Source organism: Tiliqua scincoides, chromosome 3 (assembly GCF_035046505.1).
Source record: "Tiliqua scincoides isolate rTilSci1 chromosome 3, rTilSci1.hap2, whole genome shotgun sequence".
Lineage (NCBI taxonomy): Eukaryota > Metazoa > Chordata > Lepidosauria > Squamata > Scincidae > Tiliqua > Tiliqua scincoides.
The window spans coordinates 69,889,928-69,962,016 of record NC_089823.1 but is presented as its reverse complement, the minus strand read 5'-3'; the positions used below and the strand labels follow the sequence as shown (position 1 = coordinate 69,962,016).

General features: G+C 43.8%; 2 protein-coding genes across 2 annotated transcripts; both read left to right on the top strand.

Annotated features, from left to right (window-relative positions):
- Nucleotides 1–13,983: 13,983 nt before the first annotated feature.
- On the top strand, nt 13,984–51,205 carry LANCL3 (LanC like family member 3). The gene is made up of 5 exons (XM_066620432.1): nt 13,984–14,854; nt 42,076–42,199; nt 44,329–44,526; nt 45,953–46,160; nt 49,263–51,205. The coding sequence occupies exons 1-5, from the start codon at nt 14,297–14,299 to the stop codon at nt 49,420–49,422; spliced, it is 1,248 nt and encodes a 415-aa protein (XP_066476529.1). The 5' UTR covers nt 13,984–14,296; the 3' UTR covers nt 49,423–51,205.
- A 7,677-nt stretch (nt 51,206–58,882) lies between these two features.
- XK (X-linked Kx blood group antigen, Kell and VPS13A binding protein) lies at nt 58,883–68,032 on the top strand. Its single transcript, XM_066622119.1, has 3 exons — nt 58,883–59,127; nt 62,156–62,418; nt 67,200–68,032. The coding sequence occupies exons 1-3, from the start codon at nt 58,883–58,885 to the stop codon at nt 68,030–68,032; spliced, it is 1,341 nt and encodes a 446-aa protein (XP_066478216.1).
- Nucleotides 68,033–72,089: the final 4,057 nt, after the last annotated feature.

Here is a 72,089-nt window from a genome sequence, read left to right as displayed (position 1 = left end):
TCCATTATCTTTTCTGTTGTCTTGTGGTGAAGGTCACAGAGTAATTATAAAACACATCAGGAATCTTGGGAATAGGCCTGGCCGATGTTAAGCAAGCTTACTGGCCTCTGTATAATTACCTTTTTTTCTTTTTTGGTCCCATGTGAAATCAGGCTGTGCTATGAAAAGAAGATATGAGTCTGAATTTCAAATAATGCGATACTCTTTTGTGTTAAAAAAAACAACAACTTGGCTGAACCTGATAGCCTGCCGAAAGATTTAAGGTTTGCAATAAGTAAATTCACATGGGCAGCCCAATCCTATGCTGGGGCAGTGCCTGCGGTCTGTGCGCTGCCCCAGCAATGGCCATAGCAAATGTGCTATAAGGCATGTTGGGACAACTGGGAGGCGAGAGGTGGCAGTGGAGAGGCCAGTACCAGTCAATGCTGGACTTCTGTGCCAGTGGGACAATCATCCAGACAACCTAGCAGTAAGTATCCCACCGACTAGCAGAAAGGCATTCTGGGGAGAGTGGAGGTGGGGAGGGGGTGAAACTGGATGAGGAAGGTTGGCCCATGAATAGTTCAGGCCTAGGAGGGGGGCAGGCAGAGCGGCAGAGGCTGCCGCCTTATCCTATCTCCCCTTCTGAGCTTTGAAACCCAACACGGGTCTCCTTGGTTCTGTAGCAGCTAAATAACTGGTGCAGCTCTGAGTAGAAGCACTGAGCTCTGAGTAGAAGCACTGAGACCACCAGAGCTATACACAATATTCCCTTACCCCTGAGGAGACCTCTGGCTGATGCGCTGGCATTGCAGGATACAGCCGTTTTGGTGACACTGTACAGCGTGGCACTGGCAGAGCAGAGAATTGGACCCTAAGTAAATCACTGAGTAGGGAGTACCTTTGGTCATAGTTCAGACTCTTGCCAGAAACAGGAAACCCTTCCTAAAATGATCCTGGTTAAAGAAGTGGGTAATGTCATATCAAATGAAGCTCCTTGGGTATAGGCTTATAAATTTCTCAAAGAAGTTATCTGGTTGATCTTCTGAGCTTAGGGATTGAGTCTGCCTAACCAATCTTCTCAGATGTTTGTCCAATCAATAACAATTCCACTGCAGCTGTGGAAAGTGTCTTCTAGTGTCTAAGTAAAAAGTTCTTCCAAAGGCCCAACCTCAAGGAGTTGTCCATGGTGGATGAGAAGAACACTCTTCAATGCACCTCTTTACATATTTGAAATAGAATTGTCACCTCAGTAACGAAATTGTGGTCAATTATATGGATTTTAGTAAATGTATTCATCATCTATCGGTAGGTTAAAACTCATATATTTGTGCGTGAGCCAGTGCATCAGCTCCCTACACTGCCGCAAAGCACTTTATAGCACTTTTGCAGCAGCTAGCACCTAGTTGTGTCTGACTCTAGGGGTGGCGCTCATCTCCGTTTCTAAGCCAAAGAGCCGGCATTTGTCCATAGACAGTTTCCGTGGTCATGTGGCTGGCATGACTAGATGCCTAAGCACACAGAATGCCATTACCTTCCCACCAAGGCAGCACCTATTTATCTACTCACATTTGTACATGCTTTTGAACTGCTAGGTTGACAGGAGCTGGAAAAGCAGAGAGAACTCACCCTGTCACACAGATTCAAACTGCCAACCTTGTGGGCAATAGGTTCGTCGGCTCAGTGGTTTAATCTACCATGCTACCGCATCCCTTGAACCAGTAGGTAGGATTGGGGACTTCCAAACCAGAGAGTACCAGTACATTCTATTTGCCAGAAAATTTCTAATATAGTGGTTATCTTCATTTATGTTAAATTGCAAAATGAAACAGCATCGCTTATTCAAGAAAGCAAAGAGGAACATACCCATAAGGCTTTCAAGACCCCTGGCATTCTCTCTTTCAATTAAGTGTTCACAAACCATTTTCCAATCATTGCATATTTCTGTGATGCAAAAATAAAAATGTCCACTTATAGTCTGCAATAAAGCATAGGATATTTTCCTACTATAGCAGACAAATAGCTTATGCTGATTTTAGGAAATGATTGGATGGCAGCTGGGGGAAAATGGGTACTCAAGTGCCTGTCAATGAAATATGTAATGCACCCATCCAAAATCTCTCTCAACATCAACAGCAGTAACTGGACTCAGAGAAGCCAATGAAGCAAACCTTTGCACTGTAGGAGCTCATCAGTGTTTCTGGTTTACATGAACAACATGCCACTTTAATATCGAGAGTCAAGTAATTTATTACATACTGAACATAGCAGCAGCTATTAAAATATTGTTCTGTTAGGCACTGTGAACTTCCAAACAGGACTTAAAAAAATTAAACCCAATCTATGCTTTGCTACAAAATGGTGACATGCATTAGTATCTCATGCATTAGTATCAGTAACCTGGCAGTATCTTGTCTCAGTAACTTGGCAGCCCAGCATGTATACACAACGGCTTGGATTCAGAGGTGCTTCTGCTCAGGATATGGGGGATGTCCCCAGTTTTGCAGACTGCCCTTTCTTGCTCTTACTTTCTGCACTACATCTCACATGGTTCTGGAGAGTTCCCAACCTTTGGAATGAAAGGTAGAGGCACAGGGGAATTTGGTGGAAAGGGAGAAGGAAACTATAGTGCATGAGCAGAAGACCACTCATGGGAAATACAATCCAAGTTCACGCATGCACAGAAGGAAATGTGTATATGATTGTCACACATGATTTACGTGCAGGTGGCACACATAGGAAACTTCCTGATGGACTCTGCAGCACGAATCAGTTGTTGCTTTGCTGCTTGCAGTCACATTTGGAACTGCAGTCTTCATTCTGCAGTGCAGTAGTTACTGGATGTTTAGGAAAACAATAGACTGACTCTCCCCCTTTACTCTTCCCATTTCTGTACGCTGTTGTATCTGAACATTTGTTGTTGTTCAGTCATTAGGTCATGTCTGATTCTTTGTGACCCCATGGACCACAGCATGCTAGGCACCCCTGTCTACCACTAACTTCCAGAGTTTGTCCATGATCATTGCCTCCGTGACACTAACCATCTCATCCTCTGCTGTCCTCTTTTTGCCTTCAATTTTTCCCAACATCAGGGTCTTTTCTAAAGAGTCCTCCCTTCTCATGAGATGACCAAAGTATTTAAACTTCAGCGTCAGTATCCATCTTTCTAATGAAGAGTCAGGGTTGATTTCCTGTAGGATCAATTGATTTGATCTCCTTGCAGTCCAGGGGACTCTCAAAAGTCATCTCCAATTCGAAAGCATCTATTCTTTGGTGCTCAGCCATCTTTATGGTCCAGCTCTCACAGCCATACATTACTGCTGGGAAAACCATAGCTTTGACTATATGAACCTTTGTCAACAAGGTGATGTCTCAGCTTTCTAGGCTTACCATTGCTTTCCTCCCAAGAAGCAAGCATCTTTTAATTTCATGGCTGCAATTTCCATCTGCACTGATCTTGGAGCCCAAGAAGATAAATTCTGTCATGGCTTCCATTTCTTCCCCTTCTATTTGCCATGAGGTGATGGGACCAGAGGCCATTTTAGTTTTTTTATGTTAAGTTTCAAGCCACATTTTGTGCTTTCTTCTTTCATCCTCATCAAGAGGTTCTTTAGATCCTCCTCACTTACCAAAAATTAGATTATGTTCTCTTCAGCCAAAGATAGAGAAGCTCTATACAGTCAGCAAAAACAAGGCCTGGAGCTGACTGTGGATCAGATTATGAGCTTCTTATTGCAAAATTCAGGTTTAAACTGAAGAAAGTAGGGAAAAACATTAGGCCATTGAGGTATGACCTAAATCATATTCCATCTGAACATAGGCCTCTGGAAATAAAAAGATGGTACAGTAGTTCTAACAACCATCCACACATTTGGTCACACTGCTCTACCTCAAATATATGTAACAGATTTTATCAGTTAATACATATGGTGATTTGAGCATTTGGAAAATGCAGGAAAACAGTAGATTGTTTAAATTATAGTTAGATAGATAGATAAAATTATGCAATAAACTCTCTGCAAAAAGCAGGAGAACAAGGAGTAACAATCCCAGATTAAACATCTTGTTTGCAACTTGGGGTGGTCCAAGTCCATCGGCTGCCAAAAACCCACTCCCAAATTGCATTGCTTACCCCCTAGTTCTTCCACCCACCCCCCACCCTATTAGCATGCATGCACCACCACCACCACTACCACCAATGCACCCCTCACCATCTCACTCTCCAGCATCAGTTCCATCATCACTTTTTGTAAAGTGGCTTGGCAGGGAGAATCCTGAAAACAGAACCTCTCTCACTGCAGCATTCAGGATCAAACCCCTTCTCCTGCCATGACTGTCTCATCCATACACTGAGACCCCACAGTTCTGCCTGTCTAGCCGGCCCTGTGTGTGGAACAAACAGCATTTTTGAAAATGCCACCACAGACATCCTGGCCTTCAGCATCCTACCATGAAACTAAATTTGACTTCCACGACTGCTCTATTACATTCACGCACATCATTGCTACCAACATGAACCCCAACCACTGTCTCTTCCTCAGGATAAAATGTGGCATGGAGTTAAAGTCTGTCACTCAAAGGAGGACAAGTCACAAGCTACCCCTTAGCCTTTGGGCATGCCTAAAGGGGTTATTTCGATGCTGGGTTCCATTTGGGTGTAAGAGTAAAGTTTTAATTTTAATTTTAAAAATGTATCCCAGGCATCAGATATTTGGGGGACGCTGTACTAGAGAATGTGATTATTCCTGAGCCAATGAATCGGACTGATTTACTTAAGTGCTTTATTGGACAGGAGCCTATCTGTACAAAGATTCCTTTTAGCATCATGTCCTAAACTTAAAGTCACAGTATGTGAACTCTGCCTTCATAATGAAGAACTGGATGTTTCCTTATATAATTCACAGGCTGTGTGAGTTATTTTTATTTTACCCTCTAACTTTGAGGTTTTTAAGAAACAGTGCAGTGCACTTACAAAACAAAGACATACAATATTTCTCTGCCATCTGAAGCCCAGATTCTTCTAGTTCTTCCACACTTGAATATATACTACTGATATGCAGCTCATTTCTGTAATATACATGCGTGGTGACTGAGTTAGAGGTAAAGAACCAGAAACAGTACTTGGAAACAGAAGAAAACATAGAGCTAAGAATTCTCTGATAAAAAGTACATGGGCACCATATATCTACATGGGCATCATATATATATATATATATATATATATATATATATATATATATATATATATACATATATGTGAATGAAATGTCAAACTAGTAAAATTGCAATTGCCATCACGAACTATGTTGCAGAACAAGGGTGGTTCTGTATTTTGTTTGAAAGTGGAACATGAAATGACATGAACTGTTATCATTATGGATTAATCTTTTGCCAGTCCTTGACAGTTTTCTACACCGTGTACTTGACTTGTAGCAATGAAATGGAGACAGGCACTAAGTGCAAGAGTCACAAATGAATGTGAACAAAAATTGATTTGGAAATGTTCTTGGCATTCACCCAGGTAAGGTCTTCAGTTCACCTAAGACAAACTCTCTTTGTAGATTCGTTCAGGCTGTGCTTAACTCAGGCAGACAAGTTTCATAGTTGATGAGACACTTCTGACTTGAATAGCTCTCCTATTTCACCATGGTTAACAAATGTGTGAGGTGATTCTCTTGCAGTGCAATGTTTTGCATGTTTACTTGAAAGTAAGCCCCAAGGTGGGTTCGGTGGTGCCTTTGCACAAGTGAATATGCTTAGGATTGCAGCCTAAAAGAGATTTCAAGTGATCAAAATGTTATGCATGTCAGAGTGGTACGAACTCACACTGTAGAAATGTATAACATTCATGCTAGACACCTTTAGTAACAGAATGGATAAACTCATGGAGAATTGGTCTATCGATGGTGTAGGGGTTCATGGTATATTTTGGGATAGTTTGTTATTAAACATTGTTTGGCAGTAAGATTGCACAGTGGCATACAGTACTACAGCAGAAATGTTGGGTAATAGCTGTGGCTTGACCTGACAACAATGAAAGGATGAACTGGATCACAGAAATACCAAGGACATCCCAGAAACTGGTAATGGGCAATATTCTTATCAGTATGGGCCATTTAAGAACAAAGAAATTTTTAGAACAAGCTTTAGAACTCAAATGGCAAACAGAGTAATGGCAGACAGAGTAATAGACATAAGAATTAACTTGATGTTCAAATGCTGAGTGGCCTGGCAGGCAGAGGTGCCAGCAGGGACCTTGAAAGATAGATAATGGAGAAAAAGGAATGTAACACAGGTGTGAGAGATCAGCTTGAAGAGAAGATGATGAAGTGGACGTGACATAAGTTCTGACTGGACAAGAACTTGGGGTGACATGACTCAGCATTTTTCCGATTGAGTGATTGGCCCTTGACACCTCGTGGGTGCCATGGAGATTTCCTATAACTATAAGCTAAGAAAGTCTATTTTTTGCTACTGAGCCTGGCATCTGCCACAAGAAGCGCTGCTGGAATGAGTATCCATCTGCCAAGGTAAAACTGTATATGGTAGTTAGTCCTTAGCATTCAAAGTTAGATCAAGTTAGCTTTATTATTTTCTGTTCTGAATGTGTACTGATCCCAGGAACCATTTTCCATCTCTTTCCTGCCCTAGGTAGGATGAGCACTGGTCAGCTGAGTAAAATGTAACTCAACTTTCTTTAATGAACTTTTCTGCTTTGAATGCATGTGTGTGTATCCTCATTCTGGCAAAAGGTTGCTCAAAAGGGGAAGCCCTGGGGTACTAAAGTACTAAAGTAAAGTACTAAAGTAATAACCCACTGCAAGCACTGGCAGTGGGTTATTGAGGCTGCATGTGAGCAGCCTGCCCAACAAGAGTACAGAAGCCCTTTAGGCATGAAGAGGCACTGACAGATGACAATTAGAGGATATATGAATACAAGTTGCTAGGGCAGCGGTTCTCAAACTCTCTGGGAGAGTTTGAGCCACAGTAAGTCCTTGCTGGGGCGGGGAGGCAGCGATGCAATCCCCAGGATCACATCGCTAAGGGGGCTTCAGAGAGTGGCATTTATTTACCAGTCGCTGCAGCAGCCTCCTGAGGGTGCAGGGAGCCCTCCACAACCATCCGCAGGGCACCCAGAAAGTGAAAGCAGAGCGATCACACTCCACCTCCGCAAAACCGGAAGTGGAATGCGATCACTCCACGTTCCCCTTTTAAGCTTTGGGAGCACTGTGGAGGGTTGCGCAGGTCTCCCCGCACCCCCAGCAGGCTGCTGCAGGTACTGGTAAGTAAATGCCAGTTCCTGTGCCTTCCTTAGTGATGCGATCCTGGGGATCACATTGCTGCCTTCCCCCTGCCCCCACCCCTTAAGGGGGCAGAGGCCAGGCCCCTCAGCTGGGGCATCAAGACGCCCTAGTTTGAGAAGCCCTGTGCTAGGGGATTAGGAAGAGGCTGTTATAGCTTGTGAGCTTCCTAAAAGCTTCTGGCTGGCCCCTAGGGGAAAAGAGATGCTGAACTAGATAGACCATTGATCTGATCCAACTGAGCTTTTCTGAGTAGTAGTAGTAGTAGTAGTAATAATAATAATAATAATAATATAGGTATTTCTATACCGCCTTTCTAGGTCCTCAGATTTCTCCTCGGACTTTATTCAAGGCGGTTTACATGGGCAGGCAATTTAAATCCCCGTAGGGATTTTTACAATTAGAAACGTTCTATCTTTCAAGAAACCACAACAATCAGATGTTTCGTTCTTGATCTGGCCGCAAATTCTGGCCTCCATCCTCCCACGTTCAGAGCAGATGGAATAGCAGATGGAGTATTATGCAAATAGTATCCTTTGGGGATGTATGTCACTTTTGAAACAAACTAAAACTGCACACCTATTCCACATAAGTTCTTCTATGCAGTAGTGGCTGTAAGAGATTCATCATAATCACCAGAACATTTTCACTCAGGGAGCGTAAATTATTTGTTTGCTAAAATTCTAAACCCTGCCTACAACTATTATAAGTTCCTCTCTTCTATGTTGTATTCCACATTAGTAATAATTGCACATACATGCACATTAAAAAGCATAAGAGAAGTTCTTCACATTAACTTACAGCACAATTGTTATTTAGAAGTAAAGCCTAGGAAAATGTGTTTAGGATTTCAGCCTTAAATGTCTTATTTGAAAATGACCCCCTCTGCCCACAAGTTGTCGCCATCCTGTCTTTTGGTCCTTCAGGGACACATAAGCTTTCTGCTAATTTTCTTCCTCCCTAGAAGTGCAATGTTCCTCCTTGCACAGCTGTGTATGGTGCTCACAGCCAGCAACATCCTCCTGTTTGTAAATGTGATGTGATTGAGTACACAATCTGTATTGAAAATCTGGAACAAGTTTCAAATTCAAGTGCCTAGCATGCATAAATTTAAACTGGTAGAAAAGTTAAAACTATTCTCCTGAAGTTGCAAAGAGATCAATGTATGATTGTCAACATATGGAGGATTAATCATTCATCGTGATATCTAATGTGTTCAGTATATGAGAAGATACTGACAACCTGACTTGCTTACCAGCTTCTACATTTAATAAGATGCTATTATAGTCCCATGGTTGTTTCTGTTTCATCCAATTATTTAGATAATAATGATACTTTATTTTAGGTGTTACTCACTTCAACTACTGTATGTAGTTCCTTGTTCTTCAAAATATCTCTAAATTTTTTTCCCAACCAGCTCCTTAAATTTGCTGCTTCCTACAGAGGAGCATTAACTTGTCAATTTTTTTCTGGTATGGAGAAGCTTCCACTGGACATTTCAAATGGTTTAAAGGCTCTGAATACCAGCCATGACTAGCACAAAGAGAGAGAGAGAGAGAGGGCAGTGTCTGATTTGTGACTGCAGAGAATGCCCAATGCGGAGCACAGCTGCCATTGAATTTTGATGTCAGGTGAAGCCTTCTGACTGCAGATCAGGTTTGGGAGAGCAGAATTCATAAATCCATTCTGATATATCTGTGCTTTTAAATAGAATTTGTTTCATTGCCAGAACAGTAAGCATAATTTAAGCATCTCTGATTAAAAAGCAGGCATATGCACAGACAACAGTACAGCATTAACAAGTTGTACATTCGTATATTCGACAAGTACGTACAAAGCCATATTTCTGTTCATTTTTTTTAGTACCAGAGTTTGTAAAAGGCACAGTTCTGAATCAGCTTGCTCAAGTGCTTGTGTCAGTTTAGTATTCCAGTACCCATTTTGCGAAATGGCACTTTTAAGATCACAGTTAAATAATGCCCAAGGACACCATGTACAAAATATACATTATTTTTAAAAGCTGACATTTCCTGTGCCAGGGACTGCTGGCTGAGATGCCAAAAGACAGGCAGAAAGTGCAGAGCAAAAAATCCAGGTAAACATTTGAGATAAAAATAGCCCTTCTTTCGTAATACTAATTACATTGAAATGTTCTCAAAGGTAATGAAAAGTAAATAGTTTTGTTTTAAAATAAGTAAACCTAAATCAGGTAACACTTAGAGTTTTGTACAGAAGGAAGCTTTCACTGCATGCATATTAGTGAGAGTATTACCTGTAACTAGTGAGATTATTGCTGTAAAAAAGATATAAAGTGACAAATAAATCTGCATAGCAACATTTACATAGATATTCACACCATTTTCTAATACTTTTATTTCAAATAAAATAACGTCTGGAATGTACATTTTTGCATTTTACATGAATATGCATATTGTCTAAATTTAATTTCACTGAAAAGATGCAACAAAAAGGCATGGATCAAGAGATTAAATGTGCATTATGAAAGAGGTCTCCTTTGAGTAAGGGAATGTATTTACCCTTACCCCAAGTAATGCCCCAACCACCCCATGGGGCTTCTCAGATCTTTGTGAGCTATTTAGCTGGCATGAATCCAGGAAGCTCCTTGTAAGGCTGCCTGGCCTGGGATGGGGTTAGGATATGACAGAGACACCTCTGCCATTGCTGGGCCCTCCCGGTCAGATCCACCCCTCCTCGCTCAGAAATACCCCCTCTGCAAACCCCTGTGCTGATTGGCGTGACCTTACCTGTGCTGGCCGGCTCTGCTCCTGGATGCCACGCTGGCAGGCTGGCACAGGCCGTTGAGCCAACACTGCTGACTCATGAGTAGTCACAAATATGCTTTAAGCACATTTGCAACACTCTGAGCTGGCTCAGGCAGGAGACAGGATTACAGCCTAAAAGTTCAATCCTATCTAACTCACTGGAAACAAACACCTCTAATGATTGTATTCAGGAGACTTTTGTGATTTGGTTTTATCTCTTTTGAAACAGAGAGTTCAAATCTTTACTTCCTTCTTGAAAAGAGTTGTTTTGAAATCATGGAATTATTGTACTCCTCTTGCTCCCTTCTCCTTATTGTACTCCTCTTGCTTTTCTTTTCCCCATCTATTTCCCTTAAGGAAAACCTCAACATAAGATTCAACTGGAAAGATGCTTCCCAGGCAGCCCAATCCTGAACTGCCTGGGGCGCACGGCAACAGCAGCGTCGAAAATGGCTGCCACCACATCCTGCACACTTTGGCCAGCTGCTGGCAGCTCCTCGGGAGAAAGGGGCTTTTGTCCCCTTCCCACGGGTAAAGTCCCACAATGGGGCTACTTGGTTCACTGCCAACAAAAAGGTCGGCGGTGAATCAAAAACCTCCGTGTTGGGCGGTGAGCCCAACATGGAGGCTCTGGATCCGGTGGAATGTTGTGCCACCAGTCCCGCCTCCCTCCCTCCCCCTGGCACACCTCCCCCTGCACTCTGCCCGCCTCTCCTCTCCCTGGAACGCCTCCTCCCACCCGTATATAGAGCAGTGCTTCACAAATCCCTACAAGGGAGTTGGGAGCACTGTAAGTTATTGAAGGGAGGGGGAAGGCTGAAGGGAGGTTTACTTACCTGCAGCCAGTGCTACAGGCCAGGGAGGTCCGGAGGGCTCCCTGTGCCTGCAAAACTCTAAAAAGAAAAAAAAATGGGCACTTCAGTTTTCACAATGGAACCCGAGCAGGGACAAGTGCTTCTCTGGCTGTTAGGTTGTGACCCACCAGTTTGGGAACCAGTGTATAGAGTGTATGGTGATGATGCCGTGGGCCAAGAGCTCTCACTAAACTCTAACCAAAGTAACGCCATTTTAACATCAGTTCTGACTCTGGTCCTAAAATGCTTGTTAGCAAGAAACTGTGAGCCACCCCTGGCCCACTGCCTGGCTGTCTAGTGCCCTAGTCCTTGAAGATCAGACAGAGCTGGTCTGCGTTATCTTGCCAAAACAACAACTAATAGGAGGGGTAAAGGGGGTGATTGAGTGTGGCAGGGATGGAATTTTACAGGACCCTTTGACTATGTTTGAAATGAGTAGAAAAAGCTAGCTTCGTCTAGCTACACTTGCGCATGATCTGAGGCAACTGGCCTCCTTGCTGCCTTGCTTTGGTACCAGCAGTAAACAAGCTGTTTTCTGCTATGCCTTCCCTCAGAGTGTAAATTTGGGATGCAGCACTCTGGGTAACAAACCTCATGCTGCCTTTAGGCGAGTCTAAGGCAACAGTGAGGAGGATCCTCTAGGACCTAACCCCATTTCTCCCACAGGCTCAATGATTCAGTACCCACTAATTTGGTATCCATTCAGTTTTTTAGGAACCTAACCATAGCGGATAACCAGAACTGACTGTATTTGAATGTGTTATCCTATCCTGTCCCAAATAATAAATTATAAAAATAGAATGCATACTACACTATGATAAATACATTCCATCATATTTTGTCATATCTAGCTTAGTCTAAATTGAACAGGTCAGTTTTGATTTCATAGAGCTCTTGGGCACATGTATAATAATAATATTTATAATGAATTATTCATGTTTTTAATGTTAAGAATGCATTTGAATATTGCATGAGTCAAGACTGTATTCATTATACTCCTGTTTCAGTTAAAGAAGCTTAACATTTAACAAACACCTCTTCCAACCACAGTTCTCATGAATGTACAGAATGATCTCAGAGCAGCATGTTGCCAGCTATAACCAAAACAGGCACACTTTCATTGGGCTTCAGGTAAATTGCTGATAATGTTATGTTTTTATTGGAAAAAGAAACTGTAAATGAGAGAAGGATAAACAAAGTTTGCCAGACCCCAAGTATGGGCCTTCGGCACTGACATCAGAGGTTGGCAGGTTAGGTACTACTTAGTTCAGAGGGCCCACTTGGTCCAGATGACCCCAAAACCATCAGTACCAGTGGCAGTGGTATTATTCAAGCCACCAAGAGAGTCATGGGTCCCCCAGTGTGGGGCTTTTTCCTAGAGCCCCCACCAACCTGTCAGTACCACTGTTCACTGGCCAATGCAAAGAATTCTCAGTTCATTTCCCATTGCAAGAATTACAGCCCAATCCTGTCCACACTTTCCTGGGAGTAAGCCCCATTGACTCTAATGGGACTTACTTCTGAGTAGACATGCATAGGATTGGGCTGCCAGCTGGCATTAGCTGACATTCATTCAGTTAGTGAAAATCTACTTTGGTTTTACTGTTTAGTAGCAGGATGGTCAGCCAGGCATCTTGGTTACATAGTACTCTGCAAAATAAATGCACTTAGGATAGTATTCAATAACTTTCTAGTATTACCTTGTCCCACTGCTCAAGACAGTGGGAAGTATGCAAGTATTAAGTATGAAGTGCAAGTATGTAGTGAGTAAATGGAGAAGCAGAGGCAAGGTGGGTCAAAGGAATAAGAAGGTCATGAAAAAAGAACAAGAACTGGTAGTTGACAGTACAATCCTATGCATGTTTACTGAGAAGTAAGATGCACTAAGTTCACTGAATGTACTTAGAATGGCAGGCTTTGTTTTTTATTCTTTTTTCCCCAGATTACAACGTTTTAAAAAAAACTTCCCAAAATATCCTTTATTAAAGAGCCACAAACACAAAATTATCTGAACATTTTTATTTACAGTCAAAGTCAGCAAAATCACAAGAATTATGCCAAATGCACCAGGATGCTGGTCTCCTGATCTTGGGTGCTCCCTGCAGTATCTAGTGGGCCACTGTGAGATACAGGAGGCTGCACTAGATGGGCATTTGGCCTGATCCAGCAGGGCTCTTCTTATGTTCTTAAGAAGCCACCTTTTGGCCTTCACATGAGAACTTTCTGTTTCCCAAATTAATCCTTTCCTCATCTCCTGTCAGAAAATGTTTCCCAGCTGCTATCTGAGCTGATTGCATAAGGCTGTTTAAAAAAGATGTATGCAGCTGCTATAATAAAACCTGCAAACTCACTGAGCCGGAGGGGGGGAGACTAGCAATTATGTAGTAAGCCTTCCTAAGAAGCCTTCTTAAAGTGCAAGGGAGAGCAGCAGGATGCAGGTCTCTTGTTGTCTTGTGCACTCCCTGAAGCATCTGCTTGTGGGCCACTGTTAGATGCAGGAATCTGGACTAGAAGGGCTCCCTTTGGCCTGATCTAGCAGAGAGGCTCTTCTGGTGTCCTCTCTCAGGTTGAAAGAGTTGCTCCCCCCCATATAGAGATAACAGGGAGCAGATGCTGGCTGCAATCCTATGCACACTTACCAGGAAGCAAGCCTTATTGACTATAATGGGACTTACTTCTGAGTAGACAGGCATAGGCTTGGGCTGTTAGACTGCAATCGTATGCACACTTTCCAGGGAGCAAGGGCTATAATGGGACTTACTTCTGAGTAGACAGGCATAGGATTGGGCTGTTAGGCTGCAGTCCTATCCACGCGTTCCTGGGAGTAAGCTCCATTGCCTATAATGGGACTTACTTCCGAGTAAGTAATGGGACTTACTTCCGAGTAGACAGGCATAGGCTTGGGCTGGCTGAGAGTGGGAGGCTGGCTGAGAGTGGGAGGCGGAGGCTGGGAGGGAGGGAGGTCCATCCCGATCACAGGCAACCCCCTCGCCAGCCTTGGCAGCAGCTGCTGCTTCTCACCAGAGCAGAGGAGGGAGCAGCTGCCTCTTCTTCACGCCACAGAGAAAGCAAGTCGCGAGGAGAGGCGGGCTGTGCGCGGTCTCCTCCTGCAGCCATTGCAACCCGGAGCGGGAAGGGCGGCGCAGCAGGAGATGCGCAGCGCCTCTGTGGAGCAGCGAGACAGCCTTGCTGCGGGCTGGGAGGGGACCTGCGCGCGCGCGTAGTGCAGTGCCTTGCCCCGTCTCAGTTCTCCGCGGGGCAGAGCGGGCGGCTGCTGCTGCTGCCGCCGGCAGGGCTCCTCCAGGGGCTCCGCTCTTGAGCCAGCCAGCCAGCGAGCGAGCAAGCGAGCGAGAGCAGCAGCAGCCTCTCCCGGGAGAGCATGGAGAGCCAGCGCTGCTTCGCCAACCGCTTCGACGACTACAGGGGCAGCCTGCTGGCCGGGCAGGACAAGGAGGCGGTGGCGCCCCTGCTGACGGCCACCATCGACCGCATCCTGAAGGAGCTGCCCCCGCTGGGCGGCGCGGAGGCGGCGGGCGGCTGCCAGGGCGGGCTGTACGGCGGCGTGGCCGGGGTGGCCTACATGCTGTACCACGTCGCGCAGTGCCCGCTCTTCGCGGCGGCGCGGGGCTCCTACCTGCGCGTGGCCGGGCAGCTGGTGGACGCCTGCGTGCGCTGCGAGGAGGACGGCGGCCGCGGCGACGCCGACAGCCCGCGCACCGCCTTCCTGCTGGGCGGCGCGGGCGTCTACGCCGTGGCCGCGCTCGTCTACCAGGCGCTGGGGCTGCCCGACTGGGCGCGGCCGCTGGGCAAGTTCCGCCAGCTGAGCGACCTGTACGTGCCCATCACCTTCCTGGAGTGCGGCTCCGACGAGCTCTTCGTGGGCAGGGCCGGCTACCTGTGCGCCGCCCTCGTGCTGAAGCAGAAGTTGGGCCTGGAGGTAGCCGCGCCCGCACGCCCCTGCCCTGCCCTGCCCTACCCTGCCCGGGGGAGACGTGTCGCTGCAGGGATGGGTTAACTCCTCCTGGGTGGCTCCTGGCAGGCGCAGAGGAGGATCTGGCTGTCACCCCACAGGTTGCCCCTCATGGTGGCACTTCCACCCTGAGCCCATTGCTTAGGGCAGTGGTTCCCAACCTTTAGAAACCCGTGGACCACTGGAGCAAAAATTGGAATCCCACGTGGCTGTGGGGGGTCTGGTCTCCGCCCTCCTTGGTGGTCTGTCCCCCAAGTGCTCCCCCATATACTGTCAGAGAGGATGAGGAATCAACCACCCACAGCCACAGCTGTGGATCACATGGGGGGGGTCTGATTCCACCCTCTCTGGTGGTCTGTCCCCCAAGTGCTCCCCAATGGACTGTCAGAGAGAATGAGGAATGGACCATCCACAGCCACAGCTGTGGACCACATGTGGCTGGCTGTGGGGGGGGGGTCTGATCTGTGCCCTCTCTGGTGGTCTGCCCCTGCAAGCACTCCCTCATGAACTATCAGAGAGGATGAAGAGTGAACTGCACACAGTCACAGCTGTGGACCACATGTGGCTGTGGGGGGTCTGGTGGTGACACTTCAGTCACAGCTGACACTTCAGTGGCTGTGGGCAGTCTGTTCTCTGCCCTCATTGGTGGTCCGTGGGAGATTGCTTGCTCAATGAGACACTGGAAGTGATCAAAGGTGATTTAATTTTTTTCTGAGACCTCACAGACCACTTCTCGGTCTCGTGGACCACCTGTAGTTCATGGATCACAGGTTGGGAACCAGTGACTTAGGGATAGAATGAACAGGGCTGGCTACAAACCTACTGGAACCATGTAGGCTTTGGTGCAGACAGCAGTTGTGGCATACTCCTCCCCCCCCCCCTTCATTCTGCCCCTAATGAACAGTCTGGAAAGAGGTCTTGTTTTTTCCAGGGAGAAGTGACTATCAAAGGGTAGTTAGAGCAGCATTGAGCATCAGTAGAGGTGTTTCTGGTGAGTAACATAGGTTTACACCCTAAGTCAGTGGTTCCCAAACTTTGTGTTGGGACCCACTGGTGGTTTGCCACCTGATTTTTGTTGGATGATGGAAAGGTAAGCTACTGGCCTCAAGCCCTGAGGCTATTAAACAATCAGATACTGTAGCTGCTAATTACCCTACAAGGAGCTCAGCTGCTGCTGTTTGCAAGCATGTGTAAATATAGGGTGATAAATGGTTAAGGGTCTTTTTTCTGGTTATTATTACTTATAATTTTTTTTTCTTTCTAGATCTCCTTTTTTAAAAGTCTGGTAAACATAGGTAGGTCCTGATAGTGTGTCATTTTAAAAAGTTGGTCCCAATGCTAAAAAGTTTGGGAACCACTGCCCTTAAACTTAGTGAACACAATGAGCTTACTTCTGAGTAAGGTAAATAACACCATTTTTAAGCACCTCTATTAGCCCTATTCCTGACATCTACACACTTATTAGAATCAATGAAGTCTGTGCAAGTTGTATATGTGTATATATTTTGTTCAAAGCCTCAGGTGAATAAGTGGAGGTGATGGAGTCAGCAGGAACAATCCTGTTTCCTCCTGCATATATAGGGTTATCTGTTACAAAGAGGAAAAGAGCATCTATACCTTTAACCATTGTATAGAAGAGGGAATTTTGGCAGGTGCAGTTCAACATGGAAGGGTTTAAAAAGCTGCACCTGCCAAAATTCTCTCTTCTATATAATGGTTAAAGGTATAGGCATTCTGACCCCCTTTGCATCTGGTAACCCTATGCATATGTTCATTTCTGCATACATGAATGTGCAGACAGGGCTCTACTCCTCAGTATTGACTGTATTCCTGAATAAGACCTGGATGTATTCAGGACTTACCTGAGCCCTGCTCTGCCAGATCCTATCCTCTGTCCTCTGAAAAGCCTGACATGGAGCTCCTCCATTCTGCACCAGCAAAATAGCCAACGCAGACTGGAGAGTAGACCCATTGTGGCCCCTGCACCCTTACTCGGGTGAAGGGAATGAAAGTCCCATTCCCCTGAGGAAGCCTCCAGCTGCCCTAGCAAGGCTGCTGGATACAGTGGTCACTATTTTGGCGCCACTGCCGCCATTAGAATTGGGCTGTTGTTGGCATTCCTTAGCTACAAACACATTTGCTTAGAAATATATCATCATCTTCATTTCACTTTTTGTAAGTGTATGTAGAAAGGCAGCCATAGTCCTGTTTGACAAGCACTCAATCAGCAATTCACGTACTGATATTGAAGTAAGTTGATTTTTTAAAGAATCTACACAAATAGAGTTTGGGGCTCCACAGGAATAATGTCTATAGAACTTTCTTCAAAATTTTGCTGTTTCAAATGAATATATTTTCAAAACCAAGTCAACAGTGAAAAAGTAAACTGATACCTGTCTTGCATTCATTATATACTTGCATTTTATATTACTGGTTATGATACTCATATTACTAGTATTACACTAAAACAGTGGTTTTCAAACAGGTGGGTCGTGACCCACCAGTTCATGTAAAGGTTCCCCTGTCCATTTAAGGGGTGGGGAAAGGGGAGAGGGCATCAAGGCGATCCCCAAGATCGTGTCACTAAGGGGGAACAAGGGGGGGTGCTTTTTACTTACTTTTACTCATGTAGGGCTGCTGCAGCCTCCAGGAGGTGTGGAGGGCTGCGTGGGGCTCCCTGCGCCTCTGCAGCAGCCCTACATGAGCAAAAGCACCCCCTTGCCCTCCCTAGTGATGCGATCCTGGGGACTGCCTTGCTGCCCTGGCCCCTCCCTCGCGCAAACTTACTTAGGGAGTAAATCTCCCTAAAAGTTTGAGAACCACTGCACTAAAAGAAGTGTAGATCACTGCAGGTTGAATTAGATTTGGATAAATGGTGCTCAGAGGATGGAGGATGTTGAAGTGTCATACAAAAATTATCTGTGAATTATACAAAATGCCATACCATTCATACTTTTCATTATAATAATCAAGATTGTATGTTTCCAAATATGGAACAATAATAATTCATAATATATTGTGCTTTGGTTCATCTTCTTAGACTTTGGGTTCAAAGAGGAAAAATTAAAGCTGAAGATAGTTATAGATGTTCAACACCTCTTAAGTTTTAAACTTTTAAACAAATATTCTAAATGAAATTGAACCAAGTAAGGTTCAGAGGAATGATCTTGTTTTAAACATATACACTTGGAAATGTCACATTTTGCTTTTTAAGTGCTTGAAGTTGCCCCTATCTGGTAAATTTTTAATGCCTTATTGAGATTTAAGCCTGTGGAAGTTGGTCAACCTCTGTCAAAGCAGATGAAGCCCTCAGGAAGACCTCAATAAAACAAAAAGCTGCTTTTCCACATCATGTGGATTAGCAATGTGTAATGTTTTATCTCTATGTATAAATCATTGCCATTGCTCAGAAAATCTTGATGAATATGGCCATCCTCTTGTTAGGAACTAGTTTGCAAATTCTTTCCTTCTGTCTTTTTCCTTTAGGAGAAAAACAAGTGATATATTTTGCTGATCAAGGAAAGCAGTGCAATGATACATTTAATGCACATTTGAAAGATAAGGAAGGCAAAAGTTAATTGAATTTGCATATTAACTGGAAAACTGATTGACAAATCCTACTGTAAAAAATTGCTAGTGATTTTTGCAGCAAAGAAATAATATTCAGTTTCCATACTGTAGGATGAATTTTAATTAATTACTGATTGACAATTTTCTGTCCATCCCAATCCTAAATACATTTATGTGGAAGTAAGTTAAAAGTAAGAGGAAGTAAGTTGTTTGGATGTCAGTGGAAGTTACTTCCATACAAATATGCTTAGGAACATAGTCATGAAATGAATGTGATCTGTAGGGAATTTGATTCTTCATTAGGAGCAAGATGAGGATTTCTGTTTAATTCCACTGAGCTAGATGTTCCATGTGTCATAATGAACTCTTTAATACTGATAGAACTGCATTCACGACAGGGAATTGCATCAAAACAATTGCCCGTTTAGTCAGCAGAAAATCTCTGTTTTATAACAGCCTGAAAATAGCATTTGAACATTTTGACTGCTTTATGTTCTGGTACTGCTTACAAGAGTAGCAACATAAAATATTTTTATGATTGCAGCGTTTTCATCTGAATATGTCAAGCCAACTTACTAAATGGTAGGAGCCCAACAATGTGTTACCCTTGAGCTGGCAAATGCTGGATATAGTGTAATGGCTAACTGGGTGAACGGTGAGCCAAACAGTCCCTAACTCAAATGTGTCTAGATCAGTGGTTCTCAAACCTTTTAGCATCTGGACCCACTTTTTACAATGACAATCTGTCAAGACCTACTGAAGGTGATGTCATTAACTTGGAAATGTCATGGCCAGAAGTTGCATCATCAAGCAGGAAAATTTTTAATGCCCACCATATGACAAAATCAAATTAAGTAAGGCCCAAATCCTAATCAACTTTCCAGTGGTGGCATAGCTGTGCCAGTGGGCTGTGTTAGGTGGCAGTCATGGAGGCTTCTTCAAGGTAAGGGAATGTTTGTTCCTTTACCTCAGAGCTGCACTGCCCTTACCTCAGTGCTGGAAAGTTGGTGATGATTGTGCCCTAAGTAAATTAAAAGTTTACAACAAGTAAAAGTTTAAAAATTTATTTATTTAAAATAAAGAAGAACCCTCCCAAGCAGTTGCTGATCTGTTTAAAAAAAAATTCCACGAAGATCCCTAACGCTGCAGTCCTACCCACAGTTACCCAGAAGTAAACCCCATTGACTATCATTACTAAAGCATATACATAGTAGCCAGTTAAGCTTACAGATCTGTAACGTTTCTCCGAACACAGTTATATACAATGGTAGCATGAAGCCTAATATATAAAAATAAAATACACATTGAAATGAATGGGGATCCACCTGAAATTGGCTCTTGAACCACCTAGTGGGTCCCAACTCACAGTTTGAGAGACATTGCTCAAGATTCAGATTCTACCTAGATCCTCAACAGTCTAGTTCACTGTGGCCTTCAGCAAGCCAATGTCTCTCACCCTTCTCTACCCTCAGTATAGAATAAAAAAGCTTGGCTACTCTAGCCCTCAGCGTTCAGGACTCTTGCCACCTGCTCAATAAAAACTTTGGTTGTTTCAGATGTGTCTCTGTTCTAATAAGGGTTAGCAGGTAGGGGACCACCTTCACCACCACCCTGTTTGTTCTCTGAAGTCTATTTAGAAAAGAAACGCACACTGGGGGGGAGGCCCATCATGGCTGCATGCATAACTGAGACCCTACGTGTCCTTAACAGTTTAGCTACTGGAATGCTGGCGAGGGGGTAGGCTTCAGCTGCTCATAACTTTGTTGCTTCCCAGTTACTATTGATTAGAACTGGCTAATGCAATATGTTGAAACAATAATAAATGAAGGAACTTGCATGGGAACTGAGTGAAATGTGACCCAGCAGATGGCATTGAACCTTTCATCATTTACTGTGTACTGCAGTAGTACAGAGTACACTCCCTTTGGTGTGCGTTGATTCCAAGCAGTGGCATCACAAGGGGGGGTGATAGGGTAGGCCATTCCCGGAGTCACCCATAGAGGAAGGTGACATCCCACACCACCCTTCGGTGATGTCCAGCCTCTTCTGGGTCCAGCCACCTCTTGCACCTGCCAGTGATCATGTTTTTACCACAGCTGCGATACAAGGACATCTGCAAGAGGGATCTGAAGGCCTTAGGAGTGGACCTCAACAGGTGGGAAACCCTGGCCTCTGAGCGGCCCGCTTGGAGGCAGGCTGTGCGGCATGGCCTTTCCCAGTTTGAAGAGACACTTGGCCAACAGTCTGAGGCAAAGAGGCAAAGAAGGAAGGCCCACAGCCAGGGAGACAGACCAGGGACACACTACACTTGCTCCCAGTGTGGAAGGGATTGTCATTCCTGAATCGGCCTTTTCAGCCACACTAGACGCTGTTCCAGAACCACCATTCAGAGCGCGAGACCATAGTCTTTCGAGACTGAAGGTTGCCAACAACAAGTGAGAACACGCAGTAGCAGGGCCTGAAGATCACCAAATGGAGGCAGTTTGAGGCAGGCTAACACTTTAATGCAATGTGATAGGCCAAAAGGTTGGGATGACATGCTGATGTCATTATGTCACCCCCAAACTTCCAGGATGCTGAGTTCCTTCAGGTAAGCACTGCCCTGGGTGGTGTCTGCATCAGGGATGCCTTTGCTTCCAAGTACTTTTCAAGAATCTTTAGCCAGGAATTGCATTTGAGGCTACTTATACGATAAACCTGTATTGTTCCATTGAGCAATATAGGATAAACCTGTATTGCTTCATGTAGGGCCTCTTTGATACTATATGGCTAGAATCATTCTATGCGTGATTCTAGGAGTGAAGGGGAGGAGGATGCCACAGGGTAGGCTGCTTGGAGGCTCCATCATGAACTTGTCTTTGGTCTAATCCTGTGACTGAGGTCAGAGTCCCGCTCCTTCTAGAGCAGAAGCTGCGAATCCCATCCTGACTGTTGCTCCTCATTTCCATGTAATGGTTTTGCCAGCTGGACTGCAAGGGGTAGGCTTTGTTTTGTAGAGACTACATGTCCAATTCCTGGAAGTGAGTCTGAATATGCTTCCTGTATGCTTTCCCACTGAGCTCTTCACAAGGGCTGTTCACAGCCCTTGAGAGTGACATACTTTAGGAGAGGGCAGTTTTTAGCATGAAAATGGCACAAGGGAAAAGAGTTAATCACCTCTTCCTGCATTTCACAGCTCTGACATGGTTTGGGGTCTTTGTGATGGCCGTTTGTTTAATAAAGGGACAACCTGTCCCAAGTATGTTACTTTACACTGCATTTCACATAACGTAGTTTGTCACTTAGCACGTTCCAGATGAGAGTCCTGCAGTGCCTAATGGAACAACAAATGTATTGAGGCATATACTTTTTGTGGACTACAGTGCATTTCATCAGATGGATGAACAGGTCTCCTAAATTGGTGACTGTGTTGTATACAGCAGGGCCAAAAGGCCAAGAAACTGCAAGAGATGACTGGCGGTGTGTCCCATTTCCATGAAGAACACAAATGCATATAAGTGCTCATCCATGTGGGAGTCTTGACCCGCTAGTGGTTAATCAGCATAGCCAGAAGGAAAAAGAGAAGGAAAGCTAGGGAGAAAATAGTTCTCAGTTTCAATACCTCTACAGCAGGGGTGCCCAAACCCCGGCCCCGGGGGCCACTTGCGGCCCTCAGGGGTTCCCAATCAGGCCCTCAGGCAGCCCCCAGTCTCCAATGAGTCTCTTGCCCTCCAGAGATTTGCTGGAGCCCATGGTGGCCCGATGACCTCTCACCTGAGCTGTGGGATGAGGGCTCCCTCCACTGCTTGCTGTTTCACATCTGTCATGCAGCAATAAAGGCTGCCCTTTCTTTGTGCAAGGCCTTTTCTAGGCCTTGAGCTACTGCAAGACCTTCATTCATTCATATAAGTTCCATCTCTAATAAATTCATTTATGTAAATTTATTCAAATTTGAAATGTAAATTAATTCTTTTCCCCCCCGGCCCCCCCCCCCCGATACAGTGTCAGAGAGATGATGTGGCCCTCCTGCCAAAATGTTTGGACACCCCTGCTCTACAGTATTGAAGTATGCTATGAAAACAGCACAATCCTATGCGCATCTCAGAAAGAATTCCCATTAAATTCAATGGGACTCTCAAATGCATGTAGGATAATTCAACAACTTCATGCTGGAGCTTTCTTTTCAGATCTTTTTTGTTGAAATATGGTGATTTTAAAGTAAGCAACAGAATGTTCTTAGATATGGAAATATTCTCCCACTGCTCTTGAATATTCATGTTTTTTTTGTGTCTGTATATTTATCGAACACATTTTTATACCACCCTTCCTCCAAAGAGCTCAGGGCAGTGTACACAGCTGCTCCTCTCCTTTGTTCGTCACAATAACCCTGTGAGGTAGGTAATGCTAAGAGAAAGTGACTAGCCCAAGGTCACCCAGGAAGCTTCGTGGCTAGGGGGGGGATTTGAACCTGGATCTTCCAGGTCTGAGTTCACCTCCCAAACCACTACACCACCCTGGCTCTCCATATAGAGACTGACCTGTTTGGCTTTCGCAAGCAGCAATTGGGTACTATTGGCAAATTGATGTATATCATACATACTGTTGGCATGTATCACATTGGGAGATGCATGGTTGAAAGAGTCCTTCTTTAACAATAAAGTTCCAAGTGATTTAGCCTCCATTTTGCAGCCATATTATGTGCATTGACCTCCCATGTTTTCTTTGCTGAGATTATTTCTCTATACAAAACCAGCATTTGAAGTATTTTCCTCTTAGCATTTCTGAATTCAAGATGTTATTATAATAAGATTGTATATAAGGTTAATTGAAAGTCAGCAAGCATTGGATGACTGACAACAATGAAAATAATTTAATTTAATTTAGTTGAATTTTAAATACACCTTCTAGCAACTGGAGATATTTGGCTGGTTTTTAGCTCTTCTTTAAAACTTTTTGTCTTTAACAAGCACAGTGGATTTGCATTATCAGGTAAATAGTTGTAATTGGTATTTCAGAAAGGAGTTATTCAGTCCTTTTTCATCCCTGGTGTACTGAACTCAGGCAGCACAAGCACAGGCACACATCAATATGCATTGCTGAATAATGTTGTTCACAATAATTGTGGCCTGGGGTAGAAAAAGCATAAGCAGGTTGAATGAATTCCAACTGTTTCAGTCTTCTGTTCAGCCAGTTCCTAACATGTTGGTCATTGATTTTCTGTTTTGCATCTAGTAGTACTCTTTTTAAAAAATGCTTTTATTATTACTAAAAAAAATTACAGCATGTATATTCTAATTTTTTTCACAACAGCCATCCCAATTTGCATATGACAACTAATGGAAAGAAAAAGAACAATCTCAGTCATCAATGCCAGAGATGTGCATGTAAAAATCTAACCAATAGTATAGGATTGATAATAAAGTGTTTATACAGACATACTGACAAAACATCCAATCCTATCCATTCCCCCCCTGCTGATGCAGCAGCGCCAAAAAGCTACTGCTGCATCCTGGGGGGGGGGGCGGGCGGAGTTGTGGAGAGGTCTACTTGGGCCTTTGCTAGCAAATTTGAGCCATGCCCCAGGATCAGGTCTGAGAAAGTGGCTAGGATTGGACTGCCAAACCCTTGCTGCCAAACCCGCCCCCTTTGTGGACCCATCTGCCCTGCCCCTATCAGGAAGAACTGACTTAGGACCAACAGCTGACAGTGGTGAGTCAGCAGCAGGAGTAAAATGGGTAGGGGGATAGATCTGCTGGATGCTATCACCTTCCTAGCCTCCTGACCTTCCCCCTCCCCCGTTCTCTCCTCGGACTTGCGCCAGCTAAAGAGGTGGCATAAGTTTGAGGAGACCCAGTGGTGAGCTGGAGGCCTCCTGATCTGCCCCTTCTACCATAGCATGCAACACAGCTGCGTAGCCATGTGCTATGGCAGAGGAAAGGATTGGGCTGCAAGGCAGCTAGCATCCAAAGATAAAGAAAGGGAGAAAATATCATGCAATCATTTTCCTTACCCTCATACAGAAGTTTTTATTATTTCATAATGCATTATCTCAGGAGGTTGTTCAAATTACATCTACATAGCTGATATTTTCAAATTGAAACCTATACGTTCATGTCTGTGTCCTTCATAATAACATTGTATGCTCTTGAAATCTGACATTGTCCCTCATCTTCATTCATATCAGAAAAGTCCTGCATAGTCATAATCAACCTTGGACTATGACACAAAAGATAGTCTAGTATTGCTAGACGTGTAGCTAAGCATAGCCCATCAAGGTCCTCTAAAAATCCAAATAATGATATATTACATTAACAGAACATCCCAATATCACTCATACTACAGATTATGAGACACATATTCAGAAACTGTGTAAATTTTCTTCCAAATACAAATATCACTTGTTTACCTTTAGAGAGCAAAACAAAGAACAAGTAAGCATCCTAGACCAGTAGAGTATAATAAGAGGGTGCAGATGACTAAAATTGGCAGCTCACGTTGTTTAAGTTGCAACTCTGTAAGAGTTATAAGGTATCTATTGTCATCACAGTCCAGAGAATATACACAGGTTGCATACAAATCTTACTGATATCTTACTAATAACAATAGTGATATCTACAACACTAGATGTTGTGCATTAAAAAAAAGCAAACAAGGGTTTGCATTGTATCCTTTAAACCTCATATAACCAGAAAAGCTGTGTCACATTCTTCAGAATAACAATAGATATAATTTCTTACAAACTGAAGAAGCGACATTTCTTATAATCATTCTTTCTCTCTTAGTTCCCTGCATGTTGATTTTTCATTTAATTGTGGTTAACTTAATCACAATTTTTCTGCAAGGCTGCATTAATCATGCCTATTCAGGCTTGATTGTGCTTGCTTGGAAGAGGTGGGGACGTCAGCTTTCAGTGTATTACTAATTTTGATGTTGACGTTGTTACCAGCATCTCAAAGAACGATGTTGAAGCTCTTCCTTGCAAAATATACTGGTTGCAGGAGAATCTCAAGCAACTGGAACAATGTAAATCTGTGCTTTGAGAGAGCTTGCACCAGAGGTTTCGGAAGATGTAAATGTTTCAGGCTCCAAGCAAAAATATTAACTTGACAGGTAGTCATTGTAATGAGGGTGGGGGGGGGGGTCAGGAAATGGACCTGGTTATCCTATCTAACAGATCACAGATTCGGCCACCTCCAACAGATATAATTAGAGTTGTAATAGCATGCTCCTAGGACTTATGTTGACAGAATGCTTATGGAGATGTGGTCTTTTAGAAGGGGTTAAAAAACAAACACTGCAATTCTGGTCAGGGAGGAGATCAGATTCCTGAAACTCATAGTCTGAAGCACATTGGATGGTAGCCATTATAGATATTGGAAGTGAGGAAATATTGGGTCATTTATGAAGAACACTAATTTGGCCTTCTGATTTGTTGGTAAATGTTAGAATTTTCTGACATTTCCACTAGTCTCCCAAAATCTTAAGGATTATTTGTCAGTGTTAATATTTTGTTAGTTTCAGACTCCAAGCTTTTTGTAACACGTAGCCATGTGCAGTGGCAGGTTTAGCCACACTGTGATTTTCAGATTGTATTTCCTACAGCAGGTACTTGAGTTATTGTAGAGGTACACATCCACCTCTTAAAACTGGGCTTTATCCAGTCAAAAATTTAACTCCTTTAGCACTAACTGATTTCAGTATGAGTCCATGCTTAAGGCTGTTCACACTTTCCTGTGAGTAAGTACTACTAAACTCAGAGTCAAGATGCATAGGTTGTAAGTCTCCCATAGAAATAAATGAAAATGAAAAATACAGAATTTTAGGTGAGTTGCTCCTTCACTTACTGGACTCAGTTGTTGAATCCATGCATTTTGGTTCAGTGGACTGAGGCTCTTTCAACTGTGTGTAGGTGGGAAGACTTGGGATTAAAAAAGGGAAGACAGAAGCAAAACTTCTGGGTGCAAAATGCTGTTGCCACCATAACTGAGTTGCTTTTTGCTTTGCCTGAATTTCCTAAACACCTTACTTGTTTAATTTTATTTTCTTGGCAGCTATTCTGCTGAAAAGCCTTTCTGCACCATCTGCAGCAGCACTTGCCTTCTGGTTCTTTTTGGTTCTATTCTGTCTTGTCTATATATACTTGCTTTGCTCATTCTTTTTGCCACATGCTGCAGCCTCATTCCTTCTGGTCTTTCTTTTCTGGCCTTGCTTGTCCAGTCCCCCAGGCATCACCAACCTGCTCTGTCTGCCTTCTTTCCATTTTCACCCTATTTTCAGTCTTCTATTTTAAAACTGCTCCAGTGTTTTTGCAGATGGAGCTGCAGACCTGCAAACTGAAATTGAACTCATTTTTTGTAAATGTTCCTTTGCAAACACTGTCAATAATATGAGTTCCAAAAGAAGGAAGCTGGGTAGCAGGAGAGTTTGTCATTGGGTTTTGCTTTTTCTCCCCTCCCCCAACTATTCATGTGCTACTTTCTGCAAGGTGATATTGAGAGCTTTTGATGTTTACTCTAGAATTAGTTTGTTGTATTCCTCTATCAACAGTTAAAAGAGGAAATTTGCATTACTTTATGTGTTATAGTGAAAGCTTGAAAACTTGTGACATTCTTTCAGGAGATGAACAAGAAATCTAAAGCAGTGGTTCCCAAAGTCCTACTTGGACTTTGGGACCACAGGTGAGTATTTGTGGGGGCAGAGGGTGTCCCAACAATACTGCAACAATCATGGCACCATGAAACACCCAGAGTTTTCCCCCTTATCTGTGGGGTCCTGATGGCTTTGGGAAGGGTCTTGGAGGCCTGAAGCCCCCTCTGTGGGGCTCGCTGATGCTAAAAATCACTCTGTTTGGGGATCAGAGCATACTTCTGGTTTTCACATGAAAATCAGAAGTGCACTCCGATCCCCAAACAGAGCAATTTTTAGCATCAAGGAGGCCTGTGGAGGGGGCTGCAGGTCTCCTAGACCCTCCTCAAGGCCAGAGGGACTTCCAGGTAAGAGGAAAATTCCCTGGGTCCCCATGGCCCGGTGATGCTGTCGGGACACCCATTACTGGGCCACTCTCTTTAAGGGGGGGGTGGCCCAGTTTTGGTTCCCAATGATGGATTGCAACCCACCACTTTGGGAACCACTGATCCAAAGGAAACTTGTAAAAGTGTTACCATACTGTGGGCCAAAGAGTAAACTGTAACTGTAAACTTACTTGCTGGTTTGCAAGAGGTAAGTCATCATTTGTTTAGTAAAAATGTATAGGAGCAACTGCTTATATAGTAAGCGATGTCAAATGCTATTATAACATCAGCAGGGGATAAGCTAGAGTTGTCATTGAAAGATTATCTCTAATAATCTGTAAAATGTATGGACAGGAGACAATAATGAATACTACCTCTGCTTATTTTTCAAAAGTACAACTTGTACCCAACACCAAAAATAAAACACTGGTAGAAAACTCTGCTGATTTCAATGGAACTTGCTTTCAGGCTACATCTTTAGGGATTGGGGTGCCATAGGTGATCTGTAATGTATTCATTTGCCCAAAGTTTCTTTATGCCTTGGTATATGGTGAGCATGTTACAGAAGTATGAAAGCTGGATATTGACACAGTTGTTCTGCAATGTCAGGATAACAGTGTCAAGCTCTTGTAGAATGGAATGTTGAGCTGATATATGCATGAAATAAGTCTGAGATCATCATTCTTTTAGATGATATTTTAGTTGCCCAAAACTTGACCATGCCCAATCAAATTTTTAAATTATTTTTCCTTTGCTCAACAGAGCCCTATGACCTATTATTAACTTCTATTGATGTTCTTCTCACTTTCAAAACTGGATTGCATGTGGAATGGGGGCGACTGATCCAGAACTCCCTTGGGATCATTCAAATAGGGGCCAGGGAGCTGTGTAAGGGAGCTGTGAGCCATGAATGTCCCCATATTGCATCAAGACAGGGGAGCTGTCCAGCAGGACAGGTCGTAGGTTTCAGTTCAAGGCTGCCTAGCCAGAAAGGGAGCTGTCCAGCTAGGGACAAGGTCAGAAAAGGTGTCCTAACAACATGGAGACACATACTGAAATGTTTATTGATGGTTCTGCTATCTCGTTCCTGCCTGGAGCTTCAGTGAGTAATCCAGAGGCTACTTGAGTTTGTGATTTCTCCTTCCACGTAAGGATCAGTAACAGAAGACCTTATGGTACCATTCATGCTTTGCACTTTCGGATCTGAGCTTCAGCACTGTCTGTGCTTGTGGGCTCCCATTGATGATTATGGAGGGTTTGAAATTGACAATTATGAGCAGTTGTGGTGCATCAGATCCTCCCGGTCAACTCTGCAGACTGCCCAGCTGAGGTGTCTATTAAGCTGGTATCCCCAAGTTCTGTCAGGGTGCATTGACCTGACCCAAGCAGTTCCTGGGGCCCATGGTGGAGTTTTCCTTGATGGCGGAAACTGCAGAATCCATGCTGGAATACAAGAGCCCCAGTGACCAAAAATCAAACTAGGTGCTACTTTAAGCAGATGATTGGGGCTAGCATGCTTGTTCTTTAGTAAGTAGACATACCAAGTGTCTGTAGATTGGAACCTGCATATGGGTGGTGGTGGAGAGATTAACTATACCCCATCACATTCCCAATTCAGATTGCTTGGTTGTGCCTATCTAATAGTCACTTCATGCAGTACATAAAGACATCTCTGTATTGTCACTTTTAATTAATGGTGCGTTTCACATGAATTGCGTTCACATGTCTGTGGAGCAAGACCCACCAGAGGAATCAGAAGTGGGTCATTCCCCATTAAGGGGAATGGCCAAGGAATGGGTCCCAGATGGTGCTGCAGTGATCACAGTTCCGTGGGGACCAAGGGACATTCTCACGTATGGGGAGGGAGCTCCTGAAGCCTCCATAAGAGTCCTGGAGGCTCACAGAGATCCCTCCTGTGCAACTGCAAACAGGAAGTGAACTCCAATCAGAGACTGGAGCTCATGGCAACCACGCAGAGGCTTGCAGAGAGGGCTGCGAGCCTCCAGGATTTTTGTGGAGGCTTCAGGATCCCCCCAGGTACATGAGATTGTCCCTGGGTCCCTGCTGCAACACAATTACTGCAGCGCCATCAGGACCACCTCCTCACCTTGCCCCACCACTACTTACGAGGTTCCCAACTCCCTCAGAAGAGTTTGGGAACCTCTGCTCGAGACATGTTGTAAGCAGACCTTGGATCATTCTGAATAACTGAGGCTCCTCAGTGCATGTTTACCATGTTTCAAAAAATTCCATCTGAACACTACACAAAAGATGTTGTTGACCTTCAGTGGGCACAGAAAGTAATTTCTTTCTGTAACAAGTAAAGAATCCATTCTGCCCTCTAAGACCAATTTTAGTGCTTAACATTTTGCATGTTGTTGAGATGAGAACATCGTGGTAATGATTGAGGGCCCAATCCTATCCAGCTTTCCAGCTCCGGTGCAGCTGCAATGCAGCCCCAAGGTAAGAGAACGAATGCTCCCGTACCTTGCAGAGGCCTGTGTGACTGTCCCCCCACCACAGGATACAGAGCACACCCCATTGATATAGTTGCATATACTGGAAAATTGGATAGGATTGGGCCCTTTATTATCAAAAGGGTTTCATAGTTTGATGAAATACCAACAACGAATTGCAATGCCCTTGTCAACACCACGTTTTGGCTTCCAGTAGGATCAAAGGCTTCCAGGCTTTTTCTCCAGAAGAAATATTTTCTTTTTCTACTTTGGTTTTTCTTTCTTCAGTGACTTGAATCACAATTTCTGACAAAGTAGTCTGTTTTTCCCCCAAGGAATGCTTATTTTATATGCTGTGACAGCTCAGAAGGAGGTGCAGGAAGACAAGACTAACATAGCTTTAACCTTGCCTATAACTAAGGCTGAAATGTTAAATGTTTAATGAGAAAAATTTATGTTCCTCTGTCTTTCTCCTGCATTTTTAATAGGAGTGTGCTTGTTCCTTACTTCCCCTGTTCTTCCTCAGTTATTTTGACAGTGTTTTTTTTTTAATCCTTTGAACATGGCAGTATCAAGTCATGTGTGATGTCTACATTCAAAATGTGACTTGAGTTGTATGTGGATTCATGGGCTTAGCTCCTGGCAATGACAACTACTTCTTTGTGCCACAGGAGATTCACATTTGTCCAGTTCAGTGTGTGTGTTTGTGTGTGTGTAAGGCTTATTTAAGCCTGCTAAGAGATGAGTATCATGGTTACCACTGAATCCTGCGGTGGGAGGAGGGGCAGTTGCAGAGATATGAGTAAGGGAACAATCAGGGGCTCTACTCGAATCTACACTAGCTAAATAACTGGCAGAGGTCCATGTGGACCTGTGCCACAGGATTGGATCTGAGAAGGGGGTTAGGATATGGCAGCCACTGTTGCTGCTGAACCCACCCCCTTTCTGGACCCAATTCACCCATCCCTGCGCTGCCTCATTCCACACTCCCCCATTCCTGTCACCATATCATTTCACTCTTCCCATCCTGTTCTGCCTTCCCCCATCCCCTCCAAGCTCCACCATCTTACCTTTGGTAGCAAACAGCTCCAGATACAATTGTGCCCAGGGGGAAAGCTTTCATCTTCCTGCTGGCACTCCAGCAGAGTTTGGCTTTGCACACTGAGTGCCTTTTACAACTGGTGCTGACTGCTTTATGGCAGTCAGTGCCATCAGAAGAGGAGCACCACTAGTGGGCAGCTATTATAGGATTAGGCCATTCATAACCTTCATTTGATCTTCCTCTCTTTTACCTATCAGCATTCTTCTCTAATCAGAGCTGATGCTTCCATTCATTGGCTGGTTTATGCAGCACAAACTGTAAATCAGCAGGCAAAATTAAAGTGGCCCTTTACCAATGGAGTCCTCTTCTGTGGTGTTTGCTTGTTAGCACCAGTAGATATTTAAGAATATTTAAGAATGCTGACACTATGTGAAAATGATCAGCTTAGTACTCATAGCACCTTTGAGCAAGCATTGTATGTGATTTGTGTTATTTAATCACAGCTTATCTCAACACACATTTTCATTAGCAAACTCTTCCTCTATTCAGATATACTTTTAGATGTCACAGATTCCCTAACTGCTCCAATAATGCAATCCTGTGCGTGCCTACTCAGAAGTAAGTCTCAATGAATTCAGTGGTATTTAATCAGATAAGGACTGAAGCCTAGTATGGTTATGAACAGCAGATAGCATATTTTCTTCAAAACTTAGAGGTTTATGCCTTGATCGTAAACACACTAAGTATTATTAATTATTATGTGTGTTTTTTCCATTCAGTCATGTCCAACTCTTGGCGACTTTATAGGTGAAATTTATAATAATACATTTATATAATGCTTTGTGTTAAGGGTACATCATATGCTTTATCTCAGTGATTCTTACAATGACCCACAGGCAGTCTGATCCTGATCCTCCACAGCAGGGGTGCCCAAACCCCAGCCCTGGGGCCACATGCGGCCCTCGAGGCCTCTCAGTGTGGCCCTCAGGGAGACCCCAGTTTCCAATGAGCCTCTGGCCCTCCAGAGATTTGTTGGAGCCCGCACTGGCCCGACACAACTGCTTTCAGAGTGAGGGCAACTGTTTGACCTCTCGCGTGAGCTGTGAGATGAGGGCTTCCTCCACTGCTTGCTGTTTCACATCTATGATGCAGTAGCAGCAGCAAAGGAAAGGCCAGCCTTGCTTTGTACAAGGCAAGACCTTCATTCATTCATATGTTCATCTTTAATATATTAATTTATGTAAACTTATGTAAATGTATTCAAATTTTAAATGTAAATTAATTCCTTTTTCCCCCAGCCCCCGACACAGTGTCAGAGAGATGATGTGGCCCTCCTGCCAAAAACTTTGGACGCCCCTGCTCCACAGCCATGGAGACCAGTACAGGTCTCCTTAGTTCTGCCCCCACAAAATAACAGGCACAGATCTGAGTAGACTCACTGGGACAGCCAGGGCATGACACAGAGAACCACTGTTCCCTTACCTCGAGGAGTCCTCTGGCAGCTTCTCTGGCCCCACAGAATATAGTGGCGGCCATTTTGGTGCCACTGTTTTCCTAGGCACTAGGGACGCTTAGGATTAGGCCCTAAGACTGCAATTCTGAGCACACTTACCTGGGAGTAAGTTCCACTGAACAAAGTGGGACTTACTTCTGAGTAGACATGCATAGGATTATGCTGTAAGTAGATCAGTATTAATATCTTCATATTGCTGAGGATGAGAGATAGTAACTTCCTAAAGGTCACCTATTTCAGTTCATGGCAGAGGTGAAATTGGAATTAGATTCCTATTTCACAGCTCAGTGTCTCAGGCTGGAGACACCTGATAGTTTGTTTTGAAGGTGGTTTGAGGGAGCACCACTGCCTCCTGCAAAGTGTCTGGTAAACAGGTTTTTGTAATGTTCCAAAAATCTCTTAAATCAGAAACTACAGAGGAACAAATGAATATGTACCCCAAGGGCAATGTTACTCATTTCAGCACTCTTTACAGTGTCCATCTGGAAGTGAGGCAGAGCCATTCAAAGAAGTATCACATCTCAATCTATATCTCACACATTCAGATCAAAGACAAATATGGGGAGGCCATATCAGCAGATCCTATATCCCATTATCTGCAGATTGGGTTTGCTCCTCACATACACCCCCTCTGGAGGTGAGGGCTCCCCTCATGTCCAGAAGGGAGACTGAGCTCAGCAGAGACTGGACACATACGGCCTCGGCTGGGTTCAGGCTGAGCTTTAGAGCTCAAAACACTTGACTTCCAAACTGGAAATGATGTTTTTAATGCTTTATAAGACATTATTTTTAATGCCTTATAAGTTTTTAGGTTTTTATAAGTTTTAAGGTTTTCAATGCCTTATAAGGCATTATTAACGTCACTTCTGGTTTCTCTGTGAAACTGGAAGTCATGTGTTTTGAACTCTAAAGCTCAGTCTGAACCCAGCAGAGGCCAGGGAAGGATGTCTTGGCCTCTGCTGAGCTCAGACCACTCCTCAGAGGGGGGAGCAATCCCCCCCATACTGCGGGGATGGGCCTTTGCCCATATCCATGGTTTCAGCTGTCTGTAGGGGGTTTCGGGATGCAACCCCCGTGGATAAGGGGGCATGCCTGTAGTGTCCCGTTGTATTGGAAAATGAATTGGTATTTCTATAAAATGGCAGTTATTTTGCTTTGGAAATGGATGTAACAGTAGATTGTGAGCCCTTTTGGGACAGGGAGCCATTTAGTTATTTGATTTTTCTCTTTAGATTGTGAGCCCTTTTGGGACAGGGAGCCATTTAGTTATTTGATTTTTCTCTGTAAACCGCTTTGTGAACTTTTAGTTGAAAAGCGGTATATAAATACTGTTAATAATAATAATAATAATAATAATAATAATAACAGTAGCATAAATCTGATTCTGTGTATTGCAGCACAGTGCTCACCCCACGACTTTAGCTGGTGCAGCGACTGGCATGCACTGTCGCAAATGTGCCATAAAGCACATTGTGACAGAGGAGAAGATAGGGGTGCCTGCACCATCCTGCTGGCTACATATCCAAAGGAGCATGTGCCGGGACAGAAAAGCTCCACTCTGAGCAGTGAAGGGGTGGGGGGAAGGCAGGGAGGGGGCATAACAGGGTAGAGGAGGACAGAGATGGTGGTGGGGATGGAAAGATTGGGCCCAGGAGGGAGCAGGATCAGCAGTGCTGACACATGCTGTATCCTATCCCCCTTCCCAGGCCTGAAATCCCAACACTGCTCCACTCAGACTTGTGCCAGCAATTTATCAAGAGCAGGTCTGAGTAGACTCATTGCCTCAGTTGGGGCTTTCCCTCGGGTAAGGGGATGAATGTCCCCTCATCTCAAGGAGATCTCTCATGCATGATACAGCATAACTGTGGTGGCCCTGCTGCACTGGTGCTGGTTAGGCTTGGGCCATTAAATTGGAAGGCATACTGTTTGTAAGGTCAGTCCTGTGGAGGGCACGGCTTTAAGCTGTGTGAGCGATTAGAAAAGTAGGGTGGCCAGGAAGCGTGAATTTTTTAGAAAATTCACATTTCCTCGATCATGGAAAGTGGCTAATGTCCACAGCAACATCTATTGACATTCCTTACTCCTGGAAATACAGGAAAAAACAGCATGTCACATTCCATGACAAAAATCTTGGATGAAGTGACACTTCCTTCAGGGTTCATAAGCAAAAATATGACCTTTGATGTGCTGTAGAGCAGCATATTTCTGGAAGCCTATTGGAGTAGTCCAAGGCCTTCTGTGTGCTGGAGTGGGTTAGCCTGTTGAATATAAAATGAATTTTTTACTCCATGCTCTTGGCATAGAACAACCACTGCAAGAGCTCCCTCTGCTGGAAAATAAAAGTCTCTTGTTGATCTATATTGGGGTGTCAAGCATAAGGCCCAGGGGCCGGATGCGGCCCGCAAAAGCTTTTTATCTGGCCCTCAGGCTCTCAGCTGCTGAGCAGTGCTGAGGTGTTACTGCTAAAAGGGCAGCCCCCACAAAAATTGGGCTCTCCCACATCTTGAAATATGATAAAGATCTGCATGTTTTCTCTTCTGTCATTTGTAGTTAATGAATTCCTAAGTGAGAAAATGTGCTTATTTTTGGTTATGAGTTGTTTAATGACATCACTTCCTGCCTAATGACATCACTTCTGGCTGTTAGCAGGCATCATGAATGCCATTTGGCCCTCGGTATGAAATGAGTTTGACACCCCTGATCTATATCAACCATTTTCAACCAGTGTGCCATGGCACACTGGGGTGCTGCAAATGGTCTGCAGGTCTGCAAATGGTCTGCAGGAGTTTGGGGGAGTGTCATTTATTTGTAGGGCCATTGGGGGATGTGAGCCTCCCACAAGCAGCATGATGTGCCTTGTCAATTGTCAAAAGACTGATGGTGTGCTTTGATAATTTTAGTACCTTTTCAGTGTGCCATGAGACAAAAAAGGTTGAAAATCACTAAGAACATAAGAACATAAGAACAGCCCCACTGGATCAGGCCATAGGCCCATCTAGTCCAGCTTCCTGTATCTCACAGCGGCCCACCAAATGCCCCAGGGAGCACACCAGATAACAAGAGACCTCATCCTGGTGCCCTCCCCTACATCTGGCATTCTGACTTAACCCATTTCTAAAATCAGGAGGTTGCGCATACACATCATGGCTTGTACCCCATAATGGATTTTTCCTCCAGAAACTTGTCCAATCCCCTTTTAAAGGCGTCTAGGCTAGACGCCAGCACCACATCCTGTGGCAAGGAGTTCCACAGACCGACCACACGCTGAGTAAAGAAATATTTCCTTTTGTCTGTCCTAACCCGCCCAACACTCAATTTTAGTGGATGTCCCCTGGTTCTGGTATTATGTGAGAGTGTAAAGAGCATCTCCCTATCCACTCTGTCCATTCCCTGCATAATTTTGTATGTCTCAATCATGTCCCCCCTCAAGCGTCTCTTTTCTAGGCTGAAGAGGCCCAAACGCCGTAGCCTTTCCTCATAAGGAAGGTGCCCCAGCCCCATAATCATCTTAGTGGCTCTCTTTTGCACCTTTTCCATTTCCACTATGTCTTTTTTGAGATGCGGCGACCAGAACTGGACACAATACTCCAGGTGTGGCCTTACCATCGATTTGTACAACGGCATTATAATACTAGCCGTTTTGTTCTCAATACCCTTCCTAATGATCCCAAGCATAGAATTGGCCTTCTTCACTGCCGCCACACATTGGGTCGAGACTTTCATCGACCTGTCCACCACCACCCCACCCCAAGATCTCTCTCCTGATCTGTCACAGACAGCTCAGAACCCATCAGCCTATATATAAAGTTTTGATTTTTTGCCCCAATGTGCATGACTTTACACTTACTGACATTGAAGCGCATCTACCATTTTGCTGCCCATTCTGCCAGTCTGGAGAGATCCTTCTGGAGCTCCTCACAATCACTTCTGGTCTTTACCACTCGGAAAAGTTTGGTGTCGTCTGCAAACTTAGCCACTTCACTGCTCAACCCTGTCTCCAGGTCATTTATGAAGAGGTTGAAAAGCACCGGTCCCAGGACAGATCCTTGGGGCACACCGCTTTTCACCTCTCTCCATTGTGAAAATTGCCCATTGACACCCACTCTCTGCTTCCTGGCCTCCAACCAGTTCTCAATCCACGAGAGGACCTGTCCTCTAATTCCCTGACTGTGGAGTTTTTTCAGTAGCCTTTGGTGAGGGACCGTGTCAAACGCCTTCTGAAAGTCCAGATATATAATGTCCACGGGTTCTCCTGCATCCACATGCCTGTTGACCTTTACAAAGAATTCTATAAGGTTCGTGAGGCAAGACTTACCCTTACAGAAGCCATGCTGACTCTCCCTCAGCAAGGCCTGTTCGTCTATGTGTTTTGAGATCCTATCTTTGATGAGGCATTCCACCATCTTACCCAGTATGGATGTTAGGCTGACCGGCCTATAGTTTCCCGGGTCCCCCCTCTTTCCCTTTTTAAAAATAGGCGTGACATTTGCTATCCTCCAATCTTCTGGCACCGTGGCCGTTTTGAGGGACAAGTTGCATACCTTAGTCAAGCGATCTGCAACTTCATTCTTCAATTCCTTAATAACCCTTGGGTGTATGCCATCAGGGCCCGGTGACTTATTGATCTTTAATTTATCAATGAGGTCTGAAACATCTTCTCTTTTAACCTCTATCTGACTTAACTCCTCGGTCAGGAGGGGCCGTTCGGGCAGCGGTATCTGCCCGAGGTCTTCTGCCGTGAAGACAGATGCAAAGAACTCATTTAATTTCTCTGCCATCTCTGAGTCTCCTTTTATTTCCCCTTTCCCTCCCTCACCATCCAGAGGGCCAACAGCTTCTCTGGCGGGTTTCCTGCTTCTAACATATTTGAAGAAGCTTTTATTATTCCCCTTAATGTTGCTGGCCATGCGTTCCTCATAGTCTCTCTTGGCCTCCCATATCACCTTCTTACATTTCTTTTGCCACAGTTTATGTTCCTTTTTATTCTCCTCATTAGGGCAAGACTTCCATTTACGGAAGGAAGCTTCCTTGCCCTTCACAGCCTCTCTAACTTGGCTGATTAGCCATGCGGGCACCCTCCTGGATTTAGTGGAACCCTTCTTTCTTTGCAGTATACACCTCTGCTGGGCCTCTATTACTGTTGTTTTAAGCAGCCTCCATGCACTCTGGAGAGATTGGACTCTTTTTACCCTCCCTTTCAACCTCCTTCTAACCAGCCTCCTCATTTGAGGGAAGTCCGCCCGTCGGAAGTCAAGGGTTTTTGTTAGAGTTTTGCCTGGTATTCTTCCCCCAACATGCACGTCAAAACGGATTGCAGCATGATCACTGTTCCCCAATGTCTCAGTAACGTTTACATCTCTAACCAGGTCCTGCGTACCGCACAATATTAAATCCAGAGTCACCTGTCCTCTGGTGGGCTCCGTGACTAGCTGATCTAAGCCACAGTCATTTAGCACGTCAAGAAATCCGGTTTCCTTATCATGACCAGAACACAAATTGACCCAGTCAATATGAGGATAATTGAAGTCCCCCCATGATTACAACCCTGTCCCTCCTTGTCACTTCCCTGATCTGTTTCCTCATTTCAAGGTCCCCATCCGATTTCTGGTCTGGAGGATGATAGCACGCCCCCAGTATTACATCGCTGCACAAGCCTGGTAATTTAACCCACAGAGATTCTACGGTGGAGTCGGACCCACCTTCAATCTCTACTTTGCTGGATTCTATCCCTTCCTTAACATAAAGGGCCACCCCACCTCCAACACGCCCCTGTCTGTCCCTCCTGTAGAGTTTATAGCCCGGGATTGCGGTATCCCACTGATTCTCCACATTCCACCAGGTTTCCGTTATGCCCACTATGTCAATATTTTCCCTTGTCACCAGACATTCCAGTTCTCCCACCTTTGCTCGTAGACTTCGGGCATTCGCGTAAAAGCATTTATACACGGAATGCCCCAGGATGGGCTGCTTATTCGCTCCTTTGTCCCCGCATCCTCTCATTGTGCCAAACTGTCTATCACATCCCATCACCCTACCTTTCCCAATTTCTTCTCCTACCCTGCCTTTGTCTTGTTGTTCTCTAACCTCCCCATCCTCATCCCATAGGGATGAGGAGTCCCGAACCGGATGCCCCTCGGCTCCTGTTGGTCTTCCCCCAGGGATCAGTTTAAAAGCTGCTCTGCCACCTTTTTAATGTTATGCGCCAGCAGTCTGGTTCCATTCTGGTTCAAGTGGAGCCCGTCCCTCTTGTACAGGCCCCGCTTGTCCCAAAAAGTTCCCCAGTGCCTAACAAATCTAAACCCCTCCTCCCTACACCACCGTCTCATCCACGCATTGAGACCCCTGATCTCCGCCTGCCTAGCTGGCCCTGCGCGTGGAACAGGTAGCACTTCAGAGAACGCTACCTTTGAGGTCCTGGCTTTCAGCTTCCTGCCTAAAAGCCTAAATTTGGCCTCCAGGACCTCCTAGCTACACTTGCCCACGTCGTTGGTGCCGACATGCACCACAGCCGCTACCTCTCCCCCAGCACTGTCTACTAGCCTGTCTAGACAAGAAGTGATGTCCGCAACCTTCGCACCAGGCAGGCAAGTCACCATGATGTCCTCACATCCGTCGCAAACCCCCCCTCTATGTTTCTAATAATCAAATCCCCCACTACAAGAAGCCCCCGACCCCCCTCCCACCGAGGAGTATCCCGAGTGCGCTCGGATACGGGCCCATCCCCTGGAGAAGGGATCCCCCCTAGGGGATTGTTTCCCTCCTCTCCAGGATGACGTCCTCCAGTCCCGAGACTTCCCACCCGGGCAGCCGAGGAGCTGCACGCCTGAGGTTGGGACGAATCCTGATTGTCCCCGGAAGTCTCCCCACAGTCCTCCTCTGGCTGCCTGCGCTTCTCCAGGTCGGCCACCAAGGCTTCAAGGGAGCGGACGCGTTCCCTGAGACCCTGGAGCTCCTTGCACCGAGGACACACCCATCTATATAGATCTATATAGAACAGTGTTTCTCAAACTGTTGGGTTGGGACGCACCGGGCGGGTCATGAACCAACTTTAGGTGGTTCCCCTGTTCATTTCAATTTTTTATTTTTAAATATTAGTCTTGATGCTACCATTGTATGTAATTGCATTTGGGGATGTGTTACAGAACTGTACTTTTAACAGGCTACTCTGTATATGCTTTTAACAATGACAGTCAGTGGGGCTTACTCCTGGGTACGTGTGGGTAAGATTGCAGCCTAGGATTGTGAAAAATTTTCCTTCTTGATGATGTCACTTCTGGTCATGACTTCACTTCCGATGGGACAGATTCTCATTCTAAAAAGTGGGTCTCGGTACTACAAGTGGTTGAGAACCACTGATATAGAACATATCACAAGGAGTAAGCCAAATCTACGCAGCTGACTAGAAACTCAACTTTTGTATTCTGAAGGTTTTAAGTCCTTTTTTTGAAAAGTGCACAGTACAGGTTAAGTCTCATTATTCTCAAGATTTCTGTTTCCAGAACTCAGGTGAATGGCAAAAATCGCACTATAGCAAATCAATTTAAAGAACAGCCTTGCTGACCTTTGTGATGTTAAGATAGAGTCATGGGCAGCCCAATCCTGAGCTGCCAGGGGCGCCCAGGTTCGGCGGCACTGAGAAGGGCTGCTGTCTGATCCTGCGCCTACCGGGCTACCGCGAGAGGTGCCTCAGGAGAAGGGGACTTTTGTCCCCTTCTCCCAGGTAAGGTAAGCAGTCCTGCAATGGGTAAAGGCACTCATATAGGGCACGGAGCCCTACTCAAGTGCCTTGGATCCTGCAGAGCAGAGCTCTGCGGACTCAGCTCCCTTCTTGCCCCGGCACACCTCCTCCCCACCCTTTCTCCGCCCCCTGCCAGCCTCCCCCCTCCCCAGAATGCCTCCTCCCCACCCCCACCCCTGCCTACCGTGCCACGGCTCGGCGAAAGCTGGGTGACCGCCCCGCGCTAGCCCAGCACCGGCCGGCACTGAGCTAGCACGGGCGAGAGCCCAGCAGTAAGGCTCGCAAACGTGCCTTATGGCATGTTTGCGACAGTGCTCGGTGGCACAGAGCCATACCGCCGAGCACAGGATTGGGCTCTGAGATGACAATCCAACAATCAGTCTCTCTCCTGGCCCTTAGAAAGGATTATCTTTCTTTCATGTGTTCAGGGGGAAGGGAGGGGGTCGCCTGGAGAGAGAATGATTGATGGATTGTCAGCTGGCTGCCCTCTCTCTAACTATTGTAAAGGACTGTTTTCATTTAATTTAAAGGGCCCTTCTCATCATGTTGAGATAAAAATCTCTACAACAGTAAGAAAAGCATTTTAAAGGGGTAGATTTTCCCCTTCTCCAGGGATAAGCACATTCCTTCTCATTTGCAGTGGCCATTCGTGTTGAGTCAAATCCGTGTATAAAAAATTCATGTATAACAAGGTTGAACCTGTACTTATGTATGACAGAATCATATCTGCAAACCAGTGTGAATAGAAGATGTTTAGTGGTGATGATTTTTTTTAAAGAACAACTGCCCAGTCTTCATTATGGTTAAGTAATGGGCAGCCTAGTCCTAAGCTGCACTGGTGCAGTAGGGCCACACGGTCTCTGCTGCTTCCAATGCAGATTAGGAGCAGGCTGGAGGTCTCCTTCAGTTAAGGTGATTTTTTTCCCCATACTCTGAGTAATGCTCCAGACTGCCCTATGGGGCTACTCAGATCTTCACCAGCTATTTAGCTGGCGCAAGTCAGAGCAGTGTAACATCAGCTGGCCATGAAGGGGGGTTAGGATATGCAGGCCTGATCCTGCCCCTGTCCTGGGCCTGATCTGCTCTACCCCCCCTGCCCCCAGCTGACTGAACCACACTTTGAACCCTCAGTATGGTGGCAGGTAGGAGGTACCATGAGGTATCCTGGCAGGGCCCCCCACCACCTCGAACTGGGTTTGGTGGAAGTGCCTTAAGAGACCCTCTTTATCCAGGCTACTTGTTCAAGATTCTGTTGTTTATTTTCCCTCAGGGAACCCTATCCTATCTGCCAGTACTGTCTGCCTTAAAGCATTAAGCATAGCTGTGAAGAACTGCCAGAGCACCAGCAGGAGGGCCGGAGTTGAAACAGGGGTGGGGAGGGGACGAAACTGGGTTGGGAGGGGAAGGAACAAAGCAGGGAGGCTGTAGGAGGGGGTGGATCCAGTTGTCACGATGAATGCCGATATCACTGGCACAGGTTCAAGGAAACCCATTGTGTGGGGTAGGTGACTTACAGAGGGGAAAGGGCATTCCCTCTCAGTTTTGCTTTTCTGTAACTTTTTCAAAGATATAGAGGACGTCCTTGGACAGGAATAGATACTTTCATAACTGTAGTATTTAACACTACTGCTTATCTAATTTCTTATTTTTTATTTATTAATTCCATAGACTGTCTCCTATTTTTCCTATCCAATGTATGCTCAAAGTATCTTACAATTTTCTAAACACAGCATCAGAAAAAAAGTATTCATGTGCTGTGGTGTGCCTGCCTAGGTATATGGGGAATCATTCCTCTTCCATGGGTTCCCTGAGGAAGGAATGTTCAGCATTATTTAAAAATGTCTCCTACTTTTGATAGTTTTTTTTTTATTTCTTTTAGGTGTTGACTCCAGCACAAATCAAGTCAATTTGCCAGGCAATGTTAGAATCTGGAAAACAGTATGCACTGAGGAAAAGGAAACCAGTTCCACTCATGTACTCTTACTATGGGACAGAATATCTTGGTGAGCAGATAACTTTGGGCTGGAGTTTTTATGAATGTTGCAACAATTTTTAAAACAATTATTTTATTTATATTTTAGTGGTCCAGGATCAAGGGATGTCCACACCCCAGAAATATAGTAATTTACAGTCTCTGTAGTCTTTGCTGTGTCCAGGTGACAGATGATCAAAGGATAAATCTAAGAATTATTTTATATTATAGAAATGGAAGGGGACGACAGGACTTCTAGCCCAAGCCCTTGTTGTGAGTCAGGATCATATTTCACCAGAACATTACAAGCCAATCTTTATTGTCAGAATTACTGTGGCCACAAGCAGGTGCACTGCAGATTAAGTGCCCAATCCAATTCAACTTTACAGCACAAATGCAGCTGCAATGCAGCCCCGAGGTAACATATGTTCCCTTACCTCCCACCACAGGATGTAGCACATGCTCCACTGGCACAGAAAATGGTATTAGAAAATTGGATAGGATTGGGCCCCAAGTATTTTCTGCCCAACATTACATACGTATATGCAACAGGGATCAAATGTGCACACCTGTGGGCTGGGCAGAAATGGGTTAAGATGGTTGCTGAATCAACAGGCAGTCTTATTTGTTTTGTTAGCTGCCCCCACAAACACCCTGAGGTTCCAAGTTTATTTTTTTTCCAAAAGTTCCCAGAGATATGATTCATCAAAAATCGCACAATGATGGTCCTGTTTTTACAAGATGAGTTTTGTATTGGATTGAGTCTATTACATACAATTTCTTAACAACTTTACAAGATATTACATATTGTCCATTTTTTATTGCTCTCCCTTTTCTTGCTTCCCCACTTATAATAGCAATTGTTTGTTACTTTTCTCCTCATTGGAACCAGGGCTCATTCAAGCATTACATTACATATCTCATGTAGAGACCACTGAAAAATAGTTTCAGTCCATGTTTCTCCTGTGACAACCATAATGCTTGCATACTGCTTACCATATGGATCCAGTGGATCACAGGAAGAGTCTCTCCATGCCACTGGATGCCAAGAATCTGCCCAGATTCTCACTTTAAGCATCTTACAAACATCATAGCTCTCAGCTGGAGTGCAACCATGTGGAACTCTTTTTAGTGGCTTCCTCAGGAGGACCATAATGCTTGTATCAACTCAAGGGACTTTGTTTCAAATTGCCTTATGGATGGAATAAAATGATAACAAGCCTTCTGGATGGCATACAAATTGTGAGGTTCTGTGAGGGTCCGCAATTTCCAGGTTAATAAATCAAAAGGATCAGGACAGACTAATATGTGTTTGACATGTTTAGAAGGCGAACTAGTGGGACAGAACCAGAGATGGGGCTCTAGAATGTGGACAGATTAGGTTTGCGGATTTCAAGTGATAGAGTTCCAGACTAACAATTCAGAATCTCAACAGAGTTCAAGCGACAAGAAAATGGGAACAAAACCAATCTACACAGCAAGCATTATCACCTAACTTTTGAAGGCTTCTGGTAATCTTTAATGCAAATTGTATTTGGATTTCCTAGGAGACCTGCTAAATAGTCAGAACAACAAACCAAGTACCAACAGTATAAATACTGTTAATAATAATAATAAATAATAACTTATGAAGAAACAATCGGGGAGGGGGGTTGAGAGACTATAATCAAGACTGATCTGAGTGGTCTAGTTCCAAGAGGTACATTGAAAAGAACTCATAAGCAAGCAGAAGGCCTAGTTTTGGTGGGGAATCAAAATGGGATTGAGACTCAATGTGAAATAATTTTTACCCTCACAAAAAGTGGGGGGATCTGTTTCACCATTCTTTAGAGGCTCACAAGGGCAAAAATGTTTACCTCCTTTAAAGTAGAAAGTATCTACAGAGTGATGCAAAAGCCAATCTAACCTGAAGCAGGAGCCAAGAGGATGAGTGTACTGCTAAAATTCTTGTGTGATGTGAAAATTGCTACTTTGATCTGCAGTATGATTTATATCCCTCTCCCTCTCTTGGCAAAATCTGGCACAAAGAGTGGGAGGAGGATTGCAAGTGGGAAGTTTTGTCATTTACTGAGAGCTTCCCCCTCCCCCAAACCACAACTTTTCACTCCCATGAATATTCAATGTAGAACTACTTATTTCAACTCTTCCTGTCCTTCACAGGGGCTGCTCATGGACTTTCATCCATTCTACAGATGCTGCTCTCCTATTATGAATATCTCCCACCTGCTGATCAGGAACTAGTATGGCAGAGTGTTGACTTTCTTATGGATCAAGAACAAAATTGCAACTGGCCTCCAGAATTAGGAGAAATGATTGAGCGGGAGAATGAGCTGGTGCATTGGTGTCATGGAGCTCCAGGTTTTTAAATTTATTTTTCACATTTTTATACCACCCTTCCTCCAAGGAGCTCAGGCTGGTGTACCTGTTTCGTTTTTGTTCTCACAACAACCCTGTGAGGTAGATTAGGCTGAGTGATAGTGACTGACTCAAGGTCACGCAGGAAGCTTCTTGAGTGAGCAGCGATTTGAACCTGTATCTTCCAGGTCTAAGTCCAACCCCAGAACCACTACATCATCTCTAGATGCTGTGAATAAGGTGCCATAAATTATTCACTGAAATACCATGCCACACAGTTTCATTTTCCTGAGAATGCAGGCCAGATTTTAATTGATTTTATATTTGATATGATCCTGTCAAGTTTTTAATCTTGTATTCTTCCTGTAATTTTTTTTATTATTACTGAAGTGACTAGAAGATCCGTGAATGGAAAATACTTCCAAAATGCTTGGGGATTCTATTGCTACGGAGTTCAGTCAAATCCAAGTGCACTGCAGTATAGCTTGTTCTTATGAATGCATTGCAAGAAGTCAAAGCCCAAGGCTTGTTCTGCCATTTGCTCTCTTCGATTCCAATTCTTTTGGAGATTTTCACTGTTGGAATAAATGTTCTGACAGCGCAAGGTCCTTTGTGGGGGGTGCAGAAGCTTTGCTGCCATTGTGCACTTTTAGGCTGTGGCACAGCATGCACTGAAGCAGCTCCAGAGGCCTCCATCGACACTCGTACATTGATGGCAGAGGCATGTTGTGGGTGAAAAGGGTGAGAGCAGGAGGGGTTTCATGTAGGATCGGGGGGGCAGGGAGGGGAAGGGATGAATCGCAGCAGCAAAATGGCTGGCATAGGTCTAAGGAGATTGATAGACGATTGGGCAGCCTACAGGGGGGTAATTTAGTCTGAGACTTAAATTACTTAAATATTAAGTCTGATTGTTTTATCCTGGTCTTTCTAGAGCTCCCACAACTTGAAGTGAATATAGGAAGAACCTATCTCAGCTGACAATTTCCAGCTTCTTGTTTGCTCTCTTTTGACATCATTTAGTGGGAGCTAGTGTTAATGTGTCTGCATGTTGTGCCTCCTTATCCACTGATTTGGATTTGACCCACCACAGGTCCTAACATCCTGGATGCCATCCTGAACCTCCTGGACGTGATCAGAAAAGTCTTCCTGTTGTGCCCGGGAGGTGGTCTGAGGCCCAGGGAGGCCACCTGCAGCCTCCTCAGGCCTCAGGTGGCTTCTGAAGGCCCCTGGAAGACCTTAGAAATGCATTGCTGCTCATCCAGGGAAAAAGCAACATATGAATTTACACTTGTGCAGGCAACGAAGGCTATTTATTTATATGGTGCCATCAATGTTCATGGCATTTTACGACAGAAGAGAAGGCTTGTAACTTCATTCCTACTTCATTTCCTCAGTAGAACTTAAAATGTCTTTGTTGTTTTTTTTCCAGGCATTGCATACATGTTTGCAAAAGCATACTTAGTTTCCAAGAAGCCCCAATATCTAGACAGTTGTATCTCCTGTGGAGAACTGACTTGGCAGAAGGGTCTACTGAAGAAAGGACCTGGAATATGTCATGGAGTGGCAGGCAGTGCTTATGTTTTCCTGCTCCTGTACAGGCTAACAGGAAATTCTAAATACATCTACAGAGCACAAAGGTTAGTGTTCTGGGACACACTTTTATGAAAGGACTTGTGAAACATAGAATGCCTTTTTAATCATTGTTTGGTGCACTATCTTAAAATGGATTATATTATACTATTAGTATATTTAATATTTATGCAGCTAATTACCTCATTTAGAAGAGGATATGTGCGCTAGATGGTCTGATCCCCCATCATTTTCTCCTGCTTGAAACAAAGCACCTTAGATGTAGGCTCCTTGCCCAGATACCACATTGGGTCAGTTCATAGATAACACCACACCACTGCATGACAGCATTACATGATCAAACCACAGGCTTCCGCACTTTATTCTCTTTCTCTTCTCACTCCTCTTCCCCTCATATGGTGCGTTTAATTACTTCCTTCTGTGTAGCACAAACATACTTCTACCTTATACTTCACTTGCCTGAAGACACATTTCTCAGCAGTGAAAGGAAAGAAACAAGTGTTATGCACTCCTCAGTCAGTAATGGTTCCCAAACATTTTAGCATTGGGTCCCACTTTTAAAAATGACTATCAGGACCCACTTAGCTTTACAAGATTTTTAAAAAAGGTGATCTAGAAAGAAATATTTTTATTTATTTATTCACAATGTTTTATTTATTTATTTATTTGTAAAAAAAAACAAAAAAAAAACGATCAATTTCTCATAATGAGGCAGCCCTAATGAATAGCTTCAAGGCTTGAAGGGCTTTGTTATGTGACCCAGCCTTCATCTGCCCCCACCACCTGTCACTGATGGAAAAACACACACCAGAAAAAAGACACTCAAACATTTTTCTTCCTATATGTACACAAACTTGCAAACTGCAGGAACTCAGCTCTTTGCAGGGCACTTAGCAGCTGTCTAACTATCATGACTAACCAAGTGGATCCCCAACCACAGTTTGAGAGATGCTGAGTTAGAGGTTCCAGGGACAGTGATATTAGTTTTGGATAAGAAAGCAATCATGCTATATTTGTAATATGTGGTTTATTTGTTACTTATAGACAAGCACAGCATAAAAGGAAGCAAACTGACACTCCCACAATTTGGCAGCAGATCCTCTAACCCACACCAGATCCTCAGAGGGCAACCCAACTAACTCATGGCTTTATTTCTCTCTGTCTTTTATCTTGCCACTGTGCCTTGCATGATGTGAGTTCACAGCCCTCTCTCTGTCTCTTAAAGTGAATTGCCCATTGATGAGACATCCATAGTAAATAAGAAACATCATCATTCTTTTGTCAAAGGCCCACATGAGATGTCAGCTGAAGCCCAACCATAGACTGGGCTTCATTCACAGTTACTACACCTACATAGATTCAACTCATTCACAGTTACTGGAGAGAAAACTTATAGCACTATAATTACTCCTCCATGACCCTGTCAGAGCTTTCTGATCCCATTAGTCAATGGGCTGGGAAACTGGGAAAGACAGAAGAAACAGAAAAATTATCTGTGTTTTGGAACAGGTGTTCCTGCCTGTTTATTTAGTTTTACAACATGATACCTTTAGCTTTCCCAGGTAAACACAGATATTAGTAATTATATCAGACAAAGGCTCACCACAGAACACCTCTACTCCTGCGTTCCATTGCAATTTGTAAGGTCAATCAAAACACCTTTTAAAATTCCCTGTTCCCTGTGCCAAGGCTGGAACGGCATTTGTTGGCTACCCCGTAGGTGTAGAAACATCATTTCATGGGGAATAAAGAGATATGGTCTGGGGAGGGGATTCACAGCAGTGTTTTAAATTCTGCTGTTCAGATATGTTCAAAATTAAATTGCAAGAAAGCAGTTCATTTGTTCTACGTAGTTACTGATTTTCAGCCTAATCCAATCATGCGATATACTACAGGTCCCAGACCAGTAGCATGGCAGACACTCTGCTGTTTGCTCCTTCCCTCCCTAAATTGTTCTCTAAGCAAACTTGAGCAGACTAGAGCCAATTAGAGTAGGGCAGTGTTTCTCAAACTGTGGGTCGGGACCCACTAGGTGGGTCACGAGCCAATTGCAGGTGGATCCCCATTCATTTCAATATTTTATTTTTAATATATTAGACTTGATGCTACCATGGTATGTGACTGCATTTGGGGAAATATTACAGGCCTGTACTTTTAACAAGCTACTGTGAATATTCTTTTAACAATGATAGTAAATGGGACTTACTCCTGGGTAAGTGTGGGCAGGATTGCAGCCTAGGATTGTGAAAATGTTTCCTGCTTGATGATGTCACTTCTGGTCATGACATCACTTCCGGTGGATCCTGACAGATTCTCATTCTAAAAAGTGGGTTCCAGTGCTAAATGTGTGAGAACCACTGTAGGGTACAGTGAGACTACTTCTGACAGATGCAGTACAGATACCCTAAGAAGGGCTAACCCATCCATGAGGTTGTCTCAGGCAGTAGAATAAGAGGGTAATACACCCACCTCCATTTGCCCACTCACCTCCTCTGCTCCTTCTTCTCTTCCTCTTTCTTTCTGAATTGGAAGTAGAGAGGGATGGCACAGAAGAGGAAGTTTGGAAGAGAAGCAGTGTGGGGGAGCAGGGCTAGAGCATCTCTCCCTCACACTCCCTCTTCCACGCCATCCCCCTCTTACTTCCCCAATTCAAGGAATGACAGGAGCAGACTGGCACATCACTGGTGTTGGGGGGGGGGGGACAACACTAAGTTTTTCAGGTGCTTGAACACCACTGTAAAGCAGTCCCTTCCTTTCACCTTCAGAGCCAGTCCTGGCTGCAAAAGCAAAGCGGAGGAGGAGGGGCCGCTTGACACTGGCATTCAGGCACCTGAAAAACTTAACATTTCCCCCTCCCCCAGGAATGCCACTGTGATACATTACCGGTTAGGAGAAGAGGCAGCATTTGGCATGCTGTCTTAAGCACCAGAAGGTCAGTGTTAAGCTGGAGCAGGGTTTAGAGCAGAGCATAGGCATAGGTTAACGGGTTGAGAAGTGAGTCTGTCCATAAAATATAATAATAAATATTTTGTTTTGATCTGAATTGAGAGCAAATGTGGAACTAGCTTAAAATAAGAACTACTCATAGTTATGTGTAAAGCCAATATACTGACTTTGTTTTTGGTTTTTTTGTCTTGCACATTTCTCAGGTTTGCAGAGTTCTTGTTTACTGAAGAATTTAAAGCTGGCTCCCGGGTGCTGGAAAACATTTACAGTCTGTTTGAAGGTTTCTCAGGGACAGTGTGTTTCCTGGTTGACATGCTGCAACCTAACCAGGCTGAGTTTCCTCTCTTCAGTGTCTTTGTGTAACAAGCAACACTTCCCAGTGCGACACCAGCACAGCAATTCAAGAGGCATAGTTTTATGTCACTGTAAAGGAAGGCTATCTTAAAATAATATACCCATTTCAGTGTTAAAACTAATGAGCTAGGCTTGATGTTGCTGGGGAAAAGGGAATGTGAAGCACATGAAATCCTAATATATCTGTATACACACACATACACACACACAAGGGTTTGGGAAGTGGAGCATGTGGTCTGTAAAATAATAATAAATAGCAATTTAAAACAAAGGAAAGAAAAGACTGTTTCCCCAGAACTGAAAAGGGAAAGGTGTTTGTAGAATTTTTAAGGGAAGTTAAAATATCTGTTTCATAAGAACCGTGACAGTCTTCTGCTTTCAGGAGCTGGGTTTGTTAAAAGGCCAAAATAGAAATTTGAATTTTTAGAATCTGGAGGCAGGAAACAAAATATTGGCTTAATTAATGTTTAAGTGGTGCTTAAACAGATAATTATCATCTAGCTAAATTATTTTGGGGAAGGCAGGCAATAAAGATTTAACTTTCTAAAATATGAAAAGCAGATTCTTCTCTGTGCTTAGTAGGAGTTTCTGAACCTAGCAGTTGTCATTATCATCTATATATTCAATTCATATTTATAGAAATAAAGCATCATGGTTCTTTAGCATCATGGTTCTCAGTCTAGGGCTCAAATCCTAACCAACTTTCCAGCACTGGCATGGCTGTGCTAATTGGGTCATGAGCTGCATCCAACAGTTGGGGGGCAGTCACAGAGGCCTCCTCAAAGTAAGGGAATGTTTGTTTCCTTACCTAGGAGCTGCATTATCCTTATGTCAGTGCTGGAAAGTGGGTTAGGATTGCACCCTAGGAAGTGATCAGTGTCCCTGCAGGTTTTAGGGGCCCAGTTGGCCAAAGTTCTCAGTTGTCCAGGCTTGAGTTGGGAGATGCTAAACACTTTCCAAGAATAAGGGTGCAATTCATGTCTGGTCTTTGGCCAGCACAAGTCCCTTGTGCTGCCACAGGAGTGTCACAAACATGCCATAAGGCACGTTTGTGTCTCCATGTAAGCAGGGGAGGCCAGCACAAGGACATGTGCTAGCCTCCCTGCCCTGGATCCAGACCGGCAAAGGGTAAATTTGGGGAGGGTGGCAGGGGGGTGGAATGGGCATTTCAGGATGGGTGGAGGGTGGACTTGTTGGTGAAATAGGTCAAGGAGAGGGGTGGTACTGGCCTGGTGACCTAGGCCATATCCTATCCCCCTTCCCAAGTAGCCTAGCATTACACTGGGGTGCTCAGATCTGTGTCAGTGAAATTGCTGGTGCAGATGCAAGTAGCCCCATTGGGATATCTGCCATGTGACACAAGGTAAGGGAAAATAAATCCCCAACTGACTCCAAGTTGCATGGCAGCCACCTCCTATTCTACACTGGGTGCAGCATAGGACAGCTGGCCTGCCTGTTTGAGTGCAGGTTAGAATTGGGCTGCCTGATACATATGAGAGATGCCTGAAAAAGTCTGTTCATATTGGACAAGAAGAAAGGGTTTGGTTATGTCTTGTGAATTTTCAAAAAATGACCTTTAAAAGGCCTTCATTTAGTTATTGGTTATCAGTTAGGTTAGTTATTAAAACATACCACCCCACCTCATTTCATATTTAGTGTAAAGAAGTAAATTTGGCACATAATGCAAATGAAGAATAAAACCATCTTCTAAAACCCTTTGTATTATGGAGAAGAGTTAAGCAAAACAGTATATGAGAATGAGAATGCGATAATTAAAAGGTACAGTGACTCATTGTGGAGAGTCGGTTCTGTTTCTCAAATCTGTTTCTCACATGTACAAAAGTAAATAGGTCAGTATATATTGTTAGTGATAAAACCTAATACAGTATTATGAATTCTTATCTGAACCACAACTGATTTACATGGATATTGCTAAAACAATATTGTGAAGAGATATTTTATATATAAGCACTACAATACAGGCAGATAAATTGGATGACAAAAACTGTGCTTAGGAGATGTAGTACTAAAATAAAAGCTCTTTGTTGTTGAACAAAACAATACTTTTAATTACAGTAAATAAGGAACTGCACTGACCGCTGCTAATGGTATTTGTTGTCTCCCTGCAGTCGGCTCTAGATAGCATAATCAGACTCACCCTGTAATAATCTTTTTTCCCTTTTATTTTCATTCTAGTTTTTAAGCATTCCACTAATTTCAGTGTTCCTTGCCATCTGCAGAGTATTCCAACATGACCATTGTTTGTTTAGCGAAACATGACAAAATATAGCCACTGATCTGTTAAAATGCACATGGAAAGAATCCCACAGGGTTCCACAAAACCTGTTTCTCCCTGCCCCCTCCCACACACATGCAACCAGTAAAGCAGCATGTGTAGTCCAGGTCTGTATCCGTTAGTAATCACAGAACAACTTGAGAGCCAAACTACTGCTTAGACCTGAAGTGCTTTGTTGTTCTTTATTTAGTCACAGCCGTGGGCAGGACTGATCCTCTGAGTCTTCCACACTTGATTGGCAATCACCTTCCATATCTAGGCATTCTTCTGAATGGCATGGGATCAGGAAACAGGAGCCTACAGTTTCATATGAAAAGCAGTAAAATATAGTTTTCAAATTGAAGAATGGCTCACTTTGCTCTTCTTGTAAGTAGTGTTTCCTAGGGTAAGATGCCACTGTGATTCTAGTGGCTGGAATACTGAACACAAACCTAACCTCATATCCTGTCTTATCCATGAACTCCCTCCCTGGATCTCAGCAAGTCACAGGTCACTTACATCAGAGCCATCCCTAGAAGGGTAGGGGCAGGGTGTGGGCCCAGGGTAACTCAACCAGTGTAGCCTCCCCCATATATTGACCATGAAAATGCAGGGCCCAGGGCAGCCACCCTATTGCCCTACTCTAGAGACCGCTCTCTTCCAGTTTCCTAATGTTACCCAATAATGCTGACCTACCTCAGGACCATGATGACAAAGTGGAGGGCTGTTATCAACCTTGGGATAGGGTGTTCTACTAGAAAGATAAAAGCATAATAGCACATGTACAGTAAGTCAGGCATTCACATTCTGTTGGCATATGGTATTTCTTTCTGGCAAAACAAGGTAAAATTCCCAGTTAGTTACACCATAATATACATCCAAATGCAAGTATCTATATTTCAGCTTTTTGGTACATGTAAATAACTCATGGATCATTTTTTATTTTACAAACAAACTCTTGACTCAAATGAGAAATTCTAGTATTATGTCTTTAAAAGGCAAAAAAGCATTCATTCAGTACTAAACAGATAGTGTAGTTGTTATGTAAGTTTACACTAATAACTTTTGCATTATTGATACAAACATATGAATCGTTTCAGTAGTAAATGCTTTAAGAATATTGTTTCATGTTGGTGTTCTTCCAGTCATGAAGCCACTTGCTGGAAAGCGAATCCCATTAATATTCACATTACACATCTTAGGTGTATGCAAGTTTTGTGTCTATTGGCCACGTATTTGCAGTGAATCTGTGATTCTGAGGTGCTTCAGAAAGTATGCCCCATACTACACGGAAAATCCTTTCCTTTTTCCTCCACTCCTCTGCTTGCAGATGTTCCTCAAACTAGTGTACAGAATGTTGTACAACAGAGATTTCAAACCCTTTAGCACCAGGACACACTTTTTTAGAATGACAGTCTATTGGGATACACCAGAAGTGATGTAATTAACCTGGAAGTGATATCAAGTAGGAAACTTTTTTAACACCCCATACAAAAAAACCAAATCAAATCAAATCAAGTAAGTAAATTGGAAGTTTACAATAAGTATAAGTTTTAAAAAATTATTTAAAATAAACAAGAACCCTCCCCCCAACCCTTCCTAAGCAGTTGCAGATCTGTTTAAAAAAATTCTCCAAACATCCCAAAGGCTGCAATGCAATCCACATTTACCTGGGAGTAAGCCCCAATCACTATTATTGCTGAAAGCATATACATAGTAGTCTGTTGAAAGTACAGATCTTTAACATTTCCCCAAATGCAATCGCATACCATCAAGTCTATTAAATATAAAATACACATTTAAATGAATGGAGACACACCTGATATTGGCTCATGATCCACCTAGTGGATCCCAATCCACAGTTAGAGAAACACTGTTGAACAGAATAAGATATGTGATATTATCACCTCTGCTATGTTATACATCTTATGTGAAAATTACCTTCAATTTTGCAAATCTAGAATTTCACTGTTTGAATGTATTGCACAGACATATTTTGTCACAATACTACATGTATTTCAATATCACACAACATGAGAATACCATGCACCTAGCTACAACTGCAAAAGCAGACTGACATGAGTCAAGATCTCTTTTAGGAATTCAACTCTATATATTCATTTGGAAATTCCACCAAGTTCAACAGCACTCACTTCCAAGGAAGTAGTCCCTGGATTGTAGTTTATTTTAAATCCTTAAATATGCTGCAGATGCCTGATCTTGTCTGAACTTGGAAGCTAAGTAAAGTCAGGCCTGGTTAGTACTTGGATGGGAGACCACCTGGGAATACTGGGTGCTGTAGGCTTATACCATAGTCTTTTGAGACTGAAGGTTGCCAACCGTTTAGATTGTGAATGTGTGTAGTTAATTAGAAATTAAATTGCATAGTGAGTTCTTAATAACGCTTTCTTAACAGAAAAAGGGATTGCTATCCTTGCCATACATTGTGTACCTATTTGTGGTGTAGAGTCTTGTACGTTATTGTGCAAAGCATTAGACTTCACACCCTAAGGGGTTACTACTACTTGCAACTGTTGGGCAACAAACTGGATCATAGTAACAACTATTTCAACTAAATATAGTAGAGTAAAAATATGTATTACTAGTATTATTGCTTAGCTATCATTTTAGTAGCAGATATGTAAATGTTAGCATTTTTTAAAATAACCTTGAGCAACACTAGGAATACTGTGTTTGAGCTTTGCCTGTGTTCCTCGTGCCCCATCCTATTTTAAAATCTTACAAATATTCTGTGGAGGCTGGATTAGCAACTTACCTGCTTTGATATCATTCTGATGTACTACCATGTAACTCATTTCAAGGGAAAAGTGAACTGTTCGTCCACTTAACATTAAACATTCCTAATCCTGTTTTTTTGCTAAGGCTCATCATCAACATCATCATCATCATGCTCTAGTGTATTTCCATTTTCAACCAGAACAGAAAAAGAATCCTTGAGAATGTCCAGTTCAGCAGCATATTCTAATAAGATAATCAAAAACATTTAAATTTATTTATTTACTTACTTACTTACTACATTTATATCCCTCCTTTCTCCCCGAAGGGACCCAAGGCCAAAAGAGTACATTTAAATATATATATATATCTAAATGTGGGTATAAAATCATTCTCTTGGGGGTTGCAAGGTTTTTCTACATGCAGTAATCCTTTTAAAAGGTGCTTAGGATATCTGCATACTTGAGGCCATCATTTATGAAATGGTGCATTCATAAGTGCATATTGCAGGTAAAAAGAATACATTCTTAGGAAAATGAATGCAGGTAAAATATTTATTCCGAAAGTACAATCTTATGCACATCTATTCAGAAGTAAGGCTCTTTGAGTTCAATGGAGTTTACTCCCAGTTAGGTGTAGATAGGATTGCAACTCTGTAGTGGACTGAAAATTTCTGCAAAGGGACCCATAGAAGAATAACTGGTGTTATCCAACAGCAACATAATGGAAACTTACCTAGAATTTTAAAATATTATGTCTGATCACAAGGGTAGCTAACTGCCCAATCTTATCTCCTGCCATGTTATAGCATGCAGCTGTGCCAAGGGAGCACACACAGCATGCTGTGGTGGTGGGGGGGGGGGATGATCGGACAGCAGCCTGCAGGAAATAATTAAAAATATATTTTACTAAGCTTCCAGAAGGCTGCCCAATTGCCTATGGCTCTCCTTAGACCTATGCAAGCTATTTTCCTGGTGTAAGTCCAAAGAGACATGGGGACAGGATCTGCGTTCAAGTCACTGCTGTCAGATCCATGCCCAGCCTCCCACAATACACCACTGGTTTCTCCCCCAACCACCAGTTTCTCCTCCAGCACACCCCCTTTACCCCCCTTCTTCATACATGGCCTGCTCCCCTCAGCCCACTTACCAGAACTAATGGACGCCTTAGGAGCCACCACTGTGCCCATTTGCGGCACAGAAACACATGACAGCAACCCAGCTTCTGCACTGCTGTAAAGGAGCTTTGCACTGCTGGGGCACTAGTTCCAGCAGTGTGAGGCCCCAAAAGGATTGGAGCCTGAGCCAACAAGTGAGCGATTAAGGAGAGCGTATCAACTCCTGACCACGGACCAATACCACAAACCTTGATGTTGACCTCTTGTGGGGATATGATTGGCTAAGCAGTTAATTGTATTAGAGTAACTGAAAAAACAGGACATTTTAAAATCACCAACAAAACCAATACATGTAAGAGAAATATATGCATAGTTTAAAGCCAGAAGCTAGCAACACTCAGGGCCCATTAAACAGTATAGCATTTGAGGGATGTGGCTAGGCATAGTCCAATAAAGTTAAACATTTTGCTTCATCACATGACTATACTCCATATACTGCTGCATTTAAGAGCTAAATTGCCTTGGATATAACAATATCAATTCTAGCTGATTTTCATCATTGAGTGGTGTGTATTTATTAAGCGTTTCTGTTTGTACTGAATTTTCCAATGGTACCTACTGCTGTTAGTTTGTACATAGTTAACTGTATACTACCACTGGAGAATACGGACAAAAGTTTCCATATTTACAAGTGTTTACAAACTGTGGACAAGATAAAGCTATGCTATGATATTTGAAGACAGCTCTTATTATATTCTTGTTGAAGTATATCAGAGTGTGTTATTGCTTTTAAGTGTCTGTGCATGCTGTTCACATTTCAAGTCATATTTTAAATATACAATAGCTCTTTTAGAACAGAAGGTATAGTTTCTGATTTTAAACTACAAAGACCCTATTTTTTCACATGCTAACTTTAATAGGAATTGGTTATCAGTTAGGTTTAACTACAGCAATATAATACAGTACTATAGCAGACAACAAGATTTGATTAATACGTATTTTGCAATGCAAAGTACTGATTGTTGCTCCAAATATTTTATAATGCAGTGGTATTCCTAAATATTATGTAAGGATAGACCAAAAATATTTTCTATATGGTAACTGTATACTACATACAACTAGGAAGAACTTTTTAAACTATTCTGTTTCATACAGAAGGAAGCTAATCTCAAACACTGTTAGGCACTTAATCTTTGTTATCTTTCCTAAAAAGGAGAAGGGGGTACACTAATAATGAGTTTGATCAGTGATTCTCAAACTTTTAGCACCGAGACCCACTTTTTAGAATGAGAATCTGTTTCTGGCAGGATCTGTTCTCAGAAATGCAAATGACTTTCACATAACCCTCCAAAGCATGAAATTATTGGCTTGTGGTTGAAGGTGATCTCTAGAGGCCACTAGCTTGATGTTAAGCACACTCCTATATACCTTCATTTTTCAGCACTGCAGAGAATCAAGAATGCAGGTAACATATTGCCTTTGAGGAGCAGATCTCACAGTGAATGTAGAAACAAGCCCAAGGCCTTGCTGAAGGTCATGAGACTGTTAGCAAATGTGCATGGAGCATATATTGGCAGGATTCCAATTTGATGGTGGTGTCTTAAGGTTGTCTTAAAGTAATGTGTATATATAAGAACCTGCAAAGTAGAAGGAAAAAGGTTCTAACTTGCTAACAGATTCTGTCATGTACCCACTGATGGTAACTTCGGGTGATTTATTTCAGTCTATGCTATTCATATAATAAGAAACATATATACCTTCAGTTTTGATACCTGCTCAAAGCCATAACATAGTGTATTCTCTTTAATTAATATCAAGATGAAACTCATCATATAAACTACATCTTATGGTTATAATGTTATGATGTATTAAACACTGTGATCTTTCAAGATGTGTTTATTGTACTCATTTTGTACTGTAAGCTAGAGATATATAGAACCAAGATGTTTTTTAGCCTTTTAAGCAGTGATCATAATATTGGCTTAGCAATGACAGTAGAACTCTCCATTTACCCATGACATTTATATAAAACTGATGTGATCTTTTGCCTTAATTCAAATAAAGCATACCTATATATATTATGCCTAACGTGTATTTATTGAACCATTGTTTGTTGTTTGCTTCTCAGTCATTGCCACTTTGCTTTCTATATATGTATCTGACTCCATGACATGACCCATTTAGTTTAAATTGCTAGGCATTTTAAATCTTGCCAGAGGCAAATACCGCAAAAAGGCATTAAAGTTCTTGGGGCTCATTTCTTGGTAGAAGAAATGCAACTTTTGTCTACCGGTGCAATGTTATGCAATTGTTCCTGTCACTTTACTTGATATTTCCTTACATGATGGAGTTGAATCTGAAAAGTCAGTGACCATCTAACTGAAGAGGAGGAGATGGTGGAGGAGGAGGGACAGGATCATTAATTAAATGCTGGAATATGCACAGAAATGACAGGAGTGTCCAACACTCAGAAATACTGGGATACAATCAACAAAGCTTTACTGATGAGTCTGGGATGAAAGGGTGGCACAAACAAGGATAATCAACACCTGTCCTTTATGAGCCATCAATAGGCATAAATGTTTGACCACTTCCAGGTAAAAGTGATCCTCATATGAAACAGCCTACTGCACCAGACCATTGATTCGTCTGGCTCAGTGTCTTGTCAACATTTGTCCCCTGCCTTACCACTTTGCATGGTCCACCTATTGGAAGTGGAGGGACCGTGTCATCACCAGTTCCTTCCAGTTTGGAAGACCAGATGCGGCTCTACAGACACCAGTAAGAGGGTCGGGGCAGACAGGAGGGCTTTTTGGAGCATGCAAAAAGCACACACCGGAGGCCTGCCTGTCGAGCGGAGCCTTCTACCACTGTTTGCTGTGTCACATTGCTGGTCTCACTGCCAAGCAGTGGATGTCTGGGGTTCTTGCGCGTACCACCAGACGCTGCCTCGAGTGCCACCAGTGGTATCCGTACCACAGGTTGAGAAACACTGATCTAGCTCAGTTTTGACTACAGTAGCTGGCAACTGCTCTGCAGGGTTTCAGTTGAGTGGGGACATGGTGGGTTGTGAACACACAGAGCTCACCCAATGTTGGTCTGCACATGCTCAGGAGCACTCTTCTTTGCTTCAGTACTCCTGAGCATGTGCAGCCCTAGGAGGGAATGCGGGGGGGGGGGGGCCGATCCCGCTGCTCAGGTCTGCCCCTAGCGGACGTCCGCGCTGGGTCCTGGCTCTGGCGCGGAGGGAGCTGGGCGCGCCCGCTGCGGCTGTCGATGCGCGGCCAGCCCTGCAGCCCGCTGAGCCTGTGGCCGGGCCGGGCCGGGCCGGGCTGGGGGCGATGAAATTCCCGGGCTCGGTGCTGGTCTCGCTGTTCCTCTTCGTGGCCGAGACGGCGACGGCGCTGTACCTGAGCAGCACCTACCGCTCGGCGGGCGACCGCATCTGGCAGTCGCTGACGCTGCTCTTCGCCCTGCTGCCCTGCGTGCTGGTCCAGTTCAGCCTCGTCTTCATCCACCGCGACCTCAGCAGGGACAGGCCGCTGGTGCTGCTGCTCCACATCCTGCAGCTGGGGCCCCTGGTCAGGTGGGTGTGGGCAGCGCGGGGCTGGGGGGGCAGCGGGGGTCTCCTTCCAGGCTGGCACCGCCCCGCCGCAAGATGCACGCTGCAGCATCCTGGACAGCACCGCCCAGACGGGGGGGCATTCATTACTGTGATGATGATGATGATGATGCCTCCTATAATCATGAATTAGCCAGCAAACATCATCATCGGGATAAGCATAAGTGCTCTTCTCTTGGTGCTACCATCGCATTTTCTCCTTTTTTGCACAGCTGGGGATTTTTGAGCAGACGTATGTGTCCTCTTGGCTAATGCATCCAAGCTGTGAACGTACTAAGTGTGATATGGAAGATCTGTGCCACTGTATATGCTGCAGTCGTGCATGTGAGCTACACCACCTGTGGCCAAGAATCACGCTTGCCTCGGTAGAAAAACCACACCCATCTGGAGAATGTCTCCCTGTAAACCTGGCCCCCTCCCAGTCTTTGGTCTGGAAGGGAGTGGTGAGAGCAGGTATTGTTTGCCTAGGTCAGATGTTTTCAACCACTGTGCTCTGGCACGCTGGTGTGCAGCAAATGGTCTGCAGGTGTGCCGCGGGAGTTTGGTGGAGGGTCATTTATTAGTAGGACCATTGGAGGATGTAAGCCTCAACAACGTGGGGTGCCTTATCAGTTGTCAAAAAAATGGATGGTGTGCCTTGACAATTTTAGTACCTTGTCAGGGTGCCATGAGATGAAAAAGCTTGAAAATCACTGGTCTAGGTATAGGGGTGTGGGCATACACCTCCAATATTCTCCTCCATTTTAGTTCTACCAAAATATTTTCACTTACAAACAGGGTTGAATTTACAAAAAACGCAGCCAGTTCTTTGGTGGGTCATACACTCCATTGATGTCTTTTTAACTGAAGGCAAAGATGCTTCTTTCTGTTGTAAATGGATCCTTATGGTATTGCAAAGCCAACTGAGGGCCACACCTTGCCATTAGTGTTAATGATGTTTATGTAATAATGCTAATGATGTTTGATTCTCTAACTTCCTTTTCTTTTCAAAAAACAAAATTCAAAATTCATTTCTTTTCAAAATATTTTCTTTTTTATAATCCAGAAGGCAGTGCTGCAAAAGGCACGACTGGTCATTTTTCACTTTCAAGGTTCTCATAATTTTGTAACATAGGGAAATGTGTTGCAAAGTCTTATCAGACAGACTGCAAATAAAAGAAGCCCAACAGGTTCTCAAGGAAGAGAAGGCTTCACAAGTGCTATTTAGTATGTTTGAATTTACTTCCTGAAAAGAGAACTCTACTTACCCCCTCCCCATTGGAGCCAGGTCAGTAACTAAAATTGCAGAGATTATCTGCAGCTATAAGGTGTTGTGGCAATTTCTCTGTGGGCTGAAAAGTCCCAGCAGTACCAAATTCTTCATACTTTTACTGAAGTCTGAGCTTCAAAGGCATGTCCAACACCAAGCCAGAAGCATCTGTGGAAATGACAAGTAATCACTATACAGTACCTCCATCTTTATGAACCAGAAAGAATAAATATAGAATTAAATGAAAGACGTGGTTTTTTGTTTTTGTTTTTGTTTTTGTTTTTTGTATCTCATTACATTAGTGAGCTCCAGATTGTTAAACACTGGGCATCAATTACTCCTAGCCACAAGGATGGTAGACTGTGAATTCACCAAGGATGAGTTCTGTAAACAAGTCGTGAAGGATATATGTGAATCTGTGTTTTGAACTGAAGATAAATGTCCTAAGGAATTTTCATTTTTTGTTATCTTCTTTATTCTGCCCAATGTGGTTTCTGCCTGCACACATATCCACACCTAAAACAAAACAATTTCCTGTGTACCAACTATAACCTCTTGAGCCCGATGTGTTTAATCACAGCCCCATCTAGGATAGGGTGACTTTTGCTCACAGTATTTGCTTCTCTTGTATGACATCACAGCATTACGTACAGGATAATGGTAATGTGCTCCCTGGTGATCTGCAGGTGCTATAATTCTTTCATTCCCCGTATTAATGTTTTTCTCTAAAGAACAGGCACAACTGCAATATTAGATAATAACAACAACAATGGAATTGATTTCCTTAGATGTTTTCAAGAAACAGTTGAACATGAGTCTTTCCAGGATCTTTTCAGTACAGGGTATCCTGTACTGGTTATGGAGCTCTTTCTGTTGTGTGATTACAGGTTGAGTCTCCCAGAATTCTTGTGGATGGCAAAAATCGAATTAAAGCAAATCCATTTAAAAAACAATGTTCCTTTGCTAGGTGATTTAAAAGCAGCCTTGCTTTGTGATGTAATACAGAGTCATTAGGCAGACAAGCCATCAATCAGTCTTCTTCCAGGTGCTTAGAAAGGCTTCACTCTGAACCCACAACCCCTCCCTTCACCCAGAGTGCAGCACTGGGAAAGAATGCAAAGGGATTGTCTTTCTTTCATGTGCTCAGAGGGAAGGGAGAGGTTGCTTCTAAGCTGTTCTAAGTGAAGCTGTTATAAGTGCCTGGAGAGTGAATGATTGATGGATTGTCAGCTGGCTGCTCTCTCTCGCATTAAAGGAGGCTATTGTTAAATGACTTTTTTCCTTTAATTGAAAGGGCTTTTCTCATTGCATTGACGTGGATAATTAGGTTATACCTGAATATAATTTCAAGAGTCTTAACAATGGGTTGAAGGGCTGATGGATGATGATCCTATACACATGGTGGGAGAGTAAAGATGCATGCGTCCTTTTTCACAGTTCCTGAGAGAAAGTTATGTGTGGACTTTCCACCTTTAAAAAATGGGTAAAGAAAGAGTCCTTGTAAACTGAGTGTGCTGTATTGACATGGATTTAACATGTCACTGAATACTTCTTGTACATGAAGGAGGAAACATATATGTCTATCCCTGCACTATGTGTTGGAGATTATAGGAGTTAGTGAGAAATGACCCCTGCCTTATCTGCAGATGGCGAAACTGCTTTCTAACAAATCAGAGAGCCCATTTAGTGCACCAATAAAGAGTTTCATTTGTGTAATTACTTTGCTTGTTTATTTCTCTCCAGGTGTGTGGAAGTCTTTTACATTTACTTCCATGCAGGCAGAGTGGAGGAGCCTTATGTCAGCATTACTAAGAAGAGGCAGATGCCAAAAGATGGACATTCAGAAGAAGTGGAAAAAGAAGTGGGCCAGGCAGAAGGCAAACTGTTTACACACAGATCTGCATTTAGTAGGGCATCAGTGATCCAGGCCTTTCTAGGCTCCGCACCTCAGCTGACGCTTCAGCTGTACATCTGCATCCTGCAGCAGGACATCACAGCAGCTAGAAGTATGTATAAGTTATGTATATAAATATTCACTATTTTAGCTTTGATAAATGCTAAGAGGTCGGAAGTGAATAACTGCTTAACCTTCTCTCTTTTTGGCTTGTTCTGGAACCAGCTGTAAGAAACATGATTAATGAACAACAGGTCTTTGCTAAGATATGTTTAGCAGTTTAGAAAACCAGTAGCCGTTCTGCACCTTCTGCTACATGTAACATTTTTTTTCCAAATGTTTCATTTCAAAAAATAGATGCATTGGCACTCATAACTTCTTGGACAACATTCCTCCTGCCCTGGAAACCTCATCCTCAAACTCAGATGTGTGGAGGCTGAATGTGAATCACCGGGGAACATGTTGGCCAGAGGCCCTGCTACAGGCAGGGAGTCAGTGACAGTGTGTGTGGCACTTTTATTGATACATTATGTGCTTACATCACTGTACACTCACACCATTTGCTGGAAGGGGATATCCACTCAAGCCACGAACCATGGAGCCTGAGAATTCTGGCAATGCGCACCCTGTCTCTGAGGAAGGTTGTTGTATAACCTCACTGAAATGTAAAACTTAAACTTGTATAGTAGCAGCTTACACCTTTTGAATTCATGCTAACATTCCCACTCCCACTTTGGTGCTCTGTAGCTGTTGAAAGCTGCAATTTCTTGTTATCAGTGATTGCCACATTTTTCTCCCAAATCTCCTGATTTGTTTTGACTGCACCCAGTCTTCAGCCATACACTTATCAGACACCTACAGTAAAGAACCAGACTTGCAACACAGGCTGCAAAATATCAACACAGGCTGCAATCCCGTGCACATGTACCTGGGAATGAGACTCATTGAATGTAAGGGGTATTACATCTGAGTAGACATGCATAGGAATGTGCTGACAATACTGCACCAGATCCACGAGTTACATGATAGCCTGTGCCCACAGGCATAGCCACTGCAGCACAGCTCATGTAGCTCGAGGGCATGGTCCCCAAAGAGCTGCATAGGCAGACACGGCAGTGCTGTCGGGTAGCCATATTCAGCCGCACCTCCAAGACACCCTGTGCAAAGCCACAGGTTTGCAGTGGCACAGGGTTTCAGGCACATTGCACTGGCATTAGGTTTGTGTCTAAGGGCAGAAACTGTCTTTTGTTGGTGGAGCTCTCACTGAGCTGGCAAATCATGTTATGCACCAGCATTTCTCACAGATAAGACTGGTCCGTAATTGCTGTAAAGATAAACTTCTCATTAGTACATTGAAATAACCTATGATAATTGATGAATGTGACCTCTTCATGGGTTAATAAACCATTAAGACTGCACGCAAGAAAATGGATACCGAGCACTAACTAAATGGAACAGCAGTTTTGAGCTAGCCACTTAATTGATATTAGGTTTTTCCAGCACTATATAAGTGACTTTGAATGTAATGGTGAAGTGCATAAAATGACTCAGGGCCGGATCCCGAGCCCGTGTGCACCAGCACACCTTAGCAAACCTTACTGCAGGCCCACCAGCAGAGGTAACACAGCGTGAGTTTGCGCTGGTCCAGCTCCAGTGGTGGGCCTGTGGTCCGCCACCCAGCAGTCGCTCGGACTGCTAAGTGCAGGAGAGGTGAGTGTGGGTGTGGGGGGAGGCGGGGAAGAGGCATTCTGGGGTGGGGGGAGATGGGGGAATGCAGGCAAAGGGTAGGGAGGAGGTTTGGTGGGTGGAGCAGGCCCGAAGGGAGGCGGTACTGGCGGAGTTCTGCTCCAGAGATGCCGTAGAATCAAGTAGCTCCATTGCGGGCTACTTCCTTTACTTGGGGGAAGGGGACAAACATCCCCTTCTCCCGAGGAGGGGGAGACAGCTGCCTGGGGCGCGTTGGATGCTGTGGCAGTCGTTTTCACTGCCATGGCAGCCCCACGCTCTGGGTAGCTCAGGATTGGGCTGTCATATACTGTGCTTACTGTCCTGCACACCATCCAAAGAGGAAACATATGCATCTCACCCATGACAAGATGTAGGAGTTCCACATACATTTGGAATTCTCATATCTTGCTGTGGGAGAAGATGTTCTTCCTTTGTAGAGTACCTGGAAACTCAGAAAATGTTTGCACCAGTCAGTCATTGGCATCCACATTTTTGGTATTTCCAGGTAATGGGCAATATATTTCTCAGTCATCAAGTAACTGCTAACTGACCCTCTGATTCTCTGCAGAGTGCCTGGATTAGCACACAGAAAGCCTTTTCCCTTCAGAAACCAGAACTAAAAAAAAAGATTATTTGCTAATTTCATTCTTATTGGCTGTGCCATGCTTTTAATGATTTCCTAACACGACAAATTGGAAAGCAGTTGGGCATACAATTTTCCATTATAGCTATTTAGAGTTAGCCTTCTGACACCTTACAATTGGAGCAATAGGATGTAATCTGAATGTGAGTGTGTATATAGGTGACAGCCCACTTCTGTGCTATGCTGCTTGCTGGAAGGGGGGGGGGGTCTGGGAAATCAGAAGGTAAAATTGAGGTAAGTAAAAAAAATTTTACTTACCTGTGCATAGACCTTCTGGCCACCTACCCATACCAGCTCTGGAGCTGGTGCAAGTCCAAGAAGAGGAAAGGAGCAGGTCCAGAAATGAAGCGGGGGGGCGCTCGATAAGTACAGCATGCTCTGCATGCTGTAAGTGACCCCTCCCCCTCTGCGTTGGAGCCATTCAGGGCAGTGATGGTACATTGCTGTTGCTACCCCGAATGGCTCCGATGCTAAGGTGGAAGGGCACTTACTAGCACGTTGCAGAGTGCGCCATATTTACCGCGCCTCCCCAGCTCTGTTTCTGAGCAGGATGGCCTGGGAAAGGGGATAGGATCCTAGCGCAAGTCTGGAGCATACAGCAGTCATGCTGAACCTAAGCAGATCAGGGTCTTGTCATTGTCTGGGTAGGAGATTGCCTGGGAACTCTGTGTATACTACCTTGAGTTTTACAGAAGAAAGGAAGGATTTCAATATTGAAGGAAGAATGAGTGGGCAGGGAGATGGAGTGGAAAGTCAGAAACCACTCCAGGAAAGTCACTGTCAACCTGGATTTACCAACTGGGAATAATAACGACCTAATTCTTAACTCATTCATCATCCTTCTTAGAAACCTGCTAGCGCATTTCTGCTAATTGGCCTCCACTGCTGTGGCAGACATCATGGTTTTATCTCCATAGATAAAAGTTTTTCCTGTACTTGCAGGACATCCTACCTTTCCCTTCTATGCCTTGTGTGCCTCATTACTACATAACGTTGTTTGACCTGCTGTATGTCTCTACTCTTTTGAATTTCTTTTGCTGTGTAAATCACTTTGCCATCTTTTGTCGACAAGTGATATGTGACACTTTTTTTCAATGTTACTATCAGCTGGAAGCCATGTGCCCCTTGAACATCCCTGTCATAGCGATCCCCTTGCATGGCATAGCAGGGGATGTGAAACAGTGCTGACCTGGTATCAGATTACCAGAGAGCTCTACTAGGTCTGCTTGGGCTGGGTCCCTGTGCTGCGAAGGGTTAAGTTGTCTCCTCATACTATGGTATGTGAGCCAGAGAGCTCATGAAATGCTGGATGAACACAGTGGCACTCACGTGGCCTAGAATTCGTGAAATGTTACTTGCTGTGACCTGATTTCCAAAGACACTGGCCACCTGCAGCTTCCAGCTGAGTTACTTTTGCTCAGTGCCTATTCAAGTAGGGCATTTATATTTAGTTCCTCATAACAAATTCAAGGCTAAGAGTTAGTGCTTGAGAAGAACCTGGCATATTTATGATTGGAAACAACACAACTTTGTAGACATTTCTGGGACAGTTCTCTGCATCCAGTAAGGAAATTTCCAGGTTTCTGACAAGTTTTCATATCACACTGGAATAGAATCACACCAAGATAAAATGATTTGATTATGTACTTTAAATCTGCTTCTTTTCTGTATGACTATTTGACTATGACTTACATATACTGGTAATGCTTTTTAACTGCCTTTTAAAGGTTTCTGATGGAAACATGGCATGGATTTTTCTTTTTCTGGTCTTACTCTTCATTTTGTTTGTTCTAGAAATGTTCAGATCTATTAATGTTGACTGCTAAATCCATTCACTTTTGGCCTTTCAAAAATAATGTTATGATAAAGACTAACAGTATATAGATATGCAGCACAATCCTTTACTCAGAGCATGACTGTGTCCCATAGCACTTGCTCCCTAATAAGTGTTCAGGATGGTAGTCTTAAGAACCAGCATTGACAGCCCAGTCCTATCCTCCACCAGTCCAGATCATGCAGCCCTACTGACGGAGCCCATGCTGCATGTTATGGGGGGAGGCAACCAGATGGCTGCCTCAAAAAAAAAAATATTTTTTTACTTACCTTTCTGTAATCTGCTTGGCCTCCAATGGATTTCCTCAGACCTACACTACTTCTTTTACTGGTGGAAGTCAGAGGAGATTCCTGGGGGTGGGTCTGGAACAAGAATTGGAGTTAGTGATAGGACTCTGCTGATGTTGCTGTCCTCCTCTTGTAAACATGTTCAGGAGAGCTTAGGGGTAGAGAGCTTGCTTAGCATTTGAGTCCCCAAGTTCATTTTCAGGTAAGATAAATTTAGGCAGCCAGGCTAAGAAAAGAAAGACCCTTCATGGTACAGGCTGAGTTGAAACTCAAGAAGGTCATATAAAGAGCCTCATTTTGGTGCCACCTAAGGATTTGCAATAAAAACATCAAACAGCAGGGAACTTTCTGTCTGGTCAGTACCACTTTTGGAAAACTGTGGCGGTTTTTTCTGTTCTCAGGCATCTTCATGGCTCTGTCTCTCTTATCAATCGTGTATGGAGCACTGCGATGCAACATCCTGGCCATTAAGATTAAGTACGATGATTATGATGTCAGTGTGAAACCCGCTGCCTACCTCTGCATCTTCCTGTGGAGAAGCTTTGAGATTGCCACGAGGGTCATAGTTCTGGTCCTCTTCAGTTCCGTCCTTCAGATCTGGATCCTGCCTGTGGTGCTGGTGAATTTCTTTGCCTTTTTCTTTCACCCTTGGATTCTCTTCTGGCAAAGCAAGTCTTCTCTGCCCGAAAATATAGAGAAAGCCTTGAGCAAAGTCGGCACTGCCATAGTCTTGTGCCTTCTCACTTTCCTGTATGCCGGTATCAACATGTTTTGCTGGTCTGCTGTGCAGTTGAAGCTGAATGATTCCGATTTAATTGACAAATCCCAAAATTGGTGCAGACTAGCCTTCTATTACGTCCTGAGGTTCTTTGAGAACACTTTCCTCCTGTTGATGTGGTATATGTATAAGACGGATGTCTACATGTACGTCTGTGCCCCTTTGCTGGTCCTACAGCTGCTAATTGGCTATTGCATAGCTGTCCTTTTTATGCTCGTGTTCTATCAGTTTTGCCACCCGTGCAAAAAACTGTTCTCCTCTAATATTTCAGAAGGGTTGCTGCTGTGTTTCAAGTTCTTTTGTAATGTCTGCAAACCTCTCCAGACATCAGACACCTCTGTGGAAAAGGCAGACTTGAAATCCCCGGAGGACACTGAAAATGACGTGCAGGCAAGTTGCAAGGTGAACGAATCCCAGAATGGGAACGCTTGCCAGAGTGTTTCTTCCAATGCCTAGAGCAGGCATTGTCAAGAAGGTGGCACATACAACCACAGATCACTTGATTCAAGACCGCTGAAGCTCATCTTGTTATCTTCTTGATGGAAGTGTGTGTGTGGGGCGGGGAGGAGGCTGAAGTAGATTTTTTCCTAGGTATATGCCCATGTGGCAATTGTGACATATCTATGCATATTATTCTAGGCTTATAGTACACAATGGTTTATGCATGGCAGTATCTTCTCTGGTTACCCTTCTGACTATCATTATAGGAAGCATGTGTAAATCCCAGCAAGTTTGATTATGCAATGCTGGTCTGATTATTCAGCAAGAGTGAAGATAGTTGGAATGCCAATCATTAGATACAGTAGTAGTGGGCCTGTCCTCATTGTGCCCTGGGGCAGGTCTGTGACATGCTGCCCCTCCCTTCCCAGGAAACTTACCGAGGCTCGTGCAACATTCTGCAGCTGTTGGGAAGTCTTCTGATGCTTCTCCCACTGTTTTAAACAATACTTCTGGGTTCCTGATGAAACTGCAAGTATTGCTTAAAACAGTGGGGGACACCTCAGAAGGCTTCTTGCTGAGCACCATGCAGAGCCTTGCCTGCCTGCAGAACAGCTCAGATGGGCAGGCAGGGCGGCACGGTGGGCAGAAGCAGTAGCATTGGGAGCACAGTGAGCACATGGTGGGCTCAGGGCCCAGGGTGTTTGCCCCCCTGCCCCACCCCCGGTCTGCCACTGGGATAAGATACTATCCCATTTGGACAAGGTTGTGACTTTAAGTCAAGAGTTCATAGATGCCTCTCAGCCCAATCATATGCATGTCTACTCAGAAGTCAGTCCCATTTGAGTCAATGGGACTTACTCCCAGGAAAGTGTGGATAGGATTGGGCTGTCTCTCAGTCAAGAATCAAAAGGTGAAACAAAGACAAAGTGGCTGACCCAAGGAACTTTTTATTCTAAGCAAGAAACCAAATAGACCAATGGACAATCAGAGCCTCAATGGTTTTATGGTGGGCTTTAAAGCCTTATACAATCCCCCTGCAATGCTAAGTTCCTCTGTACTACAGTCACCCTGACTTCTTAGATTTGGACTGGGGGGTTTCTAAATCCAGAACGGAGCATGCAGAAAAAAGCAACTTTACTGCTCAATTCAAGGCAAGACAACAGCACTGCCCTGCCAATTTTTCTTTTTCAGAGTGCCACCAATGTTGACATCTTGACTTTTGACATCTTAAAACTTTAGTTTTTTCAGCTTGCTGCTTTTTTTTTAAGTGTTGATTTTCTAAACAATTAAGTTTCTGCTTTGTGTGATGCTCAGAATGGTCTGGTGGATGCATACAATGAAAATGTCACTTAGCAGTATTTAAATAAGAGTTTAGTTGCTGACTGTGTGAGCAATGTCTGAAAGTCAATGTTTTTATATAAATATTTCCACTACAAATGTTTTCATTAAGTCAGACCTACTACTGAAAATGAAAGAAAAGATACTTTGTTGGAGTTATTTTAAAGCTGAATCAGATTGAAATACTGGAGCCAGTGCTGTGCAGTCAATTGAGATGTTGGATTTTGGCTTGAAAGATCCTGATTCAGATTCTAGTTAGCTCATTATGTGAACTTTTAACTTTGATTCAGATCAAGTTAACTGTAAGAATTCATAATGTGGACTTTGAACTAGTGATTATTTCCAGCTGCTTTTATTTTTCATTATTTCTTAAAATTGTTCAGATTATGATGTAATTCTATTCACATCTGCTCAGGAGTAAGCTCCATTAAGTTTGGTATGGCCTGTTTCCAGGTAAGTGTGCATACAGACTGAGACGTTAGCTTCACCATAACCTTGGATGAGTAACTTGTCCACCAATAAGCTGTACAACTAACTAGAGATTTGAATTTTAGCTTCCCTATGCATGAACTTACCTCTGAAGATTACTAGAAGGCTAAATCATGTAAGTATTGTAAACCAACTCTATACATGAGAACTGTTTTATAAGAAATCATTGACAGTAGTAAAAATTTGCTTGTGCTGACAGTGATTTGCACCATGGCACATAAATTAGGTGTACAGTAATATCTCTGATAGTGCCATTTGCTTTAACACTGTTTTGCTATAGCAGTCTTCATCCTGGGTTGATTGAGAGCTATTGCTGTCAATGGGACTGGCATATTCTAGCCAATCAGCACCAGTTTCAGAGAGCACTCCGTTTTTCAGGATTGGATCCCCAGCACTAATTGAAGTATTGTTGTATCCTGTTCCAGGCATGTAACAGGTAAGGCCAGTGAGCTAGGCAAGACAGAGGCTCAAACAGTGGTAGAGCCTTAATAGCCCATCAGGACCTTGGACAGCTCCAAAGGGAACCAAAGGTACAGTAGTCCATCTCCCCCTCCCCACCCCCATTAAAGAGATTCTGGTCCTGGGGTCATGAGAAGCTGTTGCAGGGTAGAGTCCCCCTGTTGCTAGATGTGGGTGCTAGAAAAAGGTTTTCTTTCTCACAGATTTTGGTATTTTTCAAAGTTAGAAATCCAGAAAACAGTTTGTTATGTGTTTTTTATTCAAAATTTACATTATAATTTTAAACTGTATTAGGTAGGTGATATAGGTTGTATAGTGTCAGCAGATGTAGTCACAGCAATTACTCATGCACCTCCCATTAAATAATAAATGAGAACCAAATAAAACGGTTTTATTTTTTCACAGATTTTGTTGTTGCTGCTTTTTACAAAAATGGGAAGTGCAGAGAGTGGGGCCATGTGTTTTTATTTCATTGTCACCAATTTCACCTAGCTCTACCTATTGCTCTACCTTACTTTTCATTCAGAGTAAACTGTTCTGACTTCAGCCCAGTCCTGAAATTGCATTAAAATGGGACAGCTGTGTTATAGCAGGGCCAGGAAGCAAGCAGCAGTGCACATTAGCATGACAGGCTGACCTGTGCTTCTACTTCTTTATTTAGTTATAACGCAATTTCCTTATCCATCCATATGTCTTTCCCCCAAATAATAATGTTCCAAGTAAGTGGTGTCATTGTTTCATATCTGGTAGGCTGATTTGCTCCCACAATAAAGTAACTAAGGAGAGGAGTTGCATGGTGATGTATTGATGAGCATTTAATTAGATTTTGCATATATATGGTAAAAACATTAGTTTATAAAACACACTGGCTGAGGCCTACAAGCAGGAAAGAAAGGCATACTTCTTCCTTCCGCTGTTTCCCAGCAGCTGGCTTTCAGAGACGTAACAAATCTGGAGAAAGCAACATGTTGATCAATGGCTATTAGTCCTGTTTTCCATGAATTTATCCAATTCCCTTTTAAAGACATCCTAACTACTGACTATTACCACATCTTGAGGCAATAAATTCCACAGAGTAATAATTTACAGGCGTGCCTCCATATCTGCAGAGGTTCTGTTCTGGAACCCCCCACAGATAGCTGAATCCATGGATACAAGGAACGCCCAATCCCCACCCTCATTTGGTCACAATCCTCCTATAGTACGCAGCATGCACCTGTCGGTGGTGCTGCGTTCTATGGGCTGTCAAGAGATAGGATTGGGGACATTGCATTGAATGCAATTGAACCTGTAAACCATGGTGTTTTGCTTGCCTTATTAACCAGGGTTTCATTTGTGTGACAAGTGGAAGCTGTAGTCTGCCAGTTCAGGAAAAGTGACAAACTATGACATGTGGAAACCCATGAAATAACTGAATACACAAGATAAGGAAGCATGCAATTCCTGGGCTCCTTTCAGGTTCATTTTCATATGATTTGGCATTACATCTGAACCACAGTCCAAGGCTTGAGGCCTCTTGGCATTCACTTGTCATAGAAACCGATGGAAATTCCAAGATAAAAAAAAATGCAAGATTCAAAAAGCTAAGGCAGCAGTTTTCAACCGCTGTGCCGTGGCACACTAGTGTGCCGTGAGGCAGCCTCAGGTGTGCCGCGGGGCCAGAGGACGCAAGCAGCAGCCACGCGCGGGAGAAGCGACTGCTTTGACCCTCACGCGGCAGCTGCGGGAAAAGGAGCAGCCGAGGCTGCTTTTCATCTCCTGCTGCTGAGCAAGAGGAAGGCTGCAA

What these genes read in the sequence shown, in the direction of transcription:
- LANCL3 (XM_066620432.1), top strand. Translation starts at nt 14,297, where the DNA reads ATGGAGAGCCAGCGCTGCTTCGCCAACCGCTTCGACGACTACAGGGGC. An exon ending in AGCAGAAGTTGGGCCTGGAG is followed by an intron (nt 14,855 to 42,075) that starts GTAGCCGCGCCC and finishes TATTTCTTTTAG; the next exon opens with GTGTTGACTCCAGCACAAAT. An exon ending in TACATCTACAGAGCACAAAG is followed by an intron (nt 46,161 to 49,262) that starts GTTAGTGTTCTG and finishes CACATTTCTCAG; the next exon opens with GTTTGCAGAGTTCTTGTTTA.
- XK (XM_066622119.1), top strand. Translation starts at nt 58,883, where the DNA reads ATGAAATTCCCGGGCTCGGTGCTGGTCTCGCTGTTCCTCTTCGTGGCC. An exon ending in CAGCTGGGGCCCCTGGTCAG is followed by an intron (nt 59,128 to 62,155) that starts GTGGGTGTGGGC and finishes ATTTCTCTCCAG; the next exon opens with GTGTGTGGAAGTCTTTTACA. An exon ending in GGACATCACAGCAGCTAGAA is followed by an intron (nt 62,419 to 67,199) that starts GTATGTATAAGT and finishes TTCTGTTCTCAG; the next exon opens with GCATCTTCATGGCTCTGTCT.